This window comes from Nestor notabilis, unplaced genomic scaffold (assembly GCF_000696875.1).
Source record: "Nestor notabilis isolate BGI_N333 unplaced genomic scaffold, ASM69687v1 scaffold30727, whole genome shotgun sequence".
NCBI lineage: Eukaryota > Metazoa > Chordata > Aves > Psittaciformes > Psittacidae > Nestor > Nestor notabilis.
The window spans coordinates 1-66142 of record NW_009935667.1 but is presented as its reverse complement, the minus strand read 5'-3'; the positions used below and the strand labels follow the sequence as shown (position 1 = coordinate 66142).

The window sequence follows — 66142 nt, the reverse complement described above, 5'->3', positions numbered from 1 at the left end:
TCTGTCAAATTGGTGTCTCTCCAATTTAGAGTGGAGGACTGTGTGCTCTGTAAATGAGTGGAACCCAAGCATGCAATATCATGCAATTAAAGCAGGATTTTTTATTTTAGAGCATCAAGTTATTTTCATTATGAAATATAATTGAGACATTTCCATTTTCAAAATTCCAGTTTGTAAAATTTCATTTTCTGCAGTGAGTTACTTTGATCAGTGTCCCCATGCTCTACATGCTGCTACGGGTGTGCACAAACCTCGTTGTGTAACCATGCTTTTTAAATTAAATAGATTTAATAGATCTCATTTATCCTCTCAAAATGCATCTTTTATCTGTTACAGCTGAGGCAAACTCAGTGAAAGGAACATTTTCCAAAATCATGTTTAAGCAGACTGCAAGTGTATGGACAGTGATTCCAGAAGTCCTGTCAGCCTCCCAGGGGCTGGACCCTTGCTCCCAAGCCAGGCATGTCAGGCCTGAGGGCAAGCAAGTTGGCAACAAACTACCACCACACTTCTCAAAATGAATTCGAAGGGTAGGAAAGAAAGACAGAAATCAGCCTCATGCCTATCTTTTTGAGAGAAACTTCTAAGGCAGTTGTGGTCAGCAGGGAAAGCAACTGTGAACAGAATCCAAGTGTTTTCATTTGGGGATTTTTTTAGTTTTTGCCTCTAAAGCAGTGGGACTGTTTAATAAACTATTGAACAAAAGCATGCTGCTGTTTGATGAAACGTGCTGCTGCTTGAGGAGTGGTTACTCATTGTGTTTTACTGACTATAATTTATGCTTAAAGGTGCTTTCTTTTTAGTTACATTAAAAATCTGTGCACATGTACAAAAATACAACAGACTATTCATTGTTTAGCCATGCCTCAATACTAGCCAAGATAACTGGATCATTACACACCTATGAGAATTTTAATAGTTATGTTTCCTGATAAGCTTCTGCTATCTTGGATGACTTCACAGGTCCCATATCTAACACTTGTTCAATATGAAATTTTAATGACATGTCTGTTTACATACAATAATCTGCTGAAAAACATGAATTTTCTGTTGGGTTTGGGGAGTATTTGTTTTCTCCTGAAAGAGAGTGAAAGAAAAGACAGAAAATCTTCGACCATTTTATAGCTGTGTTCAACCTCAATGTATGTATTATGAAAGTCACTAATTACAGGTGTCTCTCAAGTGCCTTGTGTTCAGGTGTGTCTGTTCTCCTGGCCCTTGAATCTGCAGTCATACTGCTTTACTAGGTTTCTAGTTCTGCTTCCAGGCAGGCTCACAGTACTACAAGAGTTTTTTTCCCCATAATTTATTTTATGTCCTGAGAAACGCCAGTACCCTAGAAGCACAAACAGCAAAATACAATAAGGGAAGGGAAGAAATTAATCCACAGTTTTGAAAAGTCCACTTACTTATCAATAACTCTTGTATCTATACTATCACTTACACAAACCTTACCATAAGTCAGAGGAATATAAATGGAATCCTGGGGTGGCTGTCAGGCACGACTGCCTTAACCAGACAGGAAGGCATTGCCTTTGGATCAGAAGGGTGTGTTGACTGATGGCACACACAACTGTGCTTCACAGCATCTCTAGGCCAAACTGACAATCAAAGCACATGTCCAAGTACCTCTTGGGTTGTTTTTCACCACCCTTCACGCTCTCTCCAGCCTCCCCCTCTACAACATCCAAGTACCCTGCAGCCTGTACTCAGCCTGTCTACACCCAGTTAGCTAATGCTGTGGCCTGGGCTGTCTCCCAGCTTGGCAGCAGGCGATCACTCAGAAAGCCAGTTTCACATCTGTCTTGTCTCCTTATCCTACCTCCTTTCTGCTCCAGCCCTATGGTGTTTAAGAGGCAACTAAAAATAATATTGTTGGGCTCTGAATGTTATTGACACAAGCAGTTCGCAGCTTCCTTGGATTAATGATGTCTGCCTCGACTACGGTGCCAAATCCAGTTATTTTCTTGCAAGTTGCATAGTACCTCCTGAAGGCCCCAGTTGTATAATTATGCAAGAAAGCCAGCAGCAGTTGAAAAGGAAGTTTCTAGGCTACATGTTTGTGGTGAAATATCTGAAAACATGAGGAGCTCTATAACCTAAAGCTCCAAAAAAGGCAAAGCAAAAAAGACCCTACGTTATTTTCTCTTTTTCCTTCATGACTTAAACATTCATTCTCTGAATTTTCTGGGCTCTGAACTCACTTTTCAGTGCCTGGGTTTGGCATTGCTAGAGTAAATACTCAGTAGTCAGCACAAAGTGACCCTTTATTTTGTGATCCAGTAAGTCAGTTATGAGACGTATTTCTCAATGTGACAGAGTTTTCATGTCTTATAGCATTAGATATTATATCAATGTTCCAGGTTCTCAAATAATAAAATCAATCTTATAAATTTTCATTTTGAGGCACTATATAACCAAGTCAATCCAAGTAAGGCTTAAAGATCTGTTGTGACTAAGTGTCCTTTCAAATTCCTAGAAACTAGTCTCAAACACTGATGCAATGTTGGGTTTGATATTTTGTTTGTTATATTGCATTAATAAGGAGAAAAATTGCAATTCACATTACCAAGTAATTGTAATTCTAAGATGCTTTTCATTGTAGACTGATCTGAAATAATTGAACTGATTCCACTTAGGCTGGTCTTTTCAAGTTGTAAAAGGTGTTTTTCTACTTTATCTCCTGTGCATGGTAGGATGAAAACTTCTGCAGTTATCTATCAAAACACTGCTTTTTAATCATTCTTTCTTTTTCTGCCTACTAGTTGATATCATACAAGTGGAGCCTTGGAGACAAATCTCTGCTATCAATTTATATTCCACGTTATCTTATGCCTGCCAACATTATCCTTTCTGGAATTATCCTGAAAAATGCATAATAATGCACATCAAAATTTTGAGGCTGGCTTTTCGTGCTGGATACATAATTTTGTATATGTATTTGAGCAAAAAAATTCAACTCTACGTGCATATTTGTGTCTAGAAGGTTCCCTCCAGTCAGTGAAAACTGTGCTGACTGGGAATCTAGCAGTTTCCAAACCTGAATCTGTTGTGTAGCATTTGAACCTATCAGTTCCTTTGTACATAGCCAGCAGTCCTGTACAACTGAGCTTTGTGCTTAAGCACAGCTAGAGATGGAAGCACGTTGAGCACTCCTAGTACATGGAGTTTTTCTGACCATAAACCATACGTAATGGCAAGTGAGATCCTACTAACATGCATCTGAATGACATGAAAAATTAATGCTACATTAATGGCCTGCCTAAATGTTAATTACATGTTCCTGAAATCATAGAAGATGAAGGAGATTAAACACAGCTTGCAAGTTATCACTGCAAAACAGCCTGATATGACACACTGAAGACATTGGCTAAATTCATCCATCCCTAGGTATTTCCACACAGCACCCAAGATGTACATCACCTTGCTAAGTCACAGAATCATTAGGGTTGAAAAGGACCTCTGGAGATTACCTAGTCCAACCCCCCCTGACAATGTCCAGCACATCCTGATCATGCCCAGGAGGTGTTCGTCAGGTTGCACATAACAATAACAGATTTTAGCAACCACCACCTTGATCAGATGGACTGCATGTGGCTGAAGTCAGTCACATTGAGGGATCATTCTGACTTCAGCTTAACTCTGTTCACTTAAAAATAGAAATATTCATTTTGTGGTAATGTCAATTTCTTGCGCACACACAAAAAAAGGGGTGTGGGGAGATTTTAAATAAGAAGTGTAGATCCCATCCATTTCAGCTGAGACAGTAATTCAGTAACTTAGGTTCAGCATAGTACTTCATACTGAAACTGAAATCACTGTTTCCACAGATATAAAGTTAAATTATGAGCTGCAACTGAAAGTAGATAAAAAGATTCCTTTGCATTCACAGGATTTATTACATTTAATCCACTCCATTCTATTACATGTCCATCAGCTATTCCCCTCCTTCAGGTGTCTTTCACTAGGAGACAGTAGCTGGCACAGACCAGATGGAGGCCTGGGCAGGATGACGAAAAGGAAGGACAAATTGTCTCACATGAGGGCACTAGAATCTCTTCCAGGACATTTTCACATGCTAGTCCAGATCCAGCCATAGCAACAGAGTTGAGTAACATTCCTTGTGGAATGCAGGAATACACAGAGGAGGTTTACCTAGGCATACTGAACGCAGATGAAGGTTGTCAGCATGCCAAGAGGAATATCCTTTATCCTATCATTACCAGGCACTTACAGAAGCTATTATGATTAATATAGGAACTTATAGAAGAAACTTATTATTATTTATGGTATGTAAATACGAACAGTAGGGCTTCAAGCTCTCGGCCTTTATCACTGGCAATTTCTTGCCTGGCTCCCTAGAATTTATAGAAAGGAAAATGTGCACCCATCTAAATGTACAAAAGCACACTACTTGCTATCCTCTCCTGCTTAATAGAATTGTGACTCTGACAGTCACCCAAAGCAAAACACAACCCTCTGAATATTAATGGTATTCACAAGGCATTAGGTAATTCCAAGACAAGATGTGTTTGCTGAACTGCCAAATGGAAAGCTCTTGGGAAGGTTTGGTGAAAGTCTTTTGCATAGTGTGGCAAAGATCACACAGCAGTTTTGAAGGAATTTGCACCACTTAAGCCAATTTAGGTTGTAAATAGAAGCTTTTCCTGCATTCATAAGGTGGTACATACAAGCAGACAGGCTCAGGACAGTTTCCCTAAAGCTTTTCATTTGCAGAAGTACATCATCTCTCTGCTGTAAGCCAATGACAGGAAAATATTCCACTCATTTTTAAGAGTCCTCCACCCCAATGCACCCTCCCTTCTTCCCTGTGTCCAGCTGTCACTCAGTTCAAATGACATTGTTGTTATTGTAGTTGTCAAGGTTTTAGAAGGGCAATACCAAAAAAGGTATTCGGTTTGGAAAATATGTTATGTGTTCTTGGAACTGCATGTAATTGGTGACCTCATGACTTTAAATATAAACACTGAAACCTAAGAATTTATCTGAAGAAATAGGAAGATTTCATGCACGTCTTGTTAATCCTGCTCTTTTAAGGTGACTTAAGATCTCTTGTTTTGTCCTTTCTTCAGTAGGATTTTCTTCTCAGTAGTTGACAGCACTGGCCAGTGTCTAAAGCAATGGGCAAGTGCCCACACACTTCCCTGTGGATGCTCTTACCCAGACCCCTGTGTTATCCAGCCCTACCTTCAGGCAGCTCTGCCAGTATGCCTCAACATCCACATGCAGCTCCTAACTCCATCCCTCTCCTCTTCCAGGTCCTTTTTAGGTCTTGTCATTCACTCAGCTATCGAGATGCTCTCCAGAACCACACAACACATCTGTAACAGGGACACAGATGACCTACAGAAGGATTGCCATAATGAGTGAGTCCAGAAGTCCATCATATTCAGCATCTCCCAACAACAACCCATAGCAGATGCTTAGGAAAGGAGTATTAGTAGCAGGACAGGCAGAGGAAGACTCTTCCCAGTGCCAGGAGCACTATCAGCGTGTCTCTAGCTCATGTGCAACAACACATGTCCTTATTCCCATATATTCGTAATACAATTTGGATCAGAAACAAATTGTGACAGGGTGCCTTTCTATTATATCATGAACATTGTGGTCTAAAAATTGATTCATAAATAACAGCTACTGTGCTCAAAGACACATTTACTTATAGACTGCACAAACCAAATCTCAGGATGTTTACAGAAACACAAACAAGAGGCAAGTTCCGGGGACTGATGCCATTATCTGTGTTTTGGAAGAATATGAGACAGGACAAGTCTGTCACCCCTCTTCTGCTGGAGCCCTTCGGATGAGGAGCTGCTTTTGCTATCCCCGTGGGGAACTGGTACAGCAGTGGGGGTCTCTGTACATATTCACCAAAGGAAAAGGAGCAAGAGAGCAGTCACTGAACAAGGCCTCCTCTTGCAGAGACTTCCCTGGCCTGCAGGCAGGGCAAGCAGCAGGCAAAATCACCTTCATTATAGACCACTGCATGGACAGCATCACATGCAGAGGGAAGGGCAGAGTATAGTGTAAAAGCTCCATCTGCTCACAATTTGACTGCCTCTTATGCCTGACTGTAGCCCCAAGGAAGACTGCTGCTACTTGTACCAGCATTCATGGATAGGAGGAGGAACAGATTCAACTTTACTTTTTATTTGAATTGAGCTCTGGAAGTTTTGTCTTATCAACACTGGACAGACCTCTTGTCACTGTTCTGACACATACTGTACCACTCACATCACATATCTGGGTAAAGGTTTTCCTGCTCTTTCTAGTAATCACTATGTGGTTGTAGTTTTAAGTAGTTAATAGCTTCTTTCCTGCTCCTTCTTGTAACCACTGCGTGGTTTTCGCTTTAAACAGTTAATAGCTCCATGTGTTTTCCAACTGGACAATTCTCTCTCTTTTCACCCTGGAAGGTTGCAGTTGTTTAATAAGTGTAACATGTTCCCTTAAAACCCTCTGGTTACTTACAGACAATGTGAACAGAGAAGCATATTTTTTTTCTTTCCTTTTTTAAATTGCTTTGTCTCTTCGGCTCCTGGATTGTGGTCTTATGTTTTTTTAACTCGTAAATTCATTTCCCGTTTCTTATTTATGTTGTTTACTACACAGTCCCTGAACTATGTTTTGCCTTTTGATGAACATTCGTTCTGGTAAAACCAGCAGTACAACAGGCCAAGCAGCCAATGTCAGCTGAACTCATTCCTTCAGTCGGAAGCAGAGCCACTCTTATTAGCGTAATTAACTTTTGCAGCTTACAAGAACATGCACCCTCAGTGATCTACAGTATGCAGCTGGTGATTAAATTCCAAAAAGTTCATTTCACCAAGACATTTTGTTCTATTCCAGTTCTCCTGGGATGGTCACATGGTCACTCAAAAATTGTTGAGATGCACTATTCTGTCATTAAAGGGAGCTGAGGAAGCTCCTAATACAGAGACACAGATTCTTTCTTTTGAATCAGACTACAACAGACGTTCTAAAAATAACTGAGGAGAAAACAACAGCATCTTCAAAGCCAGAAAAAGTAAACAATAGATAAACGGAGTCAAGAAGCAAAAGCAACACACCCCAAAAATAAAGATTCAAATAAACCCTCCAAACAACCAAAAAACCCCAAGGAAAGACTGGAAAAAAAGAGTAGTAAAGCGTCACTGGAAGCAGTCACAAGGCATGGTGAAGTGAGAAGTGCACAACACCACGAACAGAGTAATGTCTTCAGCTTTCTGCAGAGTAGGTGGTGGGGAAAGGGAAACCTGGCTGTGATGAGCATATATCTGTATGCACCCCCTATGGGTTCAGAGGCACCATCTAAAGCTAAGACCCTCCCTGTAATCTCTGTACCTCACAGGCACTGGATGTGCAGTGGATGTTCAGCTGTTTCTTTCTAAACTATCAGATAGGTGGGATTTTCCCTGGCATTGCCAAACATATCATTACTGCTTCATTGAACTGCATTCATTATACGTTTCTTCAATGAAAGAGATAGTCACTGGCCTGAAGAAAAACACAGAGATAATTGATAGGCACTTTGTGTAATAACTAATGATTAGAAGGGGTGTTAATCCTCATCTGATTGTTAAGTGAAGAAAAGAGAAAGGTAAGCCTTGGAAAGCCTGTTGAAGCTTTAGCAGAAACAATTCAAAAATTGGTTCTTGAGGGAAATTATATTCTTGGATAGTCATAAAGAATTCTTCTCCAGAAGCATTTACTCTGCATTGAAAAACTGCCTGAAAAGCAAATAATTTACCCTGAAAGCTGATTTTGTCAAACAAAACTCAGTAATTTTCACTCAGTTCATTACCAGCATCACACTGAAGCATAAGCTGCACAGTATCCACCCCTCCTTCTCACAGATGCAGGCTTTCCTCCTGGATGTCTGGGGAGCAGTAAGTCCCACCCCACGCTGCCTCCTCACACCCAGGGACCCCGCTTGGGCAGCACCCTGCCACACGGAGATACTCACATTGCACTGCCCCCAGACACTTCAGATAGCACTTTTGGCTTCTACCCTACCTTGCTGCCTGCAGGTCAGATAAGCGTCTGAAGGAAAATAGTTTTGTAATGCCAAGGGCTCACCAATGATTAGTATCTTCCTTTTGCACCATGTATGTGTGTGTTGTACAAATTCCTGGCCACTTTATCATCCCATCCTTTCAGCTCTTTCCTCTTGTCTATTTGCTTTTTTTAAATAGAGCCCTTGGATAACATTCAATTTCTTGTCTGACTGAGGGTGCTGCTTCAGTTGCATATACCTTGTTTTATTAGTCTTTCGCTATAGGCATCCTCTTGACAGTTCACTCCAATTCTTCTACTAGAAATACTTGTTTTGTCTCCATGACTCTTAAATGGTAAGTTTTTATCACAGGGACTGACTCATTTTTTTCTGTCAAACAACACTCTTAGTCTTCCTCATGTGTTTTAGACGTCGATGCAAATATTGTATATATAGATTTATGGCACAAAGATACTGAACAACTGTAAATCTTAATTACAATTCATGGTATATTCCCCGTTTTATAATTACATTATCAATCAAATAATATCTATCTTACTGAAATTAAATAATACATGGGTTTGGAAACTCTCACCTATAGCCAAACGTCAACCATTGTGGAATGCATGCTTGGAAGGATGAAAGACCAGAGAAGCCAACAGAAATATTCTACCCTTTGGTGAGAGGTAAAATAAAAGACCCGGTTGCCTTAAGACTGAAACAAGCAAATAAATTCTCTGCTGCCCCAAACCCTCCCTAAACCTCAAAAAAATGTTAACATCTTACACGTGTCAAGAGGGTTATTTATGAAACTATTTTCTTGTCAACCACTGCAGTACATTCCGTCCCTTTGCTAAGATACTGTAAATTCATGAATGATGAGTAAAAGTCTTACTTTGGCAGAAATATTCATACTTATCTGAAAAAAGAAAATTATCAGCTTGCTTCAATGCTGAGATTGTATTTCAGTGACTAGTGGTATGCAATTATACCATGCTCTCTCCCTGCGCTAAGGCTCTAATTTGTAGCAGACGGTGTCTGTTAGTTCAGTAAAGGATTTCAGTTTGGCTGAAGCAGACTTTCTTCCTTAACAGCTTCAAAGTTTTCTTCTAGCATTAAATTTCCAGGCTTTGTACACATGCTTTCTGTTGTCGTTCACAACTGTTAGCAGTCTCCTGCAGGGAGAGCTGGGTGCTAAAAGCACTGCGATTGCCAGCCTGCCCTGTAGCTTCTGTGCATGGGTGCCCAAGCCTCTTCTGTTTGCTCGTGGCAAACTTACTTCACTCAAAGCTGAAACTTCTCACTGACACATTTTCATGTACCAGCCAAACTCTCACCAGCTGAGATTAAAGAAAGCTTCCTGCCCAAAGTGATTTTTCAGTGGACCAGGATGATTTACGCCTAGTTTATGCTTCTCCAAAGTATCATGAGCTAGAGGGCGGCTGGTGTCTGGGAGATGATTTTAAGTGTGAATAGGCTCAATAAAGCAGTCTCACAAATAAACCAGTCACACAGATGCTTCCACTAAAGCAAAGTGTGTTTTGTTTCCTTTTCCAAGTCGTAAAACAAGCATTTTATTGTTTAGGGGACTGATGATCTGAAACCAGATGAACTTCTATGGCCCGTGTTAGGCTGCAGGTTGGACTCAATGATCTAATTGTCCATCTGCCCATTAAAACTATGATCCTATGAAAGACAAGATGTTTTTCAAAGAGAGCTAAACAGCCTTTGTTTGTGAATGGCTGTAAAGGGCTCTCCTCTTATCTTTCTGTAGAGATCAAACAAACAAAAGGGAAAAGAAACCTCCTTCTATGCTGCAGCCCAAACTCCTCCCTAGGTGAAGAAGAGTCCCCAGCTGACTCCTCTGAAGCTAATCTCCTCCACATTTCAGAGATACCAGAACTGGACCCTAATTTTCTCTGGTTTTGTTTTAAACCATAGCATAAAAATAGTTTGCTGTTAATAAAAACTAAATTGCAACAAGCTTCAATAGATCATCGCAGTAATTCACCCTGAATGGTGGACACTCCTAGGCAGGCATGGACACAGAAGCATTACAAAGGGAGCCTTCCTCATTTTCGTGAGGAATATGTCCAATACTCCCTGCCCCAGAAAGCAGAATCCATCCAGGAATGGTGATGTCCTGCCTGGAAACTCTTGTGAGCAAACTGGTATGCGCTTGAGAATGGAATGGGAAAAGTTAATATAATTGAGTTTCCATTAATGGAATGTTAACCTCCTTGCTCATCAGAAAGAATGTGGATCATGAGTTTATAAATACATGTCTGTAATTATAATCATAATGCTTTATAAAAAGGAACAACCATTCTGGCTGGAAATTAGCTGTAAATTTCCACACAAACCTGAAATCTATTCTAAGCAAAGTGCAGTATGGGATCTAACAAATGCCAATTTGGTACATGCTTGCAAGAAGTCCGATAGAAATCTGGGTAATGTTTTCAAGTAGTCATCTACTAGCAATGAATGGAATACAAAAAAGTGGGGGCAGGGAGGAAGCTTTCCCTGGGACTGACCACAATTCCAGCTCATTAAATCCTCATTTTTTTTAATGCAATGTTTGTTCTCATTATTTATCTTCTTTTCATAACAGAACACTTGTTCTCATGAAAACATAATTTTGTTCTCACCCCCTTTCACAGTACATGCCAAACTTTCTTTCTGACATATTTAGTTTTGTTGGTATTCCACTATGACTTGGAAAAAATAGTTACTGAATGACATGAGGGAGCCATAAACTTTAGCACAAGATGATCACAATGCCAACAAGTTATCTCTAGAATCTGTTACGAAGTTAGCTGAGCGCTTGAAAAACAACCGCTGATGAAACTCTAACACACACATATATTTACCGTTACGAGAAAGTCTTCAATATTTAGCCAGGGAAAGATCCTCAGATTTATAAGCATTTTCTCACAGTGCAGACCTTCCATTTTTACAAGATGCATTAACCAGGTAAAGTCACATTGGTAACTTAGATTTATTTATATTCACAATTTATACCAATTAGAACAGTTATTCTTTCATGGAATCGCCTCTAAAAAGATGATATGCTTTAGAGAGAAGAGGTTGAAACCCAGCTGATGATTTCCTAAAGGAAAACTTCAGCTCTGCTCAGCAAACCCAAGTTCTGTCAGTCAGCCTGAAGAGCACCATTTTCAGCACGCCCAAGGCCAAATGCTAAGAAGGAATCTATGAGAACCTCAGTTTTCGGTGCTGTTGGTTCTTCTCTTTCCAGTTTGACAAATTTAGATGCTTTTTACTTATTTATGGATTTTATATAAACAAAACTTCACCCACGCAATATGTAATACCCATGAGATACACCCAAGGCTAGTGATTAAGATAAGCAAATCTAAGTAATACATCATTCCTGACCTCCCATACGTTAAAAACAAACAAACCAACCAAAAAACCCAACCACAAACCAAAAAACCCCCAGCAACTTCCAGAGACTTTAACAGAGACTTACTTTGTCATTTCAGGGTTCTTTCTATAGGTTTAGGTCACTTCCATAGCACCAAAAGGGAAAGCAGCAATGAAGATACCTCAAGAATTACCTTAAGCATACTCATATGCACTTCAGTACATATAGCTGTGTTGTGCTACCCCAGTTCACATAGGAGAGTGATGCAGAACAGTTGTGCAACTGGAGAAACATCACTTCTTATTTCTATTCAGAAATAAACACAGGGGGTCTGAGACAAGCTCTCATACTCAAACTTGAATTCCTCACTCTCCTTTTTCCTCCCCCTCTTTATCTGAATCCAAAAGATGAATAAAAACTATTCATTTCTCTAAAATGTAATATGTTCAAAATTCAAGTCTCATTGTGTCTCAGCCCATTTCTAATTAATATCTTGTTTACTGTTTCCATGTTTTCCATTTCACTCAGCACAACAGACCCCTGATCAGTCCATCTTTTTCCTGAAACAGATATGAAGCTGAAAAAACCAATATGAACTTCTCATTTATTCAATCACTCAAAAAAATATGGTCCTGCACTCTGTGTTCAGGCTCTTATTGAATTTTATTCTGGTTAGAACATTTTAATAATAAAAGATATTGAGATTCCCATGATCAGTGAATACTCATTAATGCAAAATCACATAGAAATTCCTTGTAATTATATAAAGTGTCTAAAGCACTGACCATTGAAGGAAATTATAACTGAAGTTATTAAAATGAATTAGAAAAAGAGTAGTAATTAAATCCCAGTTGCTGGAATGTAAAACTGCTCTGCAACTAAACAGTATGGATGGCTCCTCCAGAAAAGGGAATGTTGGTAACATTTCTTTCCTTATAGTTATCCAAAATTTAAGCTCATTTTTATGGTAAGATTTTTTTTTTTTTTTTTGCTTTAATAAAAGTATGTGAATAAAATTCTTTTCCCAACAAAGTTTTTCTAAGATGATCATCCTGCTCTATTTTCAATGAAATGCAGATTATTCGAGTATGTCTTTTACAAAAGACACCACTGCATTAACAGGCCTGGTAAAATAACATGGTCTTATCACTGGCTGCAGAAATAACAGCAGGGTGGTAGAGTTAATGCAGAAAGCAAAGTAATATGTGAACTACTCCTTTCTTCAGATGGAAGTGGTAACAGCCAATACTTCTTATCTTCATCTTGTCAGATTTACTGCAGTAAAGATCTGCTTTTTCTTCCCCAGTAAACATCCCCAGAAACAGCCTCTCTTTGCCAGTCTCCCTCTGGTTCAGTAAATATATCTTCTTCCAGCACACAAAGGCTCAGGCTGCAGCAGTGGACCGGGAGCCCTTCCATGCTAAACGGAGGGAAGGGAGGCAGTTCTGGTGGGAGGAAATCCAAGGGCAGCTCCCAGGCGTGAGAGCAAGTAGAACTAGATTTCTCTGCTTTGCTGAAAAAGCGACTAACATTTGCTGGCTCTTAGTGAACTACCTCATTCCACTGAGGTAGATGTCTGATGCTGTCCTCCATGTCAGGCACCATTTGCCCTCCTCAATGTTCTTCCAGCAACTAATTGCTTTTTCAGACTGAATCTGCTCAATAGAAGTCCCGTATATATGAAAAGGAATTTTAGATCACTACTTACACATCTTTGTAAGTTTTCTCACCATACGAGTTCACCCTAGCTGTCAGAAAACGCACTGCTCTAATCTGAATCTCTGAGAAGAATGAAGTGTATGTATAGAAGCTAAGTTAAACCGCTATACATGTCTGTGTTTACAGTTCTTCACCAGCAAATCAGCCTGATATTACACAGCTGAAAGTATGTCCCCTCTTGGCAATAACCACTACTACAGCCAATGAAAAGGCATTTAAGCACTGTAGGTAGCTGGTTACCTTTCCCTGGAATATCAGCTCAAAGAACAAAACACGATGAGAAGTTTTCTTGGCTTCAGGATGCTAACCCAAGTCCTTTAGAAGGTCAGCTGTCACCTTACTGTTTTGGAAGAAAGATAGATTGCTTTTATACTCCCTTACCAAAACTAGATTCAGAGCACTTTGTATGTACTCTCTTGCTAAACGTTAGGTTGTGAAGAAAGTCTTTTTGGACAGCTAAATGCACACAGCAGACTTCAGAAAAGCTTTTCCTGAGACTGACATATGTTGCAATTCCACTGATTTTGCTGTGAAGTCAGTAACATGTTTAATAGTTTCAATGGCAGATGACAGTGCCATCCTTAATGCTAAACTATCATGGTAAACTGCTTCATCACCTTTAAAGATGGATTTCCTACAGTTGATACTAAAAACAGTTTAGCTACAGGAACCAAATAATTTCTAGTGCTATTGCAAATATTTTGGTAGGATCCTTTCTCTCCTGGGACAAGAGAGATTCTGTTAGATATATTGTTGATTATCGTACATTCTTTCCTTTCAAAAATTATGTGTAACTCAGTTTATGGAAAAGATTTTCAGTGAAACTCAGTAGCTCCTATAGCTGTAGAACATTCTCGCTTGAAACAATACACGTCTGAGTGATAATATGCCCTTACCAGAGACTAAGGACTCTAAATCTGATGTAACAATGGCTTAAACAAAGCAGTCTTGCTAGTAATATGTCATAATAAACTCATGTTTTGAGCTATTAACTTACATTGTTCCTACTGGCTTAAACTGTTTCACTCTTTGGAGGAGATAAATTAGTGTCTATGAAGGCAAAAGCAAAAAAATGTCCACATAGTGTTTTCCCAATAAATCTTTCCCACTAGATTTTGTATTTCTGTCATAACTTCTTTAGAAAAGCTAGCACAGTCACCATATATTTGTCTCAGAATATTCAATAAGGTATCTTGATTAGTTTGAAAACCAAACTAATTCTTTCTGTGATGCTTTCCCTCATCCAGTCCCATGACCTCATCCTGATATTCAAAATAATATTTTCCCACAGGTCAGGGCATACAAAAATAAATATATTTCCACAGACGCAAGTTGAAACCGTTTCAATGACTGTACCTCTCTTCAGAGACATGCTTCAGCACTAGTCTGCTCTGATCACTAAAACAAAGCAAAGGCACTGTGGCTGGTTTGAGCTGTTGGAAGAACAAACACAAACTCATGCCTTAGGATAACTGTAGCAGCAGATGTAGTGGTAGGGATACACCTAGTGAAAGGAGGGTTTAAAAGAAGCTTTTGACTCTTCAAGTGACGTCCTCATGTTCACAAAATGATTTCTGGCACCTAACCCTCTGGTATCTTATTTGAGTTAGGGTAAAGAAAAGGCTAAGATTAGTCACTATTTCCTTGTAATGACCAGAAGAGTTACAAATACAGCAAAGTTTTGAAAGCAGGTATTTTATTCTTTGGCTATTTGTTATCCACAATACACTTTGCATGTGGTGAAGTTGCAAAGTTTCTCTCTTGGTGACATTTGCATTGCATCTGATTGTTTTACCAAGCTAACAGATGATTTTCCTATTTAGCTCTGTTGAAAGCACAATGACATGAAAAGTAAACTGAAATTATGTTCTCTATCGTAAGCAGTGAGCCCTCTCTCTGCTAAGGGATGAAAGTTCAGAAGCAGCAGTCCATAGAAACACATCAACAAAGCTTCTGTAGGTCCCTTGATGCCACTAGGTTCAAGAAATAGCATTTAGTCAACGAACTTCCACAAAGGTCATGAGATATCTGTGGGTTTACAGGACAAAGCCGGCTTCTCTTCCTATTCAACAAGGGTCGAACAAATCCCAAAGGAAATGGCTGACATGTGTTGCCTGGAGCTATTTACTTGTACTAGTAATCCACCTCCAGTTGTATCCTTTCTCCCACATAACCTCTCCATTTTGCACAGAATTTTTATAGTATTTTAATCTCTGAGGATTTAATTCATTCAAATAAAGCCAGCCTGAGGGCAGGCAGCTCTACTGGGTAAGGAAGGAACATCCAGTAACTTAGCCACAACCAGGAACAGAAGTATCTTACTTTCTTCCACTGAGATTTCTCTTAAAAACTTAGGCACCACTGATACCAAGGATTTTGTCATTTTCAGCATAGTTTTTGAGACTCATGGCAGACACTACATAGAAAATTCTAACAGAGTAGTAACGGATCAGTAATGAAAAATACACACAATTGATTGCATTCCTTGATAACTCTGCAAACGTATTCCTCGATGGCTGAGAAAACTAGCAAGCCACCTGCAGCAAGCTTGTCCTGTCCATCGCTGACACAGGCTCACCAAAGCCAGTAAATCTCTCTGCTGCCTGCAACAAGCATTACAGTAACCCCTAATCATCATGTCCAGCACCCATTTGTCCTAGGGAAGAATCCTTCTGAAACCAGCACCTACACAAAGGATGTAAAACCTATATCTGTAATATATAAAATACTTTGCATACACACTCTCCAACCAGGATATCAGAGACAAGACTTATGTTTCCTCATGAGAGAGCACATCCACCAAGCCCCAAATTCAGCGTGATAACAGCTAACACCACCTCAGGTGCCAGGCTGTTAATTGGCTCCTCAGGTGAAGTGAATTTGAGGAAAATCTTTCCTAATCCCTGGTTTGTGGTGTGAGTTGAGTTGGGGTGTGGTGTGGTGTGGTGTGGTGTGGTGTGTGTGTGTGTGTGTGTTTGTGGCCTTCCAAATCTCTGTTTTTCCTTCCAACTTTTACTATTGCTTTCTCATTTCCTATTTTTGTTATGCTCTATTTACGAACATTGGCTGTAGTCTCATTCATGCTGCTCTTATGCATTTTGAAGATGTGAAAACTGCAAAGCCAAGCTCCTAAGGGTTAGAAATGCCATGTGTATTGAAGCTGGAGCTAATTTTTTCTTCCTTTGTTCATTCATTTTGAAACTTGAAAGAGACAAAAGTATACACTAGAAGTAAATGCAATTGCTGTCGTACAATTATGATAGACTGATAACTCCTGCTATGACTGCTGAAACTGCATATGTGATACAGATCCATTAAAGGGAAAATTCATCCCACCTCACCCTTCTTAGGAACCCCTGCTTCAGCTGGTGAGCCAAAAAGCAGAAGTGGGAGGCTGGGAATATAGTGGGTATATGCTGCTGGTAAGACTATCTAAATCAAGTCTGGGCTTTCTCTGACCTTATACCCCTCCGTGCAACTTGTACTGCTGCTGACCTCAGGGGAGGGGGACCTGACCCAAGTTTGTGTCTAGTTTCAGTGTTTGTAGTCATCAGCCTGCCAACATTGTCTTGGAAATGTTGAGAGATGGGCATTCATGGGGTTTTGTCAGTCAGTAACACAGCCAAACTAGAACTGCTTAGAAAGCAGAAAGATGCAAGCAGTTTTCACCCTGCTGAATGTCAATCCTCATCTGCAAACAATGGAGATGTTTGAAAACCTTTTAAAAATAAGTCAGTTTGCAAGAATACTTCTGTAATCAAGACTGTCAGACACCTGGATGCTGAGAGCATGCACTGGTGAATAACTGTACAGCAAGGATTGGTCACCCAGCCAATCCTGCAGGTACTTGGGAATGCACATGGACACATGCAACAGTGTAATCCACTCTGCTGACACATACAGATGCAGTTATGTACTAGAGGCAGCACCTTGGGCCCTCAGCAAAGAAGCCAGCACTGAAAAACTTGTAGGACACCAAGCAAGGGTTAATCTTTCCCATGGCCCCATTACAGGCCTGCCCTGGAGAGTCCTCAAGACAAAGGGCAGCCAGCAGCGTAGCTGTCACTTGAGTCAGTTGCTTTGGGAGACCCAGTCCAGCTCAGACTCTGACAGAGTCAGAGTACAACCCAGGCACCTCTGTATAGAGATTGAAAAATGTACCCTCTCTCCCCCAGACTGCAGCCCTGCATCACCAATAGACTGTCTGCCTGTAACACTGACTCTTACTTGTGTCATTTTCTGAAAGACCCAAAATCCTGGAATCGTTTTCACTTTTCCCAAATTCTGTCTTGGCATCAGCATGAGATTTCAGTGTGTTGCAATTTCATTGATCTTCTAACTGATCAACAGTAAATACCAAATATTATTCTTCACAAATGGCTAAAATTGTACACTATATTCTCACTTGTAGAACAAACATTTAACTGCATTTGTATCCTTCTGGTGTTTTATCATGGCGCTAAGAAAGAAGATCCTATTCTAGGAGGAGGAAATCTGCAATGAACTTTAAGCTATTCTGACCACAAATTTGCAGGCAGTTAATGCTCCATGCAACCACAAAACATTAACTAAGTTTATTTTAATAAAATGTTCATTAAATTGCTATTAGATATAACCCAGAACTTCCACACCTCTGTCAAAGCATTTGCCATAATTCTGTTGAAAACTCATCTAAGTAAAAACCCATATTCAATCCATAAATGTCTAAATAAAAAGTGGAGAATGATGAATCACAAGTCTGTAGAAACAGCAGTGCTCAAGCTGTGAGTTGCACCAACATTCTCCTCCTCTAATGTAAATCACTGCTGTGTTAAACCAGCCTGATGTAGCCATGACTTGACTGAAGTAATACAAAAGAAAAGAGTAGTCATTACAGCAGAGAATGGGTAAAACACACCAATGAAACAATGTCTGGAGAAGTTCAACCTCAGGGGGGTAATAAACTTGAACTAATTTCATTAAATAGGAAAGGAAGCAAGAGACAGTTTATAAGCTACAAAAAGAGAGGGTTGAAATGACACTGTCGGATTTTTTTCTGGCATCAGTTCTTAAATAACCCCAGTGGCTGCCAACCTTCCCACATGAGCTCAGGAAGCTGTCATGGCCTCATGACTCCATACTCCAATAGCAGCACTCCTAGCTCTCCTAGTTCTAGGATATGTTGAGTGTCTTTGATGATTTCATTCAAAGCGCATCTGATTTTGTTGGCTGCCACATCATCAGTGTGCTCACAGACTTGCACTCAGAGGCCCAGGGCTCATATTCTTTCCCTCAGCAGCTGTGGAGTTCAGCACACGCTGGTCTGGCCCAGATGTATACAGGCAGGTGACGGGAATGGGGACTACTCAGGATGAGACACAGGTGACATTTTCAGAGGACCGTGTCCTTCAGGGTACTGACCTACGCATATTCCAAGCTCTTCTCCATCCAGATGTTCTGTATCAGAAGTATTACATTTATACCTTACAAGCCTGTGAATCAGAAATTCAAATACCTTTGCAGGGCATCTGTCCCAGCAGCATTGGCAAAGCTCCAGAAAATACTTCTCATTTTTGGCTGGCCTTTCTCAGCAGTTCTATGGGTCAATCGGCTGAAATCCGCAGCTAGATTCAAGTAGCATGCTTAGCAAAACCCTCTGAAATGTGGGATGGCTCATAAACAAAACAAGCAAAAAGCAGTCTGCATCATATCCTTTAGATGAATACAAATGAAGAAGACCATTTTGGAGATATCCAGTCTAGGATAATTTCTGTTTCTGTCAAACCAAGTAGGTCAACAGCATGTCTAAACATCCATAAAACATGGGACAGCTGGCATAAATGCTTAAGAAAAATAAATATTATGACATGAAATGCTAACGTTGCTCCTTATCTAAGAACATTAATAGTGCTTTGCATATATTCATCCAAGTCTAGGAGACAGAAAATATGTATGTATATCTGTTAGAGAATTAAAGGATAAATTCAGCAATGAAAAGTTAGCAGGGATGATGGAACAGAGTGTCAGGATAGGGAGTAGATTTTTGGTATTAAATGTTGCACTGTGCTATTAAACTGGAACCATTTTGAGATACAGAGAAGAAGCTACCGTACATACGGTGTAGTATAACGTTACATCTGAATGTTGCTTTCAGTTCTTCACACTTACTACTTTATCTGCTTTCACACAGAGAAATCCTGTTTCATTGTAACCTATCCATGCAGTATGTAGAAACAATATTGAAATCATCATATACAAACAAAACACTGCAGCTTCTTACTGATGGGCACAGAGAGATGAACAAACCAGGTTCCAAAACCATCCTCTGTTTAAGGATGCTTCCTAGTGAGGGAGCTGTAGAGAAGGTGACTTTAGTTGGAATGCAAGGTTTGCATATAATAAAAATGACACCATCATGTTCTTTAATTTGCCTAATACAGGTTTGTTAAAGATCTGATTGGTAGGACCTGTACCTGCTATATTTAATAAACACTGTTCTAGAGAGACAACTGTACTCATATAGGCGGCAATAAAGAATAAAGAGATAACGCAGACTTCAGTATGACATAGATGATTGTCATAAGAAAATAGCTTTATTATTTACTACCACTTGTTCAAAGACTCTGACACTTATGATTATGAATTTTGTGAAGCTTACCCTCATTCTACTAAACTTGCTCTTTTTTCTAGATAAAGCAACAAGAAAAACAGTTTACAAGTAACAATCACACCTTTCTCCTTAAAATGTATTTTACATGAAACAGTTATACTAAAGTAATTTTAGGGTATGGAGTAGAAGAGTAACAAATGCAGGTAAATTCTTTAGTTGATGATAGTGTGATCAATTAGCTAATTTCGTATATAAACCCATTATTTTTAATAAATAGGCAAAATCCATTTACTACAGATGACTATTTTCTTTCTAACACATGCAAGTACTCTAATAAGATCCATTTGCCTGTGCAAATGTTTTCAGCTAACATACAAAAGATCCAAGATGAATTAGAAAGTTTTGTGTCTTTTGAAATGAAGCCTCAGTCTGATTTATGGGAAGTGTGGCTATATATAAAAGGAAAAGAACCCTGAAATGAGTGTAATGTCAGTTTCACAGCAAAAATGAAATAACTGGTCAAAAAAGTTCTGCAGTGAAACATTTTATTTCTGATCCCTTTAGTTCTTTTTGTTCAATAAATTAAAACTTCCTTCCATTAAGTTTCCATTTACTTACAGGGCCAACATTTTACCTGGAAAACTTGATGCTGTTAGAAAAGTTCTAAGAAAGACAAAGAACATATTTCATGATGACTGTCCATAACTCCAAGATTAGAGAATACACAGACTCTGGCATAAATTCTCTAACTACAACTCTACATCTCAAAGTAAAATTAACACTGTGGAATTGTACTGCTATTTGTGAGGATGCCAGGGACTGAAGCCACTTCTTGTCATTTTCAGAAGATCATTCTGGGTCAGACTGCTCTGAATCATCACAGTCACAGCTCTGGATCTCCACATCAACATGGATAGCAGCTAAGCAACCAGCTGCAGCCTTCCAGCTGAACTTTCAATCACTGCCCAAACAGGGAAGAGCAGTGAATTGTAACTAGACTGAGAACTCCAGCACTCAGCAGTTAAATCAGTCCAGTTCTGAAGAGAATTTTACCAAAGTATTGTTAGTTCTAATGTCACCTGAATAGAATAAATAACAAGCCAATTAAATAAGGCCATAGTTCTGCCCTTGGAGCCTCTGTTCCTGGCTGTGTGCCTGCACAGCACTTCCTTTCTAAAGCTGCAGTAACTTCAAGACAATGCAGTCTAAAGTTAATGCAGTCTTATGTATTCAGAAGATGTTTAATTTGCCTTGTTCCACTTGTGTGAGTAAAACCCCCACTCTCAAAGATATTTATTGAAAATGTATGTTTTCTGAATATATTATTAATATTTGCAAATTACTTTCAGACTTGACTAATAATGGCAAATAAGAACTTTGGAGATGAAAAGCTTCAGCAAATTGGAGTATGCCTTAAACCATGCAAAATTAATGAGGTTCGTTATTACTTATCAAAAATCTCAAAATTAATCAGGTTCATTGTACAGTGTTTAATCATAGAATCATAGAATGGTTTGGGTTGGAAAGGACCTTAAGATCATCTAGTTCCAACCCCTCTGCCATGAGCAGGGACCCCTTGCACTAAACGACGTCACCTGAGGCTCTGTCCAACCTGGCCTTGAACACCACGAGGGCTGGAGCATTCACAACTTCCTTGGGCAACCTATTCCAGTGTTTTTAATGATCTTTTATCTTACTGGTTTCTAATGTAAGTTCAGCTATGGATCTGTGAATTATGCAGTGGTTTTGCTTTCTCCTTTCCCCTTTATAATAAGGAACATTTTAGACAAATACCCTTCTGCTCTTAATTTGCTGAACACATGGTCACAGTTGCTTCCTCTGGGGCTTCCCTTGCTACTGAAGGAATGGTGTTTTGGCTGTCATTTAATGGATGATGGAAGATCACACTGCACATATTAGAAGCATAGCTGGTAGACTTTCAGCAGCAGCAAAACACATTAACTGTTCATCTGAAGTTTCCCACTACTCCTGGTGGGAGTTTCTAAGCCTTCCTCCACATAGGCTTCACCCACTTCAGTCTGCCTCATCCTGTTGCTTCCCCTCAGTGCCCTCCACAGCCCATGGCTTTACCTCACTTGTAGGCAGCAGCTCCTTCTCAAAATACAGCATACATGTGAGGATAACCCTAGTAACCTTATGGCAAACCTATCTGCACCAGCAGTGATCACCACTCCAATCCTTGTCATGATCACGGAGCAGCAGCCTCCACCATCTCTGGAAGTCCCTAGCAGTACCCTTCCAGTACACACCTTCCCATGTTCCTGAGGACATATAGCTATTAACCAAGCTCTATGACTTCTTCAGTCCAAAAGGAAAAAAAAAAGTCCCAGTTTTCACCCTGCTCCAGGTACAACTAAATGCTGAACTACCCCTTATCTGCTTGCTGCTCCAACATTTATCTAATCCTTCTGCAAGCATGCTAAGAGAGTGTACCTGCTAGCCAGGTATCCAGCTGAAGGCATTCAAAGAACAGTGCGAGCCTGGAACAGGCAGGCAAAAAGGAGAAAACTGGTGCAAGGAAAATCTCTTGACAACCATGGAAAGGATGTGAAATATGAGAGACATACGGGTGAGCAGTTAGATGCCCCACTTTGAGACAAATAGAAGAGGAATTTGAATGCCGGCTTACCCATAATTCAGATGAATAACTGTCATGGAGCTATCTCACTATGGGCCTTTATCTCTCTGACACTGATCAGAACTTCCACCCTGCCACATTAACAGTGGGTGAAAGCTTAGCAAAATCTCCACGTTCCTATAGGAAGTTTGGATTAAACAGAATTTAAAAGAATTCGTGATGAAAATCTGTTTCACTGGGAAGTTCTGATCAACATCTCTAAAATGCTTGCTTACCAGAGACACAGTTTATGTTTCAGGCACATGTAAGCCTTTCATGGTACGATAAATGTAGTAAATGGTAAAAAAAAATTGCTATTATCCCCTACTTGGGAGTTACCTTCATTTCTTCTAGTAGCAGTTTACATTCATCATGCAGCTGCTGCAAGCGAGACTTGCAGTTTGAGACGCATCATATAGTCAGCAGCACTGAGATCACAGTGACGTGCAAAGCAAGGCAAGAGAATCACCCCTTCAACCATTCCAAAAATACTCCTGCCACAGCCAGCAAGAGTACGCGCTGCAGCTGATCTGGATACCACCAAAGAGACCCAAGTTGTATATCCAACCGCTCCATTTCCCCAAGACTGAAGGACATCACAGAGACAGGTACATCACTAAAGTTCTCAGTTGCTCATTTATTTTTAAACGTTGATGTTATTTCTCTCTGTAATAGCCTCAGAGTCACACAACAGACTAACAGGCACTCACCCTGTTAGTATGCGTAGAAGGCTACAGAGGCTCTGTGAAAAATTCACTCTAGCAGAAGCAGAGACACAGAAATCATGATTGTAAGTATAAACAGAAGAAAATCACACTGTACTAAAGAGGGTCTGAATAGCTGAATATATATCTGCATGTGGGAAGGGGGAGAGCTTGGCTGTTTACAAAATTGTGTTTTCCTCTCTGATAGTAATAGTACCTTTCTCATATATTGCTCTTCAGCTAAATGTCAGAAGGTATTTTACTTGAAAGACAGGCATCATCATTTCCTTGTGAAAGGCAGAGAAACTCAGGCACTTGGAGAGCGCATCACTTGTCTAAATTCACTCAGTAACTCATTAGAACAGCTCAGACTACAATTACCATCTCATCATGCTCAGGCCAGTGCCCTACCTAGTAGCAATGCTGCTTCTCCACACTTGACCCCAGAGGAGGGCTGTAACCAGAGAACTAGTCTGAGCAGAAAAGATAGCAGCCCGAAGGCTGAGGAAAGGTGTTGTGACATTTGTGATATTCTTCATGTACATCTTACTGCTACTAACTTTATAGTGCCTTTCTGTTACATATATACAGAGGCAAATCATTCACATAAAATCATGTGAGTATTTTCATCAAAAAACATGCATGACTAGAACTTTTCTCTCGTCCATCAGCTCTAGAGAAGTCCAGGATCTATTTCAGGCTGTAGTTACTTTAAGATCATAGTAAAGGTGAGAGTGACATACATGTTACATTGAGAAAGTCTGATTTTATCCCTGCAATTGTAAATACTGTTTGTCCCTGAATATATTTCAATACACTTATGGTAACATCACATACTCAAGTGGTAGGACTGAAGACAAACAGACATAAAGATGAGATGCAGACATAATATTGTTCTGAAGATTCTCCAGATTGGTAGCTGTTTCTACTACACTGCTTAATGGAAATAAAGGCAACAAGTGAAACGAAACCTTTTCTCCAATGTATATTCCAAAAAGTCTTGCAGGGCAGCACAGAATTAAAACTCTCTTAGCTCTTTTGCAGTTTTACTACCATAACATGCTCATTGAATTTGTGATGGAAATAGCATGTTCGAGTTCTCATTATACAAGACTTTAGCCTCTTCTAGAGTTTCATTTGTCCTGCAACTCTCCATTGAGTTTGCTTAGGCTATAAATAAAGATCTCTTGGGATCCTGGATCTTGCCTTCTGAATAAAAATTTCAGTGACTCATTCTCATACACATTTTCTTCCATTATCTTCATCACGGGCAAATGTTTAATGCTCATTCCCAAAGGTCAGAAGGAAAGGAGCTGTGACAAGTCTCCTATCAGAAGTAGGTCAGAATGCTCGTTCCTTAGATATCCTTAAAGGTGAGATATTTTTTAATCAACTACTGTTGCAGCAGTTTCTGGATACAACTCTATGTCCTTAAGCCACAGAGAGGTTGGGTGATTCCTACCCAAAAAAGGAAACTTGCTAATCAGAAGAGTGGTGCCAGACTGACTGACAAATCTAATGACTTCATTTGGCATCACTAACTTGTAAGCTAGTCGACGCCTTATTGAATTGTTTTTTCTAATGGATACGGATGGTGCTGGAGTCAAGAATGTCATTCTTAATTACAACAACTATTAACCTGAGTAACAGTCTTGGAATGCACAAAGTCTGCAGAAGCACTCCCTGGTGGGGACACAAATTACCCAAACAGCGCCCACATATCAGCTCATAAACAGATTATTTCTAAAGTATAATTTCCTACTTGTTTGAAACCTGTATTTTGTATAATTAAAAAACCCAGGGACAAGAAATCATTGGTAATAAAACACCGATTTCTGAGGATGTTATGAAGTGCCTAGTGCTTTTCACATACTGCAGTGTACCATACCCATTAGTGCATTCAGCACGGCATGTCCCTCCACATTCTTCTGACAGATTCATGCAGACAGCTCCTGAGAGCTCTCACATATTTCTCTGATCTTTCCCTGGACACAGTTACTCACAGATCTCCTTCATCATTTAGTTCTTTACACCAAACACTAGCAAGATAACAAGATGTTTTCCAGGACAGGTAGTTATAACTGGTTGTGGATCTTGCACTGCCTGATGCTGGTGGGGGACAGCTTGTACAATGATCTTGCAAAAACTCTCTGAAAGTGAAACTAGAAGTTTTGACCTGATGGGTCAAAACTGCTACCTTTAGCTCACTTTTATTTCTGACTCAGAGTGACTCCTGACACTTTCAAGAATAACTCTTGCAATGAGCGTGCAAAAAATGCGCATTCCATCAAAATCCTACTTGTTACCTCAGTTAAGCAATAGTTTGAAGCAGCTGCATTCTGCAGCACCACAGTGCTTTGCTTTCTGTAAATGAACCCAAGACCAGATATTCGTGTGGTTATAGGCCTTTTCAGGAAAAGGCCCTTATCTTGTTGCCTGATGTTGCAGCTAAGTTGTTTATGTAAGAAAATGACAAATTGATAGCTGTGTTTAATAAATTATTGCTAGCTCTGTGAGGAATCTAAAGCAGAGTGCTACTGAACTATGCAATCTCTGCTCTATGCTGAGCTTTACACTGCTGCCAGTAAACCTACAGGTTATAGTCAAGGGACTGGTTACAGACTATAACTTTCTTGACAGCTTGAATTCTATCAGCTTTCCTCCCCTGGCCTGCTGTACAATCTGCATTTGGCACTAGAAAGCTTCAGGCAACTGCTCCAGTGTGAGACACCAGAGGGTCTGCGCCACAGGGTCAGGTTGCTTACAGTAGCCAGCCCTCCTGCTTGGTGGCTTTAGCCAGAGCTTGCAAATGGAGCATTGTTCATGCTTATTCATAATGATCAGATGATTTTTCTCCTATTGGAGAGTATTTCTTGATGCTGCCTTTAGTTGCTGATTGTAAAAAGGATTATAAAGCATAATCCTTTTTAGGATTACTCTGTGTAATGGTGAATGCTTCTGATTCCAAATTACGTATTGCAAATCTGGGCACTGCACTGGTAGGCACAACATACCTGTGCAATCCATAATAAACATTTAGACTGCTTGGGCACCTGTCAAGGTAGTTAAATAACCAAAGTGAGACCTGCAAAGGTGGTCTGTGGGTTTTCTACTTTCTCTCCTTTGCAATATGGAGGGATCAAGTGATTTCCCTGTCTTGAACCCATTTATGCAATGATTCTAAAACCATCTGCACTCTCCTGATTTGCACTGCCATGGGACATATGTGGATAAGCAGCAGCTGGTTGTCTTCTGTTAAACCACAGGAATATGAAAGCAGCAGAGATTATTTCAGTTCTATAAAGTAAAACTGTTCTCACTGTTCTCTTACACTACCATCAACTATTAGACAATACACAGTGAGGTTCACTTTTACTTCTAATGCACACTTAGTTAGAATTCAATAGAATTAGGTCTTTCCCAGTTGCTTTAATAGTAGATACAATTATTCCCAATCTTGACAGGAAAAAGACAAGAAACTGATGTTTTCTTTCTCCTAATTTTTCTCTGGAGAAATAGAGTGGTTATAGATTTTTATGGCTTCTCACAAGAACAAAATATGGGGAAAGCAGCAGATTCATGAATATTTATCATTAATTCAAATTCAGTGTTCTTTTTAACAGAAAATACAAGCCAAACTCTAATTCTTGTATTTGAAGTTCTCACAGTTCCACCGTAAGTATGTGTTCTTGCTACTGAGCGCTCACTGTCCCTGATGCACTGGGTGATACTGTAAAATTAATTTATTTCTCCTCTTACCCTCATCTCTAAAAGCAGAATTGCTTGGAGAAGGATTGCAAATGGGCAGAAAGCTGCTTTGGTGAATGTTAAATCATGTTTTACTGCAATGAGTTCAGCAAAGGAAAGACTGGAGAATTATTGAGATATGGACAAGAAATACAAGTTTCCAGCTCCTCTAAGATTTTTAGCTGGAGCAGGGAACCAGTAAGACAGAAGCTCAGACTTGCTTCCTTTTCTCAGAGAGATCCTTATTTTAAGAAAACTAGAAGTTAAAAATACTTCAAGAATAAAAAAACCTGCTTTATTCCAATACAGATATCCTGGAGTACTGATTTATGAAAAGGAACAGATCAAATTAGACAATAAATTGACATCGATTTCTTTCAGTGAAGATAGAGGGTCCATATTTTTAGGCCTGTATTATTGCACACGTAATACTCAGTCACTGACTCTCGCAGGCATTTTCATCAAGGCAAAGTATGAGAATGGGTTGGTGTATCACCCCAGCAAGATGAATTTCAGTGTTTATTGGCAGTGAGTCCTCATCCACTTACTGGCAAACACGATATTTATGCTACAACGGCAAATTCTGAATGTTATAAAGATGTAATGAAGTAATGTGCACACCATGATCAGAACTGAATAAAGTGGAGAGAGAAGAAGAATAAGTTTATGTTATTTTTTTATAAAAGGAAATGCTGGTCTTTCACAGAAGTGTCCCAACCTGTAAAAGTCAAGTTTAGATTTCAAATGCCCCGGTACTTCAGGACCCCAATTGCTATGACCTACTAGAGACAGAATAAACCATCTGGATATTTAATACCCAAGGCAGGGCTGTCATCAGGCTCAGGGCTAATCCTGCCTCTCGTGCACAGAGCAGTAAGGAAGTTCTCAGAAGTTTCTAAGGGCTGGTATATTTCTAAGGTATTCTGGTGCTTAAAGGTAAAGGTCAAAAATATCAAGACAGCACAATTCCCACCCAGTGCAACTCCAGCATTGAGCCAGCCTGGATATCTTTGGAAAATCTCTTTCGCAGCCACATTTCTGTTCTGTTATAAATATTACTGTCGACTCAGCACCTAACGATTAGAATGAAGAAATGGCCCAAGCAGTAGGCACAGAAACGAGAGTAATTACTTATGACATAATGTGCCAGCATGAGGAAGGTACTATCCAGCCTGAATTTACCTTCCAGTCTATTTCTAGAGGCACAGAGATTTATAACACCGTGGCCATCTTAGCTCGTTCATCAGCGGCTGTTTCGTTAGCCACAGAAATGTCTCATCTACTTCTAAGCTTGCATAGCTCTTGGCACAATGTTATTTTATGACAGTGAGTAACATGAGTTATGTGCTGTGTTTAAAATGTTTTTCTTATTTCAACATTTAATTACTGTCCTTTTAATGTCACCTTAAGTATTTTAAATGAAGACTGGTCTGTTTAATGTAAATAAATGTATCCAGCCATATGCCTTCTTTAGAAAAGAACAATCTGTACTCATTTTAATTTTCATGATCTAAAACTGACTATAATATGGAGATTAAAACATTAGGTTCATTCCATTGTAATTTTATTCTAAAAGAGTCAAGTTCTGGGTTATGTTAAATGCATAGGAAAGGTAAGGATTCTTTCAGGAGAGCCTGGTATCCCCCTCCTGTCTCACCACCCCAATTCAACTGCTTTACTTAGGAAGCCCAGGCCAGCATCCTACAAGCTCTTCTGTTCACCAGTAGGACTTAATGCAAGGTGATGGTGCTCACAGCCTTGTAGAACAGTCCAAATAAAGTGTGACTGCCTGGAAAAAGTCAAAGAAGAGTCAATAAAAAGAAGTTTTCTTCCACCACAGGCATTTCTTTTTATGCTCCCAGAAATGTGCTGTTGTTCATTCAATGCCAGTAGATGGAAACACTTAAGAGACCTACAATTTATAAAAGAATCACATGAGTGTAGAAACATTTTGGGTAGGTTGGGATTTTTTTGGCAACAGGGGATGTTACAGGAGACAACCATGTGTTTTATTTCATGGATAGTCCCAGTGCGACCACAAGAAGAAAATAAGTTGTCTGCATGAATTGATAAGAGGGTCATAAATAATAAGAAAATTATATCCTGTACACTAGCCTGCCAGCAGACAACAAAGAAAAGTCAGGACCTCACAGGTTCCACTTTTTTCCTTATCCTCTGGTAGTATTTGTCTGATATTTATCTAACTCTGTGATAGTTCCTTCTCCAGCACTTTTAGTCCTCTCCTGGGAAGATGCCAATAATATTACCTTGGAGCAGGGAGAAGAGTTGAGGGTTTTCCTTTTTAAGCTCATCAACCTAATGACCTAGTTCAAGCAGCCCGAAGCAGCCTGCTGTAGCTGTCCACTGGTGCTACTGGCTAAGTGGTGCTTTGGTGTTGCAGCAGGAGAGTGTGCAGGCTAGAGCTGCTACTGGAACTTCAGGAAGATGAGTAGCAGTGCTCTGCCCTCTCTCCCCAGCTCCAGGGAGCAGAGGGCAGGTGGCAAAAGAGAGCAAATGGTCACGGACCTTGTGATCAACACGTGAAGGCAGATAAATGACATAGTTTAAATAAAGCATGGAGAAAAGGCAGAGAGACTGATGCAGCACCTCGCAACTCTTGTTTTCTCTTGGGGAGGATGAAATTTTTTGCAGACATCTGTGCTTCCTGGATGCTAAGGTGATACTATGTTGTGATACACAGAGAAAGAAAAAGAGATCCTGGAGCCTGCTGACATTAGCAGGTCCTCCCCAGTTTTGATCTTTATGGGTCTGTTTAGCACAGTTGCAGACTGTGTCCTTTGTGGAAGATAGGTAAAAGTCTCAGAGCAGAACTGTCTGTCCTAAGCTCCTCCCTCCAGTGCACTTGTGGGATGATGCTAACGTGAGCTTCAGGGCAACACGTGCACCAAACTGGTCCCACGGTTTCTGATAAAGGGCAGTTTGCATTAGAAGAGAGAGCAGCATCCCCCAAAACTGACATCTGTAACACAGAGGTTTGTCTTAAGGGAGGATGTAATTTGCAGTGCTGTGAATTCCACATTGGAATGTCTTTTCTTTTTGATTCAATTGCTCAGTGACATTTTTGTCAGGACTGACAGCATTAAGTGGGTCCATCAGCTTCCCAAGCATTTTTAAGCTGAAAACTACACACAGACATGCTCTCATTCCTCCCGCTGCTGCAGAGAGAGAAGCTCTGTTATTTTCTCTCTTTTTAAGTCAGGGACATATTTTTTCTAGACTTCCAAATACTGATATTTTACCGGACCTAAATACATAGTCTCTGCCCAAATAGGCTGAACTGACATCATCCTCATGAGGTCTGTTTGTGATGGGGCCTATATCAGTTATCAGATGGTAACTGTGGGAGTCTTCAGCACACTCTGCTCTAGCAGAAATGCTAAAGGAGTGTGAGGAAAAAAAACATGGTTTAGTGTGGGAAATGGGCCCACAAATCTGAGAGAGGATTTAAGAAACATAAAAAGCACAGTATTTTAGTTAATTGATTACATTTTACTTAGAAAATGCTCTTTAATTCTATTTCCATAAAAATGATACATGCTGAATCACTGCAGGAAAAAAAAAATGATTCAAGATTGTAAATATTTGCAATCTTGCACCTCCTCACTCCACTTCTTGGGAATTTTTTAGTGTCAGAGGCAGTTATTTATCTACAGCTACATCCAGTGCCCTCCTTATTGCTTCTTGCTTTTCATACTGCTTTCACGGGAGGAAGGCTTTCTAGCTTGTGCTGGTATGACCTGTCTCAAATATATTAGCATGTTCACAATAGTGTTCAGGTCAGAGTGAATAAGCTAAGCACTATAGCCTTGTTTTTTCTTCAGTCATATCTCTTTACTTATTTCTGTGAGTTATCAGGGTTTCTAGTTAAGTCAAAGCATTAAGAGGAATTATATAAAAATATGTACAGACATAGTTATTGAGTTCTCTATGAGCTTGTACCCCCATGCCCAATGAGAAGCAAGCTGTATTGTTATTCACTGGTGTTGCAAAAGTGTTCTGGAAGTGCTTCTGCTGTTTCTGTTGAAATCAGATCAAAATGCCAGTACATACTTTTAACATCACTTTGTAGAAGCAGAATAAAAGGAACGCAGCTCTTTACAAAACAGAGCCATGACAACAGGGCTCCACCTGCATCATTTATTTGCGACAACAAAATACATTTTAAAAGTTCAGATTCTGAATTAGTCTAAGAACATGTGAAGATGTTCTTTGTGTTTCCTCAAATGTATGTTCTGTATCTGGTCTTTCACTGCTTCAGCAATCTCTCAGCTGAAGAACATTGACTAGCTAAGGGCATCCAGTCTTGCGGTACATGGTTATTGAAACAGTATTGAGTAGAATCTCCAGGCCATTCAATTTTCTTTTTCACTGAGAACTATGATTCATCTGAATGAAAGCAGCTCTGCAGTGAATATTACCTGCACTTCTCTGATCAGATGTTTTCAGTTGCACTGCCTTGAAGTGCTACCTTGAACTTGGCAGGAAAAGAAGCCTATTTTTCATGGTACTTACCATATCATTCATCCAAAAGTAGGTAAATGGTTAATGTTCATGTCTGGGTTTCAACACACTCTGCTTTCTTACAGCACCTGCCACCGAAGATCTCAAAGCAATTTGTGACCATTAATCAACTGAGCTTCATGACTATTGAGCCAGTATGTTATTACACAGACTGGTAAACAAGGATGTGAAAACACATCAGATTGTCAGGAGGGCTGTAAGAGATGAGCAGTAGCTTTGTCTTCCTCTTTTTCCCCTAGAAAAGGACTTTTCTGTCTGCTGTTTCATCTAGAGGGACACAGAAAGCAGCACCAGTAAGGGCAGCAGACTGGTGCCAGTACTCCTGCCAGCAAAAGATACTGAGCAAAGAAACATGTGTTTTAGTCCAACCAATACCAGTTAGAATCCTGCCACTGCTGTTGGCATGGTGTCCTGGACCTTGCAAGTGGGCTGGAACCGGCTGACTCCTCAAGTGGCCATTGAAAGGCTATTGAAAATTCTGGTTCCTGGGGACTACAAAATCCTAACGCAGTGTGGCCAAAGCCAGGAGGAGTTACAGACCACTGTTATTCTTTGCAGGCTGGACATGTCCCATGTGTTGCCAGCTAAAAAACTGCAGTAGATCAGTTTACTTCCTCACCGATCTTTTCTCACCCAACCCCTCCACATTTTGCAGTGATCATATTTTATCACATGCCAAAGGCTGAAACATTATTATATCTGCACCTAATGATCTAATCAAACTAGCTTTAATCAGTTTAGCTCAAGCACCAAGAGTGGGAAGATGCAGGCTTGCTGTAGGCTATGCAACCCCACCAGGATGCCCACGCAAGCAGCTACTCCTGCTGCCCTCTACTCTACCACAACTCACCTGAGAGTGGTACCTAACAGATGCCCTGGCTACCCACACACCTGTAATCACAGTGTCTGCACCTTCACAACAGGAGAGAGCCCCCAGCCTGAGGAATTCACACTTCAAACAGACAAGGTAGAGAAACAAAATTAGAAATTGAAAACAAAACTAGGAATGATTATCTGGAGTCAGCAAGAATGGTAAGTGTGAAGGATGTATGTCCAAAATCAAAGGCTGCTCGCTGCTTTTATTAGCCATGAGAGCTCCACCTTGGAGAGATCAGAGGCAGAAAACCTGAGGCTGAGCTCATAAATTGAGTGTTTGGTCCTCTTCCCTTCAGTGACTCCATGACATGTTAGTATGACATTCTTGTAAATGTTTCAAAGACAAGTTTTTGAAGCGTAGTGCTTTGCTATGGTCCCTGCAGTTGGGAAGGGCTATACAAACATCTGCCATACACTCCTCAAACAAAATCCAATCAGAGCTTTTGTTTACATGGTTTGTCCTTAAACCCAGTCCTGAGCTGCAACTTTCAGCCATAGCTGCATCATTAAAAATGAACCTTTTATTCTAAACACAGTACATTTTGTAACAGGAAAATCAATATACAGTAACCCACATACTGCAGGCAACAGCTGTAGGACATAATCGGATGACAGAAAGTTGAGAACAGTATTTTGGCAGTTACATGCTCAGCTAATCTTTCACTTTGGGTTTTAAATGGCACCAAGCTATAAAGATCAGAGATTTCTCTCACACCTGGTGACCCACAGCTACACAAAATGAAGAAACCAGGACACCACTGTTTTCAACATTCAAGGCTGAAACATCTAAAATACAAAAAACACATCAGTTGTTACTTATTTTTCCCTTTATAGGACTCTATAAGAGAATAGCTCTTCCCAGAGCTACAGTGTGTTAACAACAGCGTCAGTGATCTCACAGCCTTTAGCAAAGATATAGGAAGACACTTAGGCATGAAGAATACCTTGAGAAGATTACTAAATACTTTTCACTGCCTTCACTTTGTCTGTGGGTAAAGGTGAAGCCACAGATGTGCCTGGTATACAGGATCAGAGAACACACATAAAGATCTTAATAGAGATTTTGATCACCTGTTACTTTTTCTTTATTAATAGAAAGCTTACAATTAGAAACACACTACTCCACGTATGTTGTTATGTCATCATTAAACACTGAATCAGCAAGGAAACTAGGGATTTTTGGAACCTACCTATTTGTTTTTAGAAGGTGGGAGATGATTAATTCTCTAATATAGCATGTGATTCACTTTGATTACAAAATAAATACATTTTCTTTGCAAGCAAAAGGCAAAGGGCACCAGCTCATTTTGTACTGAAATTGCTTTTCCCACCACATCCCACCGAGTTTATTTTTTCTCAGATAATGAAACTTGTTTTTTAAAGGCTTCCAGTCCAGATTTATGTGGCAGATGCTTTAATTAAGATTGATATATTCCATTTGTTTAGCTTTCAGACGTTGATATGGAAGTTTTAACTGGAACTGCATTGCCCTCTAGCGCTGTGACGGGGCCGGCCGCAGTGATGTAACCAGCACAGGCAGCGTGAGCACAGGCAGCCAGCTCATGCGGAGCTGCCTAAATGCTGACAAACCCTTCCTGGAGACGCCTGTCACAGCAGCAAGACAGGGGCATCCTTCCAACAGCACCACAAATGCGCGAGGGGAATCAGTAAACCTGTCTTTTATTTCAGGGACGTCATGATCGAAAAAGCTACTTTGGAGCTCCAGCCAAGACGTGTTCCTGCTAATTTCTGTTCAAACGAGTTCGTAGGAGAAATTAACCAAGTTTGAACAGCCTATTACTTCTGACAGGCTTCAGAGGACTTTGTGCTGTGCAAGTTTTACGTGCTCATAGCTGGCAGCTGGGGAGATGAGTTCTCAACCTAAACCTGGCCGGGGCTTTGCAGCAACTTCTTGGGTGGAGAGATAACTTTCAACTGAGCTCAAATCATCTGTGTGTTGTGCAAGGGATCCAATCATAACTTGCTATGGAGGATGATTTTTAAGATGAATACCTACCTTGGCAATAAATCCAATTCATCGATACCTGGATATTTGAAGGGGTCTGCACTAAATAATGGCAATCTTTCTGCAAACAACTCCAATGAGACAGCAAGCAACCTGGATTCACCTGCCTTGGATGTCAATAGGGCGATAATTGTGGGGCTTATCCTCGGTGCCTTTATACTTTTTGCTATTGTAGGTAATATCCTGGTCATTCTCTCTGTTGCTTGCAATAGGCATTTAAGAATCCCTACAAACTATTTCATAATTAACCTCGCAATAGCAGATTTGTTGCTGAGTTTTACTGTCCTTCCATTCTCTGCTACACTGGAAATCCTTGGCTACTGGGTTTTGGGGAGGATATTTTGTGATATCTGGGCAGCAGTTGATGTGCTTTGCTGTACAGCTTCTATTTTAAGTCTATGTGCAATTTCTATAGATAGATATATAGGGGTACGTTATTCTCTCCAGTATCCAACTTTGGTGACAAGAAGAAGGGCAATTTTAGCTCTCGTAGGTGTCTGGGTCCTTTCCATGGTGATTTCTATTGGGCCTCTTTTGGGCTGGAAAGAACCAGCACCCAAGGACGACAAAGAGTGTCGTATCACTGAAGAACCATTCTATGCTTTGTTTTCTTCCTTGGGGTCATTTTACATTCCTTTAATCGTCATCCTTGTGATGTACTGTCGGGTCTACATAGTGGCAAAAAGGACTACTAAAAACCTGGAAGCTGGGGTTATGAAAGAAATGTCCAACTCCAAGGAGCTGACTTTACGGATTCATTACAGGAACATTCATGAGGACACATTAAACAGCACCAAACCCAAGGGTCACAATCCCAGGAACTCCTTAGCTTTCAAACTTTTTAAATTCTCTAGAGAAAAGAAGGCAGCCAAGACGTTGGGAATTGTGGTTGGCATGTTTATCTTGTGCTGGCTACCTTTCTTCATTGTTCTGCCGTTAGGTAAGTTGGTTATCAAGGGATTGCGAGGGGTGGGGGAGGAAGATGGTTAGCTATTTACCACGAAAATATCACCAAAAAAATGATAAATAGGTCTCATATTGAGAATTTCAGTGAACAGATGAAAGGGAGGCACGTGAAAGCCATTACATCTGATGCTGGCTTTTTAAGACTCATGCTGAAACTTTGTGAAGTGTGCAGCCTGCAGAAAGCCTGCTCATCAGGTAGTCCTTCTCAGCAGTGGGGCAGATGTCAAATCAGGGGACAACATCTTCAGAGTTTATACATTAAATCCCCCTTTACGGTCTTTGTTTGAATTGAATGATGTTTCAGAAACATTTTTATTGGATGCTTTAACAAAAATCCTAGATAAGAACCAGTTTAGTTGAGTGTTAGATGTTTGGACTATCACGCAGTAGATCTTCTGGCATTATTAGGGGTCCTAAATGGAAATTAACCTGATTTAATGAGGAGGTACAGAACTCCCCTGTGCTTTGGGAAGCTTAAAAAGTTCTATTTCTCAGTTCAGATATTACTGATCAAATCTCAAAAGCAAATACATGAAACCCATGGACCCCCACAGAAAGGTTCTCATTGATTTCAACAGGTCTTAGTACAGGCATTTCAGGAGACTGCCATGTGAGCAGTTGGCAGTCACTTTGTTAACTTTCAACTTCAAAACATTATTAAATCATTTGATGTAGCCTTAACACATTGGTCTGTGCTCCCAAGTGCTTGTGAAATTTGCTTGCATGGTCTTTAATACCAGCACTATCTCTGAAGGGGAATATCTCAGGACACTGAATTACTAAGCTCTCAAAAATATCTGTCCAAAATTCATTTCTCTAGACAGAGACAACCTGGCAGCCTAAATATGGAAAGAGGTGGGAAAAGAAAAGGGAGAAAAAACATTTATTAATGTTCTGTATTCATATTTACTTAGTTACCCTACAAAAACATTGCTAAATGAGTGCTAAGCGAATATTTTTAGACACTGTTGCGGAAAACTACACTGAATCCAGCAACCTGCTCCTAGGGAAGTGTTATAATTGTACTGAATATGTAATATCATTTAGACTAGCATCTTTATTGCAAGACAACTACTTAAGCTATTGCAGGGCAACTTTATAAACCTCTAGTTTATGGCATCATAAACTTAAAGATCTTTATGATTCAAGATCTGCATAAAAGTAATATTAAGGATGTGAAAAATTCCAAACAGAAGGAAAATCATGAGCAAAGTTCTCTTTGGCTGCTGAAGTTTAATTCTTTGTGCATAACACAGAGCAAGTTTCCAGCTATTGCAAAAATACATACCTGTGGATAGAAACGTATTTTTACCATATGGAACCAGTAGTAGTACTAGATAAGTAGGTAGTAGGTCATGATCCCTTGCCAAAGTAGATTCCCTCCTTGATTTTGAATTATTGAAGGAACTTTGGAGAAAAAAGCAAATGTGAATTGCTCTGTGCAGCAGAGCACATCTGTAGCTAGCAGGAGTCAGTATTGCTACTAACACTGTTCAATGAACACAGATGCTGACCAGTCCATTAAAAGCGTGATGGTCACAGGGCAGACGCAATGTGAGAAACAATTAAGTTTCTTGAAAGAGTATCAGTTTTCCCTCCGGGAAGTTATTTCAAAACTCCTGGTCTTTTCTGGGATGTTTAAGAGTCGTTGCTTAAGACACCTGAGAGGAGAATTTACTGCTTGTCACAATATGGTTTTATCTCTCATATAAATTGTGTTCAAGACATCAGTGAGGTGACAGGCTGAGAGTGTCCACAACAGCACACTGTGCTGGCAGAGATGCTGGGTTGCTGAAAGGCTAAACCCACTGCCATGGGCTCCGACCCAGCACAGACTGAATGCCTCTAACCCCCAACACACTCACATCAGCACTGTGAGCACCTGGCACCCCATGAAGCAGAGGTTCAGAAAGAGTTGCCATCGTGTCAGAAGGGTGAAAAGATCAGTCTCTTTGAGTGGCAATACACACTGCTGGCTCTTCTGTCCTCTGTTTCAGGACTCTTAACTGCCAGCCTTCAGTCTAGGAATGGGGAGACAAGAGGTATACATAGTATCTGATACAGTATCCAAAAGCATTTAAATAGTAGATACTTTCCCTTTGTTTTGCTGACTAGGAAGGGGGCTGGTTTTGTCCTTGTCCGTGATCTCTGTTTTTAATTTATTCAGCACACTCCAGAACCTTGCACTTTTCATCTCTGGGTATCAGTGCAAAGTTAATTAACCATGTTAGGCATGACTAAAACATTGCTCACTGAAACAAGTGAGGAGAAGACCTTTTCCTGACATGCATAATGCAGCCATTTCTAACTGGAGAAAAGGATAGAGCAGTGGAGGAAGAGTTCTTAAAGAGCTTGCTGTGTGCTGCATTCTTCATACCAGAAATCTTTCGCCTGAAGTCACAAAATTAACTGAAAAGCTACGAAGAACCCTTACACAAAGCACACAAAGGTATAAAATCAATTTCAGTGACAGGCAAACTGTAGAATCCAAAAGGTACTGATGATTTACAGAACTCTCCATAGGTGCCCTGGCCTGCTTCTGTCTCAAGCCACTCTCTCATCAGTGCAGGACTGCAAGCTGTAATACCTGTTCTGCTACTGAGTCCAGATGAGATGCTTACCTTCCCTATAATGGAGGGACAGGCTTCTTCCTTAGCCTGTATTTTTCACACCTTATATTTGCACTGTTAATCCAAATCATACCCTCATATCTGCAGCTTTACTAATGATTTCTTTTTTGTTGCCTGTTTCACTCACTAAAGCCATGACTTTGCAGAATGGTATCAGCAAAGCAGCCCGGCGGTTCTGAGGATCCAACCATCAAACATTTGATGAGTTGGTAAATGTCATTTCTACAACACCCTAAAACCATGTCATAACAAATCTGCTTATACACAGAGTTCTCAGGTCTTCTACTAATTTCCCAGACAAAATTATAATTCTTCCACTCTGGCATTTCAATATATCCCACATCTCCCATTCTGATATTCCGAAGATGGCAGATATACACTGGGAATTGATGCAGTGCTGAAAGCAGGGATATTGCTCGAATAAATATTCCACGACAAAGGAAAAGAAATAATATTAACACTTAGTGTTTTTCAAGCAAGGATCAAAAGGTTGTGCAGGGAAAGCTCTCTAACAGAGCTCTGTGTCTGAGAAAGGATAGGAATGACAGCACTGACACTATGATGTACTGAGCATCATGGAAAGATCGGCACAAAGAATGACCCACAATCTGTTTTCGAAGGACTCATCCACGCTGCCTTTAGTGTTAAGCACCTTATGATGCAGCAAAACTGGTATCAAAGAGAATTGTGAGCAATTTTTTATTCCAGTAGCTATTCTTTCTAGATGGCAATAGGTCTATAGAATATATGTATTGCTCACATTCATAAATACTCCATGGCTTTGTGAACAGCTGTCTTGCCACTCAAAATTATTTGTGGTTCAGCATAAGAAATAAAATGAAGACATAGATGTCTTTGAGACAACTTGTTGTGCCATACGTTCAGTAACTCAGCTTTGAAAAGTAAGTATCTTGCTTCTTTAAAACTAACGTTTTTTTCTTCCCCCTTATACAAATCTTTTCTTAGGCACCAGGACTATATTAAATATGCAAAATGCTGAGTAAAATAGATTATTTTTATCTAAAGACTAGAGCCCTGCAGCAATCAGGTAATGATCATTAGAACTCTCTCCTTTAAACAGAGTACCCAATTTTATGCCAATACCTTTATTTAAAAAATTACTCCAAAATGAAGGTGTATATGTCTCCCCTCACTACTTGGTAAAAGTTTACTCTCATTCCTGTGAGTTGAGATATCAGAGTGGGGTTGCCAGTCGTCTCCCAGATACACTCACCCACCCTGCAAAGGGAAAACTCATCACCTTTAACCAAAGCCTATTAACTTCCCCAGCTTAGCTCCAGTAGACATCAGCAGAGCATTATTCACTTCCCAGTTCCCTAATTTCCCCTGCTCCCACAAAACCTGTGAGCTTACACTGAAGTCAGAACCAAAATTTCTGTAACTTAACTGGCCATGCGATTAGGTCCCAAGAGCCTCATAATGAATGTACAACTGTTTTGACTGTCCTTATGTATTGAAATCTTTCTAGAAAATAATAAAGAACAACATAAAAATATTCTGCATGCTACAGGTCAGCCAATACAAAATTATTCTTAAAATAAAATGTTATGTGAGTATGTAGATTTATGTTACATCAGGCCAACCTCTGCATCTCTGCACCAAGAATACCAAATTAGGCCCCTTAGTTTCCCATGGGAAACACTTCAAGGCAATAGGTCCAGTGTCGTCAATGCTACTGGGTTCTGCTTTCTGAAAGGCTTTAGGTCTGGTTTGTCTTTCATCTCATTTTGGTCTCGCCCCAGCTTCCCCTCTCTAACTACCCTGGGTCTCTAGATTTGATGCCCTCAAGTTAACGGTTAGACAAAATTTGGACAAAGTAATGATATATGTGGCAATCTGATCCTCTGCCCTCTTGTAGATCAATCTTTGGTACAACATTCAGTTGCACAGGTGATCGCAGGAACCCGCTCCTCCTCTTTTCTGTCCAATTCCTGTAAAACTAAACGTCATAAGGGCATTTCTTAACCAGTACAGCATGTTTTGTCGCATGTGGAGGACTAGATTATTTCAAGATGATCCATTTTACTGCTAAAATAGCCTCTCCTAAAACCTGGCTTAAGCCATTTGGTTTGCAAAGGATGCCAATTACCAGTTACTTACAGGCTTTTATCTTTCAGAACAAAGTTGTTTGTTATATAAGCAGATGAAACTGCACAATTATGGGGTACTTCCTATATAGGCTTTTGATTTGCAGGTCAGAGGAACAAAGGAAATCTGGAAGTGTACAGTCCTACAAAAACAAATACACAAAGCAATACAGAAAAAAATACAAAGAAATCAACTTGTGTCAACTATTCAACCTCAGAGGTGGCAGCAACTCCCATCTCAGGTGACCAGAAAGCTCCAAGGAAAAAGAAAAGTCAGGACTAAGGCACTGGGCAGCAATAGGAAATTTCAAAACTACTGAAATCAGTGACAAGAGAAAAGAGAGAATTTCAGAGGAAACACTGCTTTCAGCATCCAGTAAGGCAGTGGACACAGGTCCTTGTGCCAAAGGCATTTGCAAACACACGTGCTATTCCTCGGGTTAGTAGTCATGATGAAAGCACTGAGTAAAGTTCTATGAGTGCATATGGCCCTAAAGCATGGAGACCAGACCTCAGGATCTTGGCTGCATGTTCTTTAGTGTGCCTATCTGTGAGATACAGACATGAGTAAAATGTGATAATGTTTTTAGTATCTTCACTAAAGTGCTCCTCCATAGTCCATTGCCAGATTCTGAGCCATTTTGATGGGCAAGTGATACTTAGAAACTGAGAAGCAATAACCATGTCTAAGTAACAACCAAGAAAAAAGATAATGGAAGTTCACACAGTACCTTTGTATCTTTGCTATTCAATTCCATGCTAGAGCCCTATTATTTACCAGTGATGTGCAAGACAGATTGCCTTAGTTATAAAGGGAGAAAAAGACACCAAAGCATTCCCAGTAATTGAATTACAATTAATTACAATAACTGAAATGTCAGCAGAGGGAGATGAGGTTTTCTAGACACTCCTAATCAGCCAATCTTTTGAAAAGCAAGAATAACAAGCTTGGCCCATGTTATTCCTACTGAGCAAGCTACAATAGTCTGTAACTCTTTTGGACAGAATAACAACAATACTATCATGTGTCTCCCCCTATCTACTGTCAGTTTTAAAGCACGGAGCAAGATTCTTACTAAAATTGATCTTGATTTTATCATATTTATGTGAGGGCAATACAATTTAAACAAAAGTGGATTGTCTCCATGGGGTAAGTCATCTCAGCTATTCTGGACTGAGAGGTGGTACACTACTATATCCAAGGTTATACAGGGTTTGTGTCAAAAATGGAAGTGCTTGATGGATTTTTTTCCATACCTCATGTATTTTCCATGTCTTGTATCTCCATATTTTGCTATTCAAGACATACTCCAAATTTTTAATAATATGACAACTATGGATGAGGCATGAAAAACCTTAATCCTGGTGCACTTTTTTCATTGCTTTTTTTTAAACTACAGCTTTACTCTTGCTTTTTCTTTCTGGGCTGGGCAAAAAAGCTGCTATTTGTCTTTACTGTTGCTCTTCTAATGCCAACTTGCGAATGGTCTGTTGTACCATAAATTTTTACAAACAATTTTCAACTCTCAGCTCTTTAAGCATCAACATTTTCTGTACAATGCTGTAGGAAGAACTGTCATGGACTGCAAACCAGAGCAGGATCTCTGGAAATGATAGAGTACCTCTTAACTTCTGCCTCTTAGAGACAATCTTACAATGCAGGAGTGCCAGCAGTAGTAGCTCTATGGTTAAATACATAGGCACTGTCCCTTTAAAAATGCAAATATAGCTACTCTGCTTTGCAATTGCTTGTAATTTAAGAAGATGCAGCAACTCAGGCTTTTAGTAAAAAGATCTGATTGCTATCTGTACTACAACTTCCGCCAGCAAAGCTTCAAGACAGGTGAAGTCCTGGTTTTATTTTGGCCATTCTAGATTAGTGTCTATTTTTGAAGCTTTTAAAAGGCTCTCAAATGAGTCATTTTGAATGAAGTTCATGCAGGTCTCACAGAAATGATTTGCTCATGTGAAATATGAGGCACCCTTTATCAGAGATAGATGGTGTGGATGATAAGAACTGTGAATTTTCATTAGGGCAAGAAAATAGAAATAATAACTTTTCTCAGCCTACAAGACTGCAAGGAAAATGTTTTCCTTAGGCTTTACTCTTACTCATGACCATATCCATAGACCAGTGTACACTTTATGGTCAGATTCTGCATCTGTGTATGTCTGCTACTTTAATTTGCCTCCTTGAGAACTTGACTGAACAGGGTAAGGCCTTAGACTGGTAGGAGTTACCAAGTTCAGTTAATACCAATAATGGATTGGTTTGCAGACATTTATTTCCCTGTTTGAACAGGATGGAGGAATGAGTATAAACCACTTTTACCCTGTCAAAACAGTGAGGGGAGATTTCTCTGTGCGACATCCTTGACTTAGATGGAAAACAGAAATGAAAGACTCAAGGGTTGAGGACTGATTGAACGATACTTTCATCATCCCTCACAAGTGTTTGCTCACTGCAGGGCCAGAAGGCTTCAGCAAAGAGAATCCCACAGCTGCTACAGGTAGTCAGTTCTAGGACCGAAATTTCTCACAACCAGGAGTTTTCTTAACAGCTGACCTAGATCCATGGTCATATTTGTAATGTACCTACGAATACAATGAAGAATGAGAACTGCTGTACTTGCAACAGCATCATATTTGTATTTCTGTTTCTCCCATGTTATCTTCCGCAGTATCATTAGTCAGTTATTCCTTATTTGATATTTCTCCTTCCTCACCTGCAAAGTGCTCTCCCCCAGAACACACACAAGTTACCCACAAAGACAGGGGTGCAGCTCTGCAGCATGTTGGTGGCTGCAGGATTACTGTGATTCCCATGGTGTCCCCCAGCCTGGCAGCCTCATGCTGCTGGGATATGCAGCCCAAGGCATCCCACAAAGACATCAGCATGCTCAAAAAACATAACCAAATGCTAGCCATCATTACTTGTTTGCAGTAGTTGTAATTTAACCATCTTTCTTTTCATTTTCTTTATTGAATTTAATTCTGTTGATTTTGGATGCTCTTCCTTTTTCTCAAGCTCTTTTTTCACTGTTATCCTAACGCTCTTCTCCAGAAGGCCTACAGTCCCTCCCGGCTTGATCAACTCTTAATTTTATAACCATACTCTCTATTTCATCCTCTACTGTTTGTAAACTGTGGGGTTTTTTTCCTACATTAAATAAGTCCTGGGGAATGTAAACAAACACTGGATGCTGGAAGGGAAGAAATCAGGAGCTTTAGAAATCCAATTAGCTTTAAAACCTTGGCATGCTGACTTGGCCAAGCATGTGGTTAAAAGGACCGCAGAAAACTTAAATAAAAGACAAACACATCCTTTCTTCATTTCTAAACTCACAACTCCAACTTACTGCTTTTACAGGAAGAATTTTACTAGCGACACACATGTAACATCTGAGCTTTCCCTTTTGTTGGGGAGTGGCCATTGCTCAGCCATTAGCAGCTACCAGCAGCTTTGGCTGCGGCAGGGATCACAGCATGAGCTGCAGGGGAGAAGGGGAGCTCCCCAGAGAAGGGGAGCTCCCCAGCCAAGCCACCAGCCATGTGCTGCCCAGCACTGGGAAAGTCTCTCACTGATCGCTTGACAAACTTGACCAGGTCACTGTTCATAGGAAGACTGACTTCCATCATAAGCCAAATTTCTTACAAAATATTCATTTTTGCAGATGTTGTCTTCTCAAGAACAGATAGAGAGACCGGGTTTGATGCTGTAGAACCTTCCCATGTTTCATGTTTCAGAAGTCATTTGCTCTCATTTTGTATTTTGCAATGCATCACTACAGCCATTTTTAAAACATCAGAATTTTCTCTTGTGGAGAATGTTGAAAAGTTCAGACCTAACTCTAGTCAGAATGACTCCAACCTGCACCAAATGGAGTAATTCTCCCCTCAGAATGAAGGAGGACATGTTTGTCTTCCAAGGTTACCTTAACTATTGAAATCTGGTATAATCTCTATAACAAAACTTCAAATGCTAATTACCAAGTCTCTATTTCTATTTTATGGTATTCAAACAAGAGGTGGTTTTCTCTCCAGAATACCATCACTCAGTGTTTCAAGTTTCAAAACATTTTATTTTCTACTTGTTATGAATAGAGACAAGTAGTTTGAAATGTTATGGCTTTTCTTTAATCTTAAAATGATGACAAACCTGTGCAGTGAAACGCTCTAGTTTTTTTATTACTGGAGTATCAGCTGGCACACAGCAAAGCACTTAAACAACTCCAGACCATTTTATTTCAATACAAGCAAATATATTTGTTCCAGTAAACAGGAACATACACTCACCCTGGGTTGGCTCTCATCTGAGCAAAGCTACTGTTAGGAGAAATGTGATTTTTTGCAATGGGTAGAAAACAGCACCTGACAACCCAAACCTCATCCATAAAGACTTTTCCTCCTTAAATCCAGGAAATTCAAAGTACTCCTGCCCTAATTATTATCTAATTTAAGTATCAAATACTTAATTCCAAACAGGACTGATGATTTTATGAGTAATTTATATACTTAATTGACATCAAAGACACAGCCTATTAAAAATGGATGTTTAATTAATAGAAAGTCAATTATCACAACATAAAGTTATTAGTAAAAGAGATTAGTAGCTGGAGTTAAGAACTAAATAAGACATTAAGAGAGCAGAAATAAATATTTAAAAATTAAGAGGAAAAAGGAACTAAGTAACTGGAAAGTGAACATGCCTGGCTGGAAGAAGAAAAAGCAGAGCTATTGAAGAGAAGGCAGACAGTAAAGGAGAATGTAGTTAATTTTAGATTAAAAAAAAAGATCATTAGTAGTTTAAAATTTTCCTACCAGTGCTACAACTAATAAATATATGGCATTCTTGAAAATATACCCTCACAGAAAACATTAGCATAGGATGTAAAATTATTCAAATGCCCCTATCTGCAGACAGAAGCTGCAGCATATTGGGCTGTGTAACGGGAGTGGAGCCAGTAGATGGAGTGGAGTGATTATCCCCTTTACTCAGCACTCACTAGACCGTGTCTGGAGTACCGTGTCTACGCAGGGAGAGACAGCAATAAACTGGAATGAGTGCAGCGGTGCCACCAGAACAATCACAAGGCTGGAGCACCCTTTTGTGTGAAGACAGGGTGGAGGAATGGGGCTTCTTCAGTCAGGAGAAGGGAAGGTTTCAGGGGACCTAATGCAGTGTTGACCCTGCTTTGATTAGGGGACTGGACAAGAGCCCTGTAACATCCATTCCCACTGCAATAGTTCTGTAATTCTATTAAGCTTCTTGGCTTTCAGTCCCATCACAGATAAATATATATGGATACGCCTTGCATGAAGGATGATGGGAGGAAATATAACCACACAGTGGAACCCAGGGCTGTTTCACAAATAACTGCTGTCACAAACAACTGTTGGTCACGTACACATAGTTATTAGGATCATAGAATCATAGATTAACAGTTGTTATTTCCTCTCTGTGGCTGGAAGTAGCACACAGAACAGAATGCACAGAGATACCAAAGGCAATTTCAAATGTTTTAGTTCATAAACATTATCATACAGGGTTTTTTTCACATTTAAACTCAAGCTAATTTCAATACCCTCTGATCACATTGTATGTATATACAACTGGAGTAGCAAGTTTTCACCCTTCTACTGGAAGTAGTTTAGTCTGACTGGTTGGTTGCACTGGCAGGTCTAATTTTGATCCTAAGTTCTTTCTTCCATAAGTGGAAGTGGAAACTCAAACATGTCCCATGTATTACACTTTTGTCAAGAAGTCACCAACTATTGCATTAAGGATCCTTAAATAGGTCTTAACTTTCCCATCCTCCTTTCTCTACAAATACACTGGTCAGTTGTGAGAGGTAGCAAAGAAGCAGATATTTAGATGGAAGAAAAAATAACAAAGCAGTAAAGAAGACAAGAGAACAGTGTCTGTGTGTATGTGTGTGTCTGTCTGTTTTTCCTCTGCAGTGGGCTACATCAAAACCTCCTTTAGTGAACAGTTTTCCTTAATTAAGAGTGTTGGGATTAAGCCAGTCCAGAAGATTTTCCTGCTGCTCACTTTGCTATTTTAAGTACTCTTTCAAAGTCCACTGAAGTCCATATGAGCCTTTCCAAAAGCTTTCAAAGACTCCTGCATACTCCAGTGGAGACTGAATTTGAATGTCTCAGTAATGTTCTGGCCAGATATTCTGCAGAACATGTGCAGCCAATTAATATGGCAAACTGTTTCCCACAATGTTCCCTAATTTCATTGAGGTGCTGTATTTACTTTCTGTGTACATTATAAAGAACCAATCAGACCCTAAATGAAATTAGCTTTTACTAAACAAAATACTTAATTCCTTTTTATGCTACTTGCTGTTGCTCAGTGTATTTCCAAACTGAATTGCTCTATCAAGTCTAGTGATCATGGACAAAAACCAATCAAAACTGATCAAGTTGACTGAGTTTCTGAACTACTTCCTAGTCTCCATTTGTGCTGGACACAGGCTTTGCGAAAACTTCATTGATGTCAATGGTGCAATCAGATTTGTTTAATGTATCACAGGGTTTAGTGTAGAAAAATAAAAGAGAATAGAAATATACATTCCCTTAGAGTGAGGTTGTTAAACATAAAGCATCAGGAGAGTGATCAGTTTGAGCAGGAGTCACTCTGGCTATCCCCATCACAAACAAATCACTGAGGAGACAATCATATGTAAAATTTTCCAGCCATTTTGCAAAGCAATTTAAATCAGTACATGGAAATATTCAATCTGTTTCTCAGACTGCAATGAGAAAGTAGTTGGAGATTAGGGGAGGAAATATTAGTGTGATGTTTAGAGAATGTGTCTAGTAGGCTTAGCTTTATCATTTTATCAGGTTACCAAAATAGCCCACAGTTCTTTGCTCCTGACAGATTAATTATGAGGTAAAGCATGTATGCAGCTAAATAAAAGGTATCGTCATTAATTCCAAGAGCAAGGTAGGGAAGTGGGTAATGTTAAAAATATACAAGCTAATCAAAATGTTTTTCATACATTTATATGGTGAAAGACAGTGGAGCTTTGCATAATAGTCACCAAATTGAATTACATTTAGAAGTATATGGCATATATGGAGAAATCCACCTAAACCACCTCCTGGATAACACAGAACAGCATTTCTTCTTTCTCTGTAGAAAACCCAGGCCAGGATTCCACTTAGTGAGGAGGGACTGAACATAAAACCTCAGAAACTTTCCAAAGCCCTGAAGAGAATAAGTGTCTAAATAAGTATCTGTCTCAGGCATTCCATTTTCCTAAGTTAATCCTCAACCTAAATAAGGGATATATTTACCAGTGGGATATAAGACCATAGTGTCAGTAGGATTTAAGTACTGCAAATGTAAAATTCTGCTGGGCTGCCAAAACTTAAGCCATAAAGTTCTCCTGATGAACAGTTATATTCTGCAGAGTTAATCAGAGAAAGAAGGACTAGAGGGGATATGAAGAGGTCATTCAGGGCATCCTCCAACCCCAAGGATCAGATGTACATAAATCAGTAGATATCTCTCCACTCTGTTTTTAAGAGCCTCCAGGCTGGAGTTTTACACCCTTCTTAAGCAGTATGTTCCAGATTTTTCCTATCTTGGAAGACAGAAAGTGTTTCCCAATCCATAATTGGTTTGTCTTGCTGCAATTCAAATCATTGTGCTTCATATATTCGACATTTTGTACATGGAAAACAATTTAATTTCCTTCTTTGCAGGATGGTGCAAAGTCAGGTTGTCTGACAGATAAGAAGTGCTATCTGAGAGCAAATTATTTGTGCTCCCATATATGAACTTATTCTCATTGACACTACAGTGACCTTACTTGTTAAGGCCTTCTTGGAACAACTGCCTACCCCTGATTTTTGGAACTAATAGCACATTATACCACAGACAAAATTCATAAACGAAACCTATCTCCCTTCAGAGCAGTTACATATTATGTATATATATTTATATTAGGAATAGTAGAGGACTTAAGAGGAATTATAGCCAGTTTTAATACATCAGTTTGAAATAAGAGCAATTAACACACCAGTCTATAAATTAATGGCTTATTTATCACATTAATATTCCTTGTTCAGAAAAGCATGCCTCCTTGTCTCCTTGTGAAAACTTCATCTCCCAGTTTGTGCATAGTCAAGCAACACTTGCATTGTGCTGTTTACAGAACCAGGAGAAAGTGGACAACAAAGTAGTGTGTAGTGATCAGTATTCCACTCCTTGAAACTTAGTCCTGAATTTCTGAGCTTCAAAACTTTTACATTATTGTAGCTAAATGTTGATCTTTATTTTTCACCCCCCACCATACAGCTTTCCAAACTGCTCCATTTCCAGATTTCCTGTTAATGACTCAGCCAGAGTGCTGGTAGCTTTTAAATGACTGATTTGGGCTCAGTGTTTTTTCTAGGATCAGGCCTGAACACAAGGTGCCTCTGTCAGTCAGGGTTGCTATCAGGAAATTCTCTGCTCTTTTGTGTTGCTGCCCTTTAACATACATGAAAATGCTTGCTGCAGCTGCTGAAATTGGCCTGCTGTCATTTTGTTTAAATGACATTTGAAAAATAGATTATCATGAAAGATTAGTATAAGCTCCTTACCTTTCTTCCTTAAAGAACACCCACTTTTGAAGCAGTTTACAAAGATTAGTCAGTTTTCAGTAATAAGCTTTTAACTTTTTTCCCTACTTGGTTGCTTAGTCTTCACTGTATGGGGTTCTATTTGGTTCTTGTGCAATACAGATTACACAAGCACACCTCATTTATCTGTACTGATTCGCAGGTTTCTTCTCTACAGCTGAGCTCATTTTCTTGATCCCTAAAGAACCCCGCATAATTTGTCAATAAATTCCTTTAAAGTTTTATTTTATTTAAAACCATATCAAAATCTGTCCATATTTAACCTGCCTAAAAATATTTAAATCTGGTAGAGGAATGTTCTGTAGGTTTTCAGTTGTTATAGTACGGGAGAAAGGCAAAGCAACTAACTGATCTGGAAAAATTCACCACTGCTCATTCAACATTCACACGTAAGAAAAAATGGGAGCTCTTTAACCACTTCACAGGGTTCATTGGGCTAAAAAACCATTTATATTTTAAAGGAATATCAGAAAACAATTTAAGAAATTTATCAGTATGAGCTCCAGAAAGTTCCCTGATGTACATAATAATGCTTTGTACTTGTTTTGTAAAGTCACAAAGCTCCTCTTTTCCCTCCACTGAAGGGAAAATATTAGCTATTATTATTTACAGAATGAATCCTGAAAAGGTTGGCAACTGTGCAAAGTGGGAGATTTTGGAGCATCTTCCTCAGCCTGGCTGCATTTATAAACTTAGATCAATTTTTGCTGAAGTTCCATAAGAATTCGTTACCAATTAAAAAGCATTATTCCACATCCGTATCCATATTCCAATCACATGAATTGTCACTGAATCTTTCATCAAAGATTCTGTAACACTCCAAAGACACAGGTTTAAGTGCTTGCATTGATTTGATTTACTTGTTTGTAGTTTCTCTGATGTTAGACATGCTATGATCTGTACTTTCTGCAGTATTGGTCAGGAGAGATGTAGCATCTCCATCGGATGGATAGAAGAGACATTGGTCAAACCCTGAAAATCATTAGCAGCAGCAAAGCAATAAGGGACATGGGTTCAACTTACGAGAGTCTTGCACGTGGAGTAAAGGTCATTAAAGTACAGAAGTCATGAAAGAAATACTATGAACCTTCTAATTTAATACCTTTATTTTAATCTGAAGGGCTAGCAAGTTGCTTAGCTCCAAGGCAGTAGGTAGAGATAGTGGTAGCTGGCACCATCCCAAAACACTGCCAGGGAAGAAAAATCCAATCATAGGATCTTTCCTGACTCCTATTGCCCAAGTGAGGGGAGGAAGAGTCTCTCCAGAGAGCTGACACCATCTCAGCATCTTATTTTCCATTCTAAGCCAGCTCAGGGACTAGTTGACACACTGAGGAGAGCAGTGAAAGTGTGAGGAGTGACAAACACCTCCCTTCAGCTTTCTTGCAGACTGAGGAGACTCAGACCCTACGGACAGCACCAGGCCAGCACTGTCACCTAGATAAACAGTGGTACCTGCTGTGGTACATCAGAGCTATTTATCCAAGAAGCTGGAAACTGCTTTTGCATAGCTTTGAGGCCCAAGCCATGACCTCTGCATTGCTCTGAGATGGGAAATATGCCTAGAATCATATCCCTCCCCAGTAAGGCATCCTGATCGTCACAACTGACTCAGCTGCTTTCACAGCCCAGGAAGTCTGAAACCACTTCAGTGTAAAAGGTTGCTCTTCTCAGAGATGTGACTTTCAGGCTTGAGTGTCATCTTCCATTTGAAAAACTTTTCAAATCTAACACTAGTTCTTGACATAAGAATTCTCTCCTGAATCCCTGCTCTTTGATTACTGGAGCCAGACACAAAGGTGCTTTCCCAGCTGGATAACTGTTGAATGCTTGTTTTGCTTTACAAATGTCATGCATTCTTTTATAAAGCCCCATTTGCTAAATTTAGCTGATCAATTGCATGTTTTTAATACTAAAAGTACATGAAATGGGTTTCCCAGTATGAGTTTTTCATTTGGGCAGCCTCTTTAGGGAAATTATTTGGTTGTGAACAGAAAAGGAAGTATTCATAAAATAACCTCTTTGGGTTTGCATCATTTTTATGAATGCCTGTCATATGGGAAGTAACCACCATTAACTTCAGGTTTCAAAAGTTTGTACTAACTTAGTAATCTAGATATATGTGGATGATGATGTTTAGGAGCTGCCAGAGAATGTATTAGAAGTTATAAGGTAGTGACTGGACACACTCCTTCCAAGCAGCCTGGGAGCAGTTAGATCTTTTTCTTCAAAAATGACATTCAAAAGCTCTTGGAAGAAGGTACAACCTTATTCCATGTGTGCATTGTGCCACAGCTTGGACAACAGAGGTTTGACCTTTCATTGGGATCAATAGATATTAGTGCAACAGACATGTACATAAAAATAGAAAAAGCAGTCTTTGTGTTTAAATTCTACATTACTTTTGTGCTCCTTTAGCTTTCAGATGGTAGAAAGTATTCCTTTTTAGCTCTACAAATAACAAAAATAACATTACCAACAGCCCAAAACTGAAAGCAACACATTAAAGATTTTTAATAAAGCATTAAAGGTTTTTAATGAACAGATTCTAACAATGATCTGATGGAACATTTACTCTTCCTAAAGACAGAGAAACCAGTTATCTCAGATATTGTCTCTGCTTGTTTCTTCTGGACAGGATCTCTGTTTTCAGCTCTGAAGCCTCCTGAAACAATCTTCAAGGTGATTTTTTGGCTTGGCTACTTTAACAGCTGCTTGAATCCAATCATCTACCCTTGCTCAAGCAAAGAGTTCAAGAGGGCTTTTATACAGATCCTAAAATGCCAGTGCCATCGTCGAAAGCAGTTGGGGTGGTGGGCCTACAGCTACAGAAACTGGAACCGGTGCTCCTTTGAACACCCCAGGAAAGACTCTCTGGAAGACAGTGGGAGTTTCCTGAGTGGCAGCCAGAGGACATTATCTTCAGCATCTCCCAGTCCTGGCTACCTGAGCAAAATCACCCACCCACATATGGAGATGTGCACATTCCAGGAATGGAAAAATTCCAGCTCTTTCCTGAGCCCCTTACAGGAAGGCAGCAGACAAAAGGACCCATGCCAGTTCTTTACCTTCAATCTCTTAGCAGAGCGCAATGGATATGTTCCTGCTGGCAGCCAAGCTTCCAGCAATGGGGACCATGAGGCCATCTGTGACACACTGAACGGCAAAACTGACTGTAGAGCAAACCTGCCACTGGAATGAACAGATTCTAAATGGTGTGTTCTCTTTGTACACTAACCCGTTTGACATTAAGCCCAGGTGAAGAAATGGACCTTTGCACATTTTCTCAGTATGGCACTCGAAGGAAGCCAGTGAGGAGCAGGGAGATTTATGTCACAAGAGCAGCAATGTGTAGGGGTTAACCATCTTTCCAGTCAGTTGCTAGAGGGACTACCAAAGCAAAAGCAGAATGCAGGGAAGGTGCCACATAAACCCAGGGAAATGCTCATCCAATTCTTTAGCTGTCATGGAAGTGCTGTGGAACAGCCAAACATATCTGTATATAGAAAGAATGTATAAATATGGGGGTGGGCAGGGAAAATGGGTAGGAATGTGTGGTGTACATGTGTGCTAGCCGCATGGATGGGTATCTGGGAGCAGAAGTGAGCAATGCAGTGAGTGTTGTTTGTACCTCTGCAGGGTACTGCGTATCGCTGCTTTTGCCTGTCATTTCTTATTGTTGTTGTACTTCACTGTACATTAGCACTTTAGAAATGGAAAACAATGTCAAAGATTAAAGTAATTTCGCAGCAATTTCAACACTTGCACCTATTACTGTAAGACTGGAATTCAGCCAAGTTGCCACATCACGATTTTCACTTCAAAATAAAACACTCATAGGGGTTAAGTTTGCCATTGGAACTCCTAGGATATTCTCAAATATCTCTGCAATTAACTTCCTTCTATGATTCCCTTATCACCAATGTATGTAACTCCTCTATTCTTCACCATGTTCTTCTTGGAAAGTCTGAAAATACCAGCATGAGAAGAGCTCATAATCTACATTTCAGCACATTAGTAAGTATCCTGCAAGCACACAGGCTACCAGAGAATCTGATTTCTAAAAGCAACACTTATAAATCACTCCAAATACCTCATAAACAGTGTTGTGGACACAGCACAAAAGAGCAGTGACCGCTGGAGGCCCAAACCCAGCCTTGGACAGATACACTGAGCCCCTGGTTCTTTCAGCACACTGTGAAAATAGTATTGCACATATGGAGGCTTTTACTTTGCCACTCAGATAAGAAGAGAAAAAGTCAAAACAATCAAGTGGTATAAATTTCACTGGCATTAGTATTTATCAGCTCAATAATAATGTAACAGAATTTCTAAGAATATCTTCTAGGACAATTTTAGGTCATGTTTGGAAGTTATCTATCTCTTGCAATTAAGTGTGAATCATGAAGCTAAGGACTGATTTTTTTACATGAAGTGGTACAAACCATGAAAATTGATATTTACTCCTTCCTCCAATCGAGACTTTCCTTATTAGGAATTTTAGTGACCTTTTTCTAAAGCTTGAAACGGAGAATGAACCATAAACAGATGTACTGAAAGCACTTAGGGACAATTTAACAATGCTAGGTCCCAAAGGAGAGCCATTTCCTTTTTTTTCCTTAAATGTGCATTCTCTCATTGATGGGGATGGATGTGGCTTGTGGTTAGATGAAATATCCCTCAGCTCAGCAAGCAATGATAGCAAAGTCATGTTCCAAGGTCTTCCCATGGTCCTATGTTATAGTAAGGCCTACATAAATATATTTCAAGTGTTATCCTGATCAAAGTTATGGCCAATCTTCTATTTTAATAATTCCATTTTGATTGTGGGGAAGGCTGTAATTTCCTCTTAAAAGGACAATGCTTATAAAATTTTAAAGAGTTATAAAACAGATAAACTCTTGTTGCTCATACATTGAGGTTGTCATAAAGAATATTCTATTTAGTTGTGATATACTACCATGAAGCTATCCTCTTTGGGCCTCTAAATGACAGAGAACTGTGTTTCTAACCTATTATTCTAATTTTTTGGAGGGAATCGACAGTGTCTGCCTAGCACTTCTGGGTTTTGTAAAGCTTCTTCAACATTACTGTTAACTGGGAATAAATTTGTTTCATCTAAGCACTTTACAGCACACTTCAGCTGCATTTTGAGTAAGACGCGACTTGTAAAGTAAATCAAAGTAGTGTTATCCATATTGGAGAATGTCCAAGTGATACTGCAAGGTTTCAGAATAAAGTGCATTCCGTCTGTAGCTTTCAGAGACTGATAGTTCTTTTAATTAGTTTCTAGTCCTGAGAAAGGCTGTGTGAGCTCTGAGTAGCATTTAAGCTCCTTAAACAATTACATAATTCTCTAATTACCTAAGAAATCAGATAGGCTTTTATCCCATACTGAAGTGACCTGTGAGTACTTATCATCTTTGTAGTTTTTTACATTTAATGTCACAAAAATTGCAAGGAAAGCTCCTTACTGTTTGGGTTTGGATTTTTTTTTTTTTGTTTTTTATTTGTTTTGTATTTTTTAATCTCTAAAAGAAAATTTTGGCAATTTGAGTACCGAGAAAGCAGCTTTCTCTAAACACTTTAATTGATCAGGAGACATATGCATTAACATCATGTTAGTCCCTGCCATTTAGACTATCCATCATATCATATATCAAAATCCTCAGAAAACCAAAAACCCCAAGACTCATGTCCTATAAGCCTTAAAGAGTAGCGAAGGCATTCCACAGGCAGTCAGTAACATTTTTCCCCAGGAGTTACATTGCTCTTCTGTAAGTTCAAGCTGGAAGGCTGCTGGGCTCTGCAGGAACAGCAGCATGAACTCATCCACCCCTGTTAACTTGCTTTCTTTTCCAGCTAGTCACACCACTGCTGCGCCTGCTCTTCCCATGTCCTACCTGGTGTGGGAGGCACAGCCTAACTGCATGCAGAATGTGTGGCTCAGGAGCCACAGGGTCTCTACCCTGCAGTGCTTCCCTTCATCAAGTCCAAGTTCTGCAAGTATGTTAAGGGCAGCCTCCCTGAGGACATGACTAGGTCATGCTGCCTTGCCAAAAATCCAGGAAACTAAGTGAAGCTCTACTTTGGCCTTTCTGATACAAGGGAAAACAAGAGGAAAAAAGTTTATTCACCATGTTGAAAATGGAAACAAGAAGCTGGAAATAATCACAGGCAATTAAAACAAATATACTCTGACATTTCTAAAACATCAGGCACATTTTTATTCTTTAGGCCACATCCTAAAGGATCATCTCATATAATCCCTAGCATCAGGCAGATGAAGAAAAACTGTAAGCTCCAGCACAGCAACCAATGATAACAGAAAGAAGTGAGAACAAGTTCAGACAATACCTGCTGCATACTGCAGATATAAATTTAACAAACTGTGTCTCACTGTTAATCACCACCCAACTAAATTTTAAGACTGGAGATGTGATGAATATTAGATGAAAGGATTCCTAATATTTCTCCAGAATACATTTCACCAAGCTTTTTTCTGGCTCATGTACACATCATGCCACACCAGACTCTCCATACCCATGCATGATACTCCATGACTTCCCAAAAACAAGTAGATGATTGCTTTTCTTCTAAACTCTTTACTTTTTGCCTCATGAATTCCCATTATTACAGGGTCTCATACAGCCTGTTCTTATACTCAACAACACAGTGGGGTCTCATCCATGCAAATATGTTAAACTCTGCAAGACTTCAAAACAGCCATGTCACATCTGCTCATAAGTTGCCACCACCACCTACTTCACCTCCAGCTACAGCTTCTATAAAGATACAGGCAATAAAACTGATTGTAAGAATGGAAAAAAAACCAAAACAAAACCACAAACCCGAAACAAAGGAGGGACCACAAAGTTTACGAAGAAGAAAGTCTGATATGCCACCTAAAAATATGAAAACCTTGCAAGGCCACTTGACTTCTCTAGAACAAATCTATTGTAAATATCTACTGGAATCTTCTATGACCTCCACTAGGCAAAGCTGGCCCAAACGAGGCCATACAAATCACCCTCTTCCCTTTGTCAGTCCTTCATTTGTTGCAATGTTTTCCTTTAAAGGAAAAACTATTTGGGTCAGGGCATCATCATCAAACCTTGTGGGACAAGCCCATATTAGCCCACTTTTTTTAGTACAGTCAAAATTAATTTGACAAGCAGAACATCCAGAATCTAGTGAAATGGCAACTGGAACACAATGGGGGTCTATCAGACGCAACTATACTCCATCATGCATATTTTTAATGCGTATTAACAGACCTTCTGAAGAACCCATTTTGTGGGCAAATAGATTTGCCTCCAAAGAGGAGTTGCTGCCATTTAGCACAGAAGGTGTTCATAAAACACTGTGAATTTCTCCAGGTTAAGCTACTGGGGTGGTGCTTAATCACTAACTAGGGGCTTGTACAAAGCCTTTCAGCTGAGAAGCACAGCTGTAATGGCTCAGAGAGTATTGTTACAGTCCAGCTACACATAAATTAAACCCATTAGGCTTCAATGCACTCAGCTATCACAGAAGTGCTTCTTATTTTTGAAGTGAGATATGGTAAAATCAATCCAACTGAATGAGACTGAAACTCTAGAGCATTCTACATTCTTTACTCTTTGGAAATGCAGTTTTCTATTATCTTTCCAGTGTGACAGGGAGAGGAGAGGGAGCATTAGTATTATAAAGTGCATTTCTAGTTTGGAAAATGTTAAAATAGCAACTTTCCATTCAACAGATGTGCTCTTTGCTCTCAGTTTCTGTGCTTGACTTTCACCTGATATAAATGAGCACAAAAATTACACGATGCAGATGATAATACACAGCAGCTATGGTAGGAAAGTATCAGTATACTAACAACTGCTTATTCCTGTTAGCAGCCACAAACTAACCAGGTCATTCCCACCAGAATAAACTAGATTCTGTTTTGATCACTCAGCAGAAATGCTTACCTTTGTTCCAAACCATGCTGGCAGTGCTCCGGCTCACGCACTTCATAAGGCAGAACATAGCATTGCAGGAGTGATGCATCAGACAAAGAAACACCATTTCCAGCCTGAAGCAATCAAAAAAAAGTACTTCAGAACATGAAGACACATGGTGCTAATTTAAATCTCCTTAATGGAACCAAAAACTGTTTGACCCACTATGATTTTTGGGACATAAGGGATAGTAACTCCCTTCCTCACTGAGCATGTCATTAGTGCAAAATGAAAGTCATGGCTCTGAAGATCAGTAGAAACACCTGAAGCAGTAACACAGCAGCCAGGGCACTAACCGAGGAAAATTCCAGCCTCTGCCTTAACAACCGTTTTGTTTCAGGTCCAGCTGGGTCAGAATCTGGACAGCCAGTGCAAGCAGCAGAGAATTGTACTCCTCACTTTCATGTGGCTGTCCTCAGCACTGTAGCATGACATTCCTGTCCCTTGCACAATGCATCTTGAGATCCCAGCTGTACAGTGGCATGGCTTCTACAGGAAACATCCAGTAAATCTTTTTCTCTAGGGTTTAAGGCAATCCCTAGAGCAGAAACTGAACTCAGGAGTCCCTCTTACAGAATAACTGCTCTGCCAACTGCAGTTGGGCCTCCTCTGTTTTTTTAAAAAGAGTGAGCTTTATTCTTCCCTCCAAAGAACAGCTGAAAGTGCCTACTCTTAGCAGCTCTAAACTGTGAATCCCAAGTGCTTGAAGATACCTTCCTGCAGCATACAGTAAGGTCTTTAGACAGGTCCTTGGTTTCAGGATGCCTTCTGTCCTCCCAGCCATGTCCTAGTACATGCCAGCAGGCAGATTTTAGCTAAGCTTCTCCCAGTTAGTCTGTATTAGATCTCATCATCCAACACCTAACTCTCTCCATGTATTGCACACAATCTATAGACAACAGTATTTGGTTGGATTTTATTATCACCCTAGATAACCCTCATTTATGCAGGCATATTTTTTCTTTCATCAAGTATTTTTCCACATACTTGTCTTACAAGAGTTTAATGCTTCCTAACAGACCTATGTATAGCATTCATCAAATATGGTAAATATGAAAGAAAGCCTCCAAAGGCTCACAGAAGAAAGGGGAACAGTTATTTTCATGTAAGTGGCTCACTGGAGCCATCTGCTCAGCTGACAGAAATGATATATCTCCTAAAGCTCTCTCTATCCATTACTTACTGGTTTAGGTTTGTATGCTTATACACTCAAACAATTCTAAAATCCCTCATTATTCTCTTGGGATGTGTAATTATTGGTTTGTCTGTGAAATGGAAGAGAAATTTCCCTCAGAACACATAGTAATCAAAGCTTCATTAACCATGCTTTCTGTGGTAAAGTGTGCAGTATTTTTACTCTGCTCTCCTGCCTGTGTAGAGGTATTTGTGTCAGTGGCTGAGAACAAGCGTGACGTTCGAAAGGCATCAACAAAGTCCATATATTTTGGACAGTGTGTAACATTATCTGGGAAACAGAGAATGAAATCTAGATATAAAAATAGATGTGGTTTAGCCTATTCATAGAAAATTCTGGACTTGGGAACAGAGATCTTTTTCCAATATATTATGCAAAGCTGCTTTCACCTTTAATTGTAGATGAATATATGAATATATAAAAAAGTTTGCAAGTAACATTGCTCACTAACTTGCATGAGTCTTTACCCTGGTATTTTAAAAGAAATGTGGCTCACACAATCATTCTGCCTGTCCATCCATCAGCTTCCCTCCTCAGCCTCTTCTTATTAGCCTTTGAGCCTCTCCATTGATTTCTATCAAATTGAACAAGAAGTTAAATTCCATGCTGTGAAAATTTGTGGCTGAATAGAGGGAAGGGACCCAAATTAGTGCCTCCTGTTAGGAGAAGACCTTTATAAGTCTGTCCCTTGACCAATTTCAAAGCCTGATGGCTACTAAGCTTGTACATGCTGAGTAGCCGGTCAACATACAGAGCCTAGATGCAACTAAGGCACATGCTCCCATATACACAGTAAGATGGGGCAATGTTGAAAAGAGCATGTGGGAGGACAACATGGAAGAGGAATGAGGGTGCTGAAAATACCACGAGAGGGAGAAGTGTGAGAGACAAAGGTTACAAACCCATAGATCAGCCTTCATTCATCCTAACGGTCACAGGACAGCTTGTTATACCATGTTTCTGTGCTTGGTTTATAACTAAAATGGTGAGATAAGCAAAGCCTCCCTGCAGAGAAAAGCAAAGCTATTATGTCAGTTTATGTCACTACGACATGGACAGGTGCATCTGCATCCCTCTGTTCTCTTGCCTTGCTTGTAAAAGCATAAAGTTAGGTTCCATTTATACTCAGTTGTAATCTATGGTTTGGCTTCTTCCTAAAATATCCATAATTTTGGGAACATCACATTCAATTTGAGCACACAGTTCTAATAAGATTAGTCTGAAACAATTCTTTCTGCTTTTTAGACATGCACAATGACATGCTTATTGCTGGTTTTAATCAAGCACTTGCTTCATGTTAAAGTTGCATGTTTCATTTATTCCTGTAACCAGTGAACTCCATAGAGATTACAAACATGTCTCAAGCACTTTTCCATCAGCATCACTGAGGGTGTAAGTCTGAAACCAATGTGAGGAGCAGCACACGCCAAATGAAAGTCTCTGGTATAGCACAGAATCCCACCAACATGGATCAGTGACTTCACTGTGGCAAATCCTACTTTAGATACTCTAATGATACGAATTGCCATGGTTTTGAGCTCAAATGAGAGAAGTTCATTTTCACTGGCTGAATCATAAGCATCCTGCCTCTACAAAACATGTAGAGTGATAAAGGCAAAGAACAGTCTTAACACGTTAGACCTTTATTTTATATGCTATGAACTTCAGGCAAACTGATGAAAGCAATGGAAGGCTTGAAAAACTACTGGGATAGAGTTGTTCAGATAAGTGGAAGGTGACAGGGAAAGGAAATCTGGTATTGTTACTGGAAATTTCATATGTCAAAATATATTAGTTTGACCAATGAAGAACATGCTCCCTATCTAGTAATTCCCATAATCTTTATAGGACTTCAGCCAAGACATGAAGAAAAGAGAATGGATGTTTAAAATTAATAAGAATTCTTCACAATTTCTTTAATAAATCAACCTAAAAAGCAGATGTAGTAACTTTAATTTATAGCTAAGATTAAAAAGCATTTAAATGCCTTTAAAATGTTCCTTGGGAAGCACAATAATTTGATTCCATTGAGACTTGTGTGCAAATGTTTAATTCTAGCAAAGAACCTGAACTTTTTATGACCTCTGGAAAATTGTAATTATTTTTTCTTTGCTTGATTTGTTGAGCTTTGGTTTCTTCACTGTGAAGATCAAAAAAGCTGTCCCAAAAAGTAAATTTGCGTATGCTCTGGAGCCTGAGGTAATTATGGAACAGTTCATTCCTCTTCTTTTAGCTAGCTTAAGAGTCCAGCCATGCACTGACAGGGGAGCTTCAGCCCTAATTTCAATAGGAACCGGAGTAGTTTTACCAGGAAAAAGAATGGGGACCTGGCTTTGAAAATCCAATATCGCCATCTATCGGATTTCTATTCCGGGTGAGAGCCACAAATACTCTAACCCAGCCGGATTCCCTGGATTTTACACAACACAAATTCAGTCTCTTTAAGAGTAAAATCAGGAAGATTTTTTCTTAAGGCAGCAAGAGAACTTAGATATCTTATCTTCAATTTCAATGAAGTCCCTTCCCGAAAAGGTTCTTTTTTTTTTTCAGTAAAATCCATGAGGCAAAGCTGTTTGGCAAGTTTACAGAAAAAGAACTACATTCTGCAGATGCCTTTAAAAATCCCTTCCTTAAACTCTAAGTACATGAAGTGGCAACTTGGTTTCCACAGGAATTCAAGTATCTTGAAGTTTTATTCTGCTTTATTTTTAAAAAGAGAGAATGCAACACAGGACTAGAACCTATAAAAAAATTAAAGCTGTGAAAAGCACCTCCTTTAACTGGATGCTTCCAGATATAACACACATTCTTTTAGTAGAAACTCTTTCATTCAATCTTCATTTCTAAAGTATTTTGCCTCTTGTGCAAAACATGAGTTACTGTTGCATGTTAACAGTAATCAGCTGCAGAACACACCCCATGGTTGGTCTGTACCCTACAGGGAATGCAGTACTTCGTACGTATCTTTGCGGTGCTGGTGTTGGACCAGTATTGCACCCAATGTGGCTTCAAGCACCTTAACATCCATGTTAACAAACTCTTGTGTATCCCTGTTCACATACATTATCCCTGTCTTAAGCAGCACAAGCCTGATTTTTTCTCAGGGAATGCATACTTTTAAGATACACCTGGAATTTCTAGCAGCAGAGTGTAAAGTAGCTATTTTCACCCAACAACAAAGGCTCCTGCTTTGATGACTGGGTAAATACAGAGTCCAGCCCAGTGATCCCAGTGCAACAGTCTATTGTGAGGAGCTGCACTCAGGTGGGCAACAGAGTAAGCCTGCAACAGGCTACAGAGAGAAGATCTTTTTAATATGCAGAATTCATAATCCAAATTTGCTCTAGTCCTGCTGTGCCCCTCATGCAAATCTTAGCCATTGTGCGAAAAATAAGAACCATGCATATACATTCCTCAGTCTGTGGGCCTCACGTTGGCTCTACCTTGTGAATATTCTGCTGTAAATATTTAAAAATGGCTAAAGGCTGCAAAATTCAACTGCAAATCCTCATAGTCTCTGGCTGTCCCAATCCAGGGGTTTTGTTCTGCTTGCTGGCAAAATTCAAACCTCCCTTCAGGCTCAGATATGAAGCACCTTAACACCTTTAATACTATGAAACCAGAATGTTATGCAAGATCAAACAAGTTTAGGATCATCTCAAAGTCACATGGGAAAATCCACATAGTACTGAGCTGTGTAAACATGAAAGGTTCATCTGGGGAGCTCAGAACTGGAATACCTCACAGTTCATGGAAACGTTTAGAAAAACAGTGCAAGTTTCTGGAATAAAATACTAGAAAATTGTTATCCACAAAACCAAATGAAATATGTGGCTATCACCAGTCTGCTGGAGGGAGTGGAAGCTTTTACAAGCAAAGAGCTGCTTTTCGTCATCACAAAACCCAGAATGTTTTTCAAAATGCAGGTACATCTTTTTTCTCATGCTCAGCTTTCTGGCTTTTTCTTGTAAATCAAGCAAATGAGCAAACACACGAAATTCAGCAGTAAAATATCACCCAACATGTCCCTGAAATCACTGTAATTATGCACACAGATTAAATGCCTAATTGTTTGCAGAGATGTCTGGGAAATATGGCCATAAATACTGGAGCTACAAAGTCCCAGTGTGAGATTTAGCTCCCAGGTATTGTTCTCAGGAGTTTGCTCAGCATTAAATTAGCTGGCCTGTAATACTGAAACTATTGTAAGTCTATTGTTACATTTTATGAACATCTTACACTTGGAAGTATGAGAAATTGGGACCTTGTCTTTGGTCTTGTCAGAAAATGTTTCAGTGAGCTCAAGGATATTAGGCTATGAATTGCCATAGCTTTATTAAAAGAGCAGAGTCATTTCACCAACTCCCAGTTAAGCATTGCTGCAAACTAGAGAGTAACTACTGTGAATTTTAAAAATGTGCTTTAACAATCTAAACAAAATGCTCTACTCCTCCCTGTTGCCCTCTTATCTTCTATAATGGTATTAATGGCTATAAAAGGCAGGTAAAATCTACGTTTATCTTGCAAACAGCAAGAAAAAAAGTATTTGCATACAATCTAGTAGAAAACATTCATGTCAGAAGCAAAGGAATATAAATCTTCTTTCACAATGGTCGTCTCTATATTTCTTTCAGCACTGCTGAGACAGATAGAGTCAACACAACATTCTTCACTTCCTGCAGCTTTTCTTTTGGCACACTGCATTGTACTTGAGTGTGTTGATCATACCAGATAACGTCACCATCATCACGCTGTGGGGTTGGGAAGACACAGGAAAAAAAAATGGAAGGGTAAAGAAGTTCTTGCTGGAGGAAAGTACCAAGATACAGACTTTTTCTCTGACTTCACCTCTTCATCTTACGCTTGGCTCAGTAAAAGTGTAGTAGTATTAAAGTGTTTCACTTGAAGTACTCTGTGATCCTGGATTCTGCTGCATGCTTACCCGAAGAGGCAAGTCCATTCAGACCATGCAGTAAATTTCAACAATATGAGCTAAGGCTTCCAATACTGAACACTTTTCCAAACACACCTACTTATTCAGGATTATATGTCCTTGATTTTTTTCAACAGGTGTCCACTTAAACAAACATCAATGCTCTCAAAAATCCCCTAGCACCAGGAAAATTAAACAAATTATATCAAGTTTTCATTGTATATATACAACCTACAGCTATTCATACACTTCCACTTACAGCGATGAATTAGAGGTTCCAAAAGACTGATTAAAGCAGTAACATGTTCTGTTTGAACAAGCAAGATTTAGTGGTAAAAACTGGCAACTGTCCTATACCTCTGGAGTAAGTGCTTCTTATTAAAATGTGTATGTTTGAAATAACAACTTCTTCTTGTATTTTCCAAACATTAAGTAACCTGTGAACACAACACTCCTGAAGGGAAGGTTGAAGTGTAAAGAAGAGAAAGCGAGACATACAGACAGTAAGTGAGCACTGGTGAACCTTAATGCCAGAAGTCATGCACATGGACTATGCTAATAGCTGATGAGGGGTTAGAAAGTCTCTGCCTCTTCACTTGCCAGCTGGAGGATTGGTCACCTGATGGTGAGCAGAGGGCCTCCAGCTCTCCTGGTGGGTGTCTGTTCCCTGAATACCAGTGAAGTCTTTGGGACTCTACTTCATAGTGGCACTGAGAAGCAGTTCCACAGCAGAGAGATTCAGAGGCTTTCACTGAGCTGCAGCTTGCTCAGGCCTAATCTCAGGAGGAACCAACAATCCTAAACACAGCCATGAGGCTCAAAGGTCACTGCTAAAAAGGACTCCTGCAGATATCCCCATCTTTATTAAAATGGGAAACCCTGCCCTTCTTGGGAGATCTACTGTGAAGATTCATAATGGAATAATCACCTGTACATGCAAGCAGGGAACTGGGATTCCAGGGAGTGGCAACTTTTCCCCTGCATTGTGCTGGGAGAAAAAAAATGCTAAATAGACTCCAGTGATAAAATCAGGGAAATCCAAGGTGCCTCCAGTTCAGAGGAGATACAGGCAGAAAATTCATGTAGTAAAATGTACTACTTTTTCTCACACTTTTTCCTATTAAGTCGGTAAGATGGTGCGCTTCATCAAAGTTGAGGAATTCTATTTAAAAATGTGATGATAAGGAAAAATTGACATTAATTTTGGAATAGTAACCCCATGGGATAGAAGCCAAAGACAGCAGATAGATTTTGGATGGTGCACAACAGGGCTGGCCAGGGACTGGAACTGGGAAACACGTTTTAAACGTTCTTAGTCCTGGCTCCCACTAAGTTTGGAGTTGTGCGGAACCTAGAAATCCCTGCCTCACGCAGAGGCAAGGCAGTATCTTGCACTGATCAGCAGCAGCTCAAAACTTCTGTGCAGCTCAAATTTCTGTAGAGCTTTTGCTGGCAAATAAGGCCTCTTCTAGAAAAGTTAAAGGCTAGCACACCACCCTGATGGGCTGCTGAGCCCTGATGTCCAGTGTTATTCTTACCACTTCAATTCCTTCTGGGGATGAAACACTATAATTTACTCAATCCCCTGTGCTCTTTGCACAGCCAGAGGAGATTTAAATAGCATTTCAGCAAATTCAGAGCTGCACAGATTGATTCTGTACCAGAGCTGTTAATTTCCCTTTTCAAATGACGTGGTATTTAACAGGACAGCAAGAAGGTTCAAAAATATTTTCTGTTAAGTCAGAATAAATTACACAGTGCTAGCAGAACAGGAGAAAGGCACATTTCTGTGGGCTAAATCATTGCAGCTGGGATGTTGAGAATGCTGAATCTACTTTTTTATTGAAAGAAAGGGAGAAACATCAGCCACAGAGCTCTTGTTTGCTTTCATTGTAACTAGCCATGCTTACTGCAAAGTGCTCCCATCTCTCATTAATACCCACATCCATCACTGGCACCAACAGCCTCAGTCAACAGAAATGCTCATTTAGAAGCAGTGATTAAACAAATTAAGACCAGAAACGAATCTAGCACTGGAATCTTTAATCGCCACCCCGACTCTGAAGTGTCAAACATCCCACAGCCCCTTCAGGCTTCAATCAAAGCCTGCGGATGTCAGTTAGAAGTTGTTTAGAAGTCAGAACACATCTGAGAATATTTCTAGAGACACACCTCCTCCTCAGGGACAGATATACTCCAACCCATGAACGGAGTTCTGCCACATTTAATACTTTATTGGCATTTTATCAATGGTAACTCCAAACGACCTGGTACGGTTTCAATAATCAATATATTTCCCCACAGCATAAGAAGAAAGAAGAAAATCATCCTCAATAAAAGATTGGTTACCTTCTGTTTTTAAGAACCCGTGTTCTCTGAGGATAATCCTTGACCAAGTCCTACTCATCAGAACAGGTTCTACGTAACCTGAATCTGTAACGGCCTATCTAATACTGGGGCTTTCTGGTTGTTGTTGTTGTGTTTTGATGTTGGGGTGGGGTTTGGTGGTGATGGGTTTTTTTTGGGAGGGGGGGAGTTGGTTTTTTGGGTTGGGATTGGTGGGGTTTTTTTTCCCTAACTTAGAGCATTTAAGAACTTAAGAGAAACACTTTTAACTTCATCTTTCATCAGGACTTGCTTACTGAAAAGCTGTTTTAGAGGAAAGAAAACCTCATGAGAATATGCCTGAACTGCCTCATGGCTTAGCTAGTGATTTTCAATAAAAATGCACTGCTTCACATGCCTTTGACTTCAAAACTTGGGACAATTTAGTTTTGTTTCAAAATCTGGGGATTAACATTTGCAGGGTACACAAGCAATGCACGCAAAGGAAGATGAAAGGGAGCTTTATTCCAGCACTTGATTATACTAGATGAAATGAACCACAAGGCAACAGAACCCGAACCAACATCACCATCTGCTGCCGTAAACTGGATCCCGCTTTTTGTCCACCTACGAAGACATTCCTATTATCTTTTATTTCACCCTGACTTACCTTTTCAAGACAGGCGGTGCTGCTCGGCACCGCACCTCAACCCCCTTAGCTGTGTCCTGTGCTTTATTTACCACACACCCTGCACCCCTCACCCGCTTCGGGTGAGTCTCAAGAGCGCCCTTACAGTGCAAGGGAAGGACTTAGAGCAAGGCTCTGCTCTCCCAGGGACTTCCCCTACCTTTAACTGATCCCTAAAGGAGCCTCGGGGGCTGCAGCCCCCAGCCTCCCCAGAGCCACCCTACACCCAGCCCAACAGGGGCAGTTTCAAGGTGTAACTCCTAACCTTGCAGCGAGCTCACACAGCGACACGAGTCGCCCTTCCAACGCGCAAAAGAGCTGTGCCCGCGTTAAAAACCTCGGCCTCAGGGACGAGGAGCGCGGAGCGGGACGAGCCACCTCAGGGTACCTCAGCGTCCCCTCAGCTTCCCGCCCTCTGCCTGAGGG

At 39.9% G+C, this 66142-nt stretch overlaps 1 protein-coding gene across 1 annotated transcript; it reads left to right on the top strand.

Moving 5' to 3' along the window:
• Positions 1-34210: 34210 nt before the first annotated feature.
• ADRA1B (adrenoceptor alpha 1B) lies at positions 34211-51791 on the top strand. The gene is made up of 2 exons (XM_010017955.1): positions 34211-35183; positions 51229-51791. The coding sequence occupies exons 1-2, from the start codon at positions 34211-34213 to the stop codon at positions 51789-51791; spliced, it is 1536 nt and encodes a 511-aa protein (XP_010016257.1).
• Positions 51792-66142: the final 14351 nt, after the last annotated feature.

What these genes read in the sequence shown, in the direction of transcription:
- ADRA1B (XM_010017955.1), top strand. Translation starts at nt 34,211, where the DNA reads ATGATTTTTAAGATGAATACCTACCTTGGCAATAAATCCAATTCATCG. An exon ending in CTTCATTGTTCTGCCGTTAG is followed by an intron (nt 35,184 to 51,228) that starts GTAAGTTGGTTA and finishes TCTTCTGGACAG; the next exon opens with GATCTCTGTTTTCAGCTCTG.